At 39.8% G+C, this 72,089-nt stretch overlaps 3 protein-coding genes across 3 annotated transcripts in view; 2 read left to right on the top strand and 1 right to left on the bottom strand.

The window, feature by feature from the left end:
• LOC121333653 (E3 ubiquitin-protein ligase Topors-like) overlaps positions 1–20,228 on the top strand; it is a 26,554-nt gene extending 6,326 nt beyond the window's left edge. The window contains 1 exon segment of the mRNA XM_041400194.1: positions 19,988–20,228. Within this exon segment, the coding sequence (XP_041256128.1) occupies positions 19,988–20,228 (241 nt within the window).
• A 527-nt stretch (positions 20,229–20,755) lies between these two features.
• On the top strand, positions 20,756–21,478 carry TMEM215 (transmembrane protein 215). Its single transcript, XM_041400200.1, has one exon. The coding sequence runs from the start codon at positions 20,756–20,758 to the stop codon at positions 21,476–21,478; it is 723 nt and encodes a 240-aa protein (XP_041256134.1).
• Positions 21,479–31,361: 9,883 nt separating this feature from the next.
• On the bottom strand, positions 31,362–66,730 carry LOC121333652 (atrial natriuretic peptide receptor 2-like). The gene is made up of 24 exons (XM_041400193.1): positions 66,677–66,730; positions 65,633–65,729; positions 62,683–62,815; positions 61,498–61,518; positions 60,141–60,264; positions 58,069–58,173; positions 57,383–57,485; positions 55,679–55,824; positions 52,997–53,069; positions 50,642–50,789; positions 49,148–49,234; positions 48,734–48,877; positions 47,784–47,905; positions 46,017–46,158; positions 43,088–43,133; positions 42,020–42,124; positions 40,913–41,026; positions 39,979–40,072; positions 39,078–39,165; positions 38,157–38,296; positions 35,233–35,385; positions 34,498–34,596; positions 32,143–32,234; positions 31,362–31,511 (listed from the first exon to the last, which is right to left on the bottom strand). Exons 1-24 carry the CDS (start codon positions 66,728–66,730, stop codon positions 31,362–31,364), a joined length of 2,580 nt encoding a protein of 859 aa, XP_041256127.1.
• Positions 66,731–72,089: the final 5,359 nt, after the last annotated feature.

Below are 72,089 nucleotides of genomic sequence, written 5' to 3'. Positions count from 1 at the left end.
ACCCTGTCTGGCTTGGGAGATGCTGTGTCATCACAGGAGGACTGTTGTCAATCAGTAGCTCTCACCTTGCCTGTGAACACAGACAACTTACTTACCAGTTCACCTCCTCAGCTCCTACTCAGGGAAACAGCCACGACTGTAAATCCTTCACTTGTTTTTGCAGCCATTCTATGTAAGACTGTAAACTCCATGGAGTATTTGCTATCTTTTGCACTCCCACAAAAATTTGGCTATCTCAGTGTTATATTTACAGATGGCTCTAAAAACAGTTCTGTCAGACCTCCTTGAAACCTGACATCAAGCCTAATGAAATGCAGGTATTTGAGGAGGGGTTTATTGCTGACACCTTTGTCACTAGGCTAAATCCCTCCACTCTTTTTCTGGTGAAAACCACTTTTATTGCAGTAAATAAGTAACCTTATTTTATTGCAGTAAATAAGGCTGAGGCCCGAGGTTTCATTTTGAATTGTCGTATTTGAACAGGTAACTCCTAACAGGTGCCGTCTATCAGCCCAGGAATGGAAACAAGGACTGAAATGTTAGCATTGCTTAGTTTAGTTCGCTTGAGATGAAACACCCAGTGTCTCTCTGTAGATAAGACAGCCCAGCTTTACCAAGACAGGCGTTGTTCATTTGAAGTCATGGGCCTTCTTCTTGTAACAGATGATGAGATTATAATAAGCAAATACATTCAGCTGCAAATTTCACATAAAATGTAGTCCATAGGCCTTTGGAATGCAAATAATATAAAAATTCACTTGGAAGCGGGTTATCTCCACTGAGGCATCAGCTGAGCTCTGGATACTGTCAAGACCTTGGCATCCCCTTTTCTTTGGGGGGGGTGGGGGGGGGGGGAGGGAGGCATCTACAATAAATTAGAATATGAGCCCTTCTTGGAGACATAAAGAACTTGGGTAAATACCATCTCTACAGTCTGGCCCTGCAAACAGGGTGTATGAATGCCCTATCCCGCTGTAAAAGGGGAGACGAGGAAGATTCTTATTGATAGATTTATAGGACGAAAATAAAGCACAAACGCAGCAATATCATATCCGAGAACTGTTTATTGATAAAGAAGGGTAACTCTTCCTACGCTGTGGGACAGAAAAGAGAGCAGGGAGGGGGGAAAAGAGACGGAGAGAGAAGCAGCAGGCCCAGGGACAGATCGCTGCCGCGGCGCGCCCGATCAGCGCCAGCTCGGCAGATGGAGCGGTGAGGGGAGTACACCACGTGTTGAGGCATAAATAAAAATCAGATTGGTCCCTCTCACCAGTTTTTTCACTCTTACCCTTCCCAGTCTCTTCCCCATCCTCTGTAGAATGTCAATTTGCCCAATTACACATGTGAAAGGAAACCTGTCTTCCTAATGCTTTAACTTGCTCTCTACCTCCATGCCACATCTTGGAAGCCAATGGGCTTGGAGGAAGTAAAGTTACAGGGATGACAGCCTTTCTCCAGGAAGGACATGTACCGAATGTATTCATCTGCAGACTGAGCTCAGATGAAATGTGAGCTGGCTGACACCGGTACCACATGCAGTAAAGGCATGCACATGCCACCTCCCTGCTGCAGCCTTTACCCAGTGCTTCGTGCCATGGTCAGAGGATGCCAATGTCACAGTCGGAAGAGGGGTCTGGGACGATGACAGATACCCCTGACAGCCACGCAGGAAGGAAGCTGTAAATTGGCACTGAGTGAAACCTTGACGGACACCAGAGACAGACTGATGTAGGACACCCGTCACTGAACAAGCTCCTTCCCAGACCTACTCCACCTGCCAATATTAACCTGACTCAGAAGCTGCCAGCTGAAATTCTACCCCTAAAGCAATGCAAGCTGAACTGAGCCCCTTGTGGGCTAAAAGGTAAATGTATCCACAGGTGCAGATGATACAGAAGTGTGGATTCTCCCATCTCACAGCAACTCTACAGAAAAATTTGTTCCCATTGTATCTTGCAGACCTGGATGCTTATGCTGGGAGTTGACACAACTAGAAATCCTGCAGCATGTCCAAAAGGATCCCTGAAGGTCAAAGAGCAAAGCACATGGTAGAGAATCTGCCGCCTTCTGATCCTTGTCATATTCAGCTTTCTTTCCGTGAGACCCTCTCTCATTGTAGCCCTGCTGCTTTAAGCTGCTGCTGCAGTAGTGCAGAGGTCCCTCCAAGAAGATGATGTAGCCAGAGGGTACCTTACTCACATTGCTTATGAGCAGAGCTACAGAAGCAAGAGGCTATTGATTTCAACCCTGGTGTTGAAACATCCTCGCTACCACATTGATTATAACAGGGGCAAGTTTTCTGAAGGCCTGGAAAGCCCTCTGAGAAGCTCTGAGACTCTGATGTTACAGCTGGCTGCAGTCTGGCACCAAGGGTCAGACATGAGCACTGCAGCTGATTTTACAGTCCACAGGAGTCACATCAGATCATTAGAGTTAGGGACCAGTGGGCCTCAAAGCAACATGCTGCCAGGATCAGACTGAGACCTGGCCAAAAAAACAGATACAAAAACACATTCAAAAGAAAAAGCAGAACAGGCACCACTGCGGTTATGGGCTTTCTATCTCCACCAGCTGTCTGAGATTTTAAATTTTTCTTTCACTACAGATAAACATTAGCCAGCACAGGTGTCACAGGGCTGTTAAGCAATTGGGAAGTAACTAATTACCTCAGTGGGGATGCCCTCTCAGGTATTCAAAACAACATGTGCTATGTGAGTACAGCCTGCCAGTGCACCTGGCACATTCCCTGCTCTGAGACCCTCCCCACCAGTTCAAGATCCAGGAGTGAATTTAACCAGCAGGACAAAGAAGGATGATCAAGATTAGCAGGTCTAGGAAGACCATGATAAAAGTGTGTGTTACCAGTGTGCTTTTTCTTGGAGGACTGTGAGAATTGGAATCATTCAGGCACTCCACATCAGAGTGGTGTGAGGGAATCAGCTCATGCACCACTGAAATGTATTTGTTATTGGGGGGAAGTACAGCAGCTGTCTAGTCATGTACAGTAGAAGTGTGTAACAGTTTTAGGCTAAGAATGACTGAATTAATTGGACCTCTGGGGGCACTGGGGAAGGCAAAGTGTAATTACTAGAGCTTAAATTTATCCAACTTGAAAAAATCCCAAGTTATTCCTGGAAACCTTCCATAGTGAAATCTACTGTTTGAAAGGACCCAGGATGCTGGGTTATTATGTCCCATTAAAAGTTATCCAGTGCTGTAGAGAAATTGGTCAATCTCACTTTTCAAATATAAGATAATTGTAAGAGGTTAGTCTCATGCAGGCATGTTGGATCAATGAAAAATGCAAATCAATATATACCAATTGACTATCAGAGCAACAGAGCTCCTTACACTGATTTATAAATGCTTCATGCCTGGCTAAGGTGTGCTCACTAGTTTGTTTACAACATGAGTGTTATTTAAAATAAAATAAACAAGCATTAAATTTTTTCATTCCTCTGGCCACCCTGAAGGCAGCTGTCATGTTGTGGATGTGCAGAAGCCTATTGAGAAGTGATCTAGAGTTAATGTCAGACTGTGAGCTTCTGAGCAGCCACAATTCTCTATCATTCAGTAAATTTAGCACCAAATGTGATTGGTTTCTTATTTAAATTGAGATAGTTACAGAAATATTAAGGTAATGTATTACTCACTAGGCTAGTGAGTAATTTAACTACTAGAAACACGACAAGTGAATCAAGCTGAACTGATCACGCTTTTGTGGTTTAGAAAAAGAGAAAAATGTCCAGACTCAGTCCTGAGACTTACTTTTCAGTAGCAGGGTCTCTGCAGACAACTCACCTGGAGCACATGGTACTTCTGTTATGGAGCTGTCTATGCAAACCTAGGTAAACTACGAGCTGTCTGAGCTGCAGGCATTGTTTGAGAGCTCTTCCCCTGCCTGGCACTTGTTGACAGGATGGGCTGGTGCTGCACCTCCTGCCAGAAGCCACCTGGAATATGATGCAGCTTGTGTGCAGCTGACCTACCAGCCCCGGGGTCTTGTGGTCTTGTTCAGAAATGAATGCAATGGCAAAGAGCAACGTGGGGCATGCCCTCACTGGAGGAGGCTCTGCTGTTCAGGTAGCAAGAGGACATCTTCCAGGACACAGTGTCCCACATCTAAGGCAAGTGGGACATTTTTATTATTAGAAAGTTTATTTTTATATTTGCAAGCTTAGAAAGATATATATTTGCAAGCTTCCACTGGATCTTTGTACATTTGCTTTGTGGAACTAAAACTCTGATACTATTCATATTGGATTTTTGTCACATGCTTTTGACAAACACAAACCTGGCAATTAAAATCAGTATTTAACAAAAAAAAAAAAAAAAAAAAAGGCTACTGAAATTTTTCTTGCTCATTTCCACATATTCATAGATAGGCTCAGGTAAGCGCAGGACAATCTTTTAGATATCATGTGCCTATGGATAGCTGGAATTCATGGAACTCTGATACGAATGCATTACAGTTTTGTGTGGTTAGTGAAAGTTGGGTGTTCCATTTGAGAGTCCACGTCTCAGATGTACATTTAAGAATTTGATCCAGTTAATACACACTTAAGCTTTTATCCACTAAAAATCTCCCTGGGACATATGGACTGACAAAGCTGATGACACTGTCCCAAAATTGGCTCTGAAGTGACAGTGGGCAGCTGTTACTCAGCTCAATGCTGAAAGCTGATCTGGCTTCATCTGCAGGCAGCCATGGAATTGCCTACCCTCCAAACATTTCAGCAGAAAGAAAGAGGGATCATAGACAAAGGAAATGAGAAAGTGATAGGCATAAAAAGTGGAATCAGCTCAAGTGCCACAGAGGGTGATTGAATAAGTCTAAACACAGGCAAACTTTGCTCTCCTAAGAGTCTTAGCACTGTCTTCCCATGGCTAGCTTTCACACAAGGAAGCATTTTGGTTCACTCTAAAGAAGAAATGAAGTGTTTAAAGGCATTTCAGGAATACCAGAACAAATTCAGTGCTAACATGATGGGGGAAATAGCTACCAGCAGCAAAACATTTGCTCTGCTAGGACAGTCATACTGCTGAATTTCATTCCTTTTCTCTAAGTACATTTGAGAGACACTCCAGAAATAAAAGTTTCAGGGGAAGAAAGAGAAATTATCTCAACACCCCCCCACCAAGTCTCCTTGGAATGAATAAAAAGTAGTGGAAGTTCAGCACCAGGCTCTGCAGCACCAATCATGGGAAAAAACTGAGCTCAACTCCCATCTAGTAGGAGCCATTTTCCAGACTCAAGGCTAAATACATGATGATGAGAGAAAATGTTACAGCACAGTCCTCTGACAGGACACCAGTTCCTGTCTCAGATGATGACCAGTTGTGAGAACAGACATCATCCATAGAGAAAGCATAATACATGCCTTGTTCCCCCTACCCAAAGAGTAACCAAAGGGATTTAATTCCTTCTGAAGCTATAATGTTGTAATGGTCTTGTCCACTAATAAGGGAAAATAATATCCTGGTCTTCTGAGGTTATTACTAAAATTTCCATTAAATTTAATAGGATAAGGAAAGGGCCTTTGATCACAGGGGATGAATTTGTCTAATACATGTTGCTGAGGAATGTTTTATCCAGTCTTTGTCCCTCTGACTGATTATATGTTTTGCAGGTAGCACCTGAATAGGAAATGTGGAAAAGATCCTGACAGGGATGCAGGGTCTGAATGAATGCTAAAAACACTGCTAGAAAATTTATTTGCTGGAAACAGCAACCCTGCAAAAGGCCATGGGATAACATGGCAGCGGGTGGCTCCCCTTGGCAGAATAGGGTGGGATTTAGGAAAGGAATTTACGAAAGGAAAACCAGCGCCCTTACTAGAGACATAGGATCATACTCTATAGTTCAAGCCCAAGCACTCCATGCCTTGTGGGCTGTTCCCAGCGTGTTTGACAGGAGACCATGTTAGCCCTGAGGATAGCCTTGCCCCTGAAGGAAGCTAGGAGTATAGTAAGAAACCAAGTGCAATATGTGAGACCCAGGGCAAGAGAGTACCTAGAAATCAATGATACACATTTGGTGAGAGTCTGAAAATCAAAACTGCAGAATCAGGTACGATGTGCTGTTCAGTGTTACTGCTGGGGCTGAGCAAGCCTCTGCAAGGAAATATGTAGCATGGTGGGTTGTGGTCACTTGGTGTTCAGATGTAACTCATCCACAAGACCTTGCTGTGATTTCATGTTACCATAAAGAATTTCTGCTTTGGAAAGTTATCAGCAAATACCAGGTCAGCTTCAGAAGCCAGACAGACTCTCAGGTACTGCAACATCCCAAGTACCCCATCTGTCAATACACCAAAGCACAAAGGACGTGAGTTTAGAACCTAGAGGATCTTACAAAGAGTATCCTTAGAAACCACACAATATTCTTGGAAACAGATATTTAATAGTAAATAAAAGAGCACAAAAAATGACCACCTGGTAGTTTGAAAAGGAATGACAACTGCAGCTCATCCAGTTGCACCCAGCAGTTGACATGAGCACCCTGGTAGACAAAGTTGTTTTTTGGCAGGCTGACCTCAGCCAATGGAGTAGCATGCCAGGTAGGAGTCACGAGAGCAGTGCCAGTGACCTCAGGATGGCACCATAAAATGCCCAAAGGACCACCAGAAAAAGATAGAAGTAATAATTTCATCAACATGACACAGGCTTCTTATATAAAGCTACTCCTCAGAAAAAAAAAAAAATCTTTAGAACCCCCTGCTTAGTAGGGCCCTTGGAGGCTTCTGGCAGGAAGAAATACAAGCTGATAGCACTGAGCCAGTATCCACCTGTGAGGAGTGAGTCAAGAGCACGTTTTGTCGCATGGCTACGGCAGAAGCATCTGCTGGGGAAAGTGCACAGTGTGCATTTCAGAGGCAATTGCATTCAGTCCTTACTGCCTTCTGGCTGTCAGCACTCAGCTTCAACAGAGCTGCTGGGTACTGCAGCTACCCTGTGTTCCACGGTGCCTTCAGTCTCAGGAAGTGGGTCACCAGCCTCCTAGCATTCAGCCACGGGGGAAAGCAGCAACAGCCTGAAGAATTAGGAGGCAGAGGACAGATAGCTACAGCAAATGAAGTCACACTTGATATTTGCTGTAGCTGCTTGCATCCAAAAAGGCTCAGACAGGGCTGGGAAGGAAGTGTGTACACACAGCCAGCCTGCAACGGGGGATAAAAATCATAATTTTTATGTGTGCATGGCTTTGTGGAGCCTCTACAGCATAGCTCTGTTGCCATGAAACGGGGGAAGTGTTCCTAATTCTGGTCACACAGAATTTCTGGGAGTGAGGGAGAGTGAGGAAAGAATTACAAACAATTAGGTGCTGAGAAATGCAAACTGATAACCACATTAATGTTTTTAGTTTTCACTTCCTATGTTTTATCCTAGACAAGAATATAGGGATTTTAGTTTGGGATAGCATGTTAGAAAGAAAAGCATGGAAAAACTCTTCTTCATCAACAACGGTGGTCTGTGTGCCTCTGAGCAGGTGGCTCTGAGCAGATGACTTGTAGGGAGGCAGTCCCAGTTTAAGCAATCTGTCCAATGAAATAATGTATCCAAATCCACAAGCCTATTTCCACCAAACTTGGAAGCAAAATTACTCTGAGTCTTTAACTGAAGTTTCTGATGGTTTGAAAACAGGGAACAGGTTTCTTTTTCCCGGGGGAAAAAGAAAACACATTAGATGTTCAAATATTCATTTCAAAGAGACCTTCCCAGTTAATTCTAGTGACAACAAAAAACCTGATCTCAGTCGTGGAGAACTGTATCCTGCTGAAAATCACACAGAGTATTTAGTTGCTGCTGTGGCACCACCCAGTTCCCCTGGCAAGGCCTTTCAGCCCATGTTCTTTGCTCACTTTCCCCACCCAGAGCCCCAGTCTTCTTTCCAAGCTGTGCAATCCTATGCTATGTAGGGTGCAACCTGCCATCTTTGCTGTCATCCACTCACTATTAATTTGGAGTCAAATACTTCACCCTCACAATTGTAATTCGTGAACATGAGGCAGTGCAGAGACAGAAAGGGAAGGTAAAAATCCTCCTACAAGTTTTCCCATTAGGACAGATTGTGCGGAGAAAACCAAGTTGCTTCTGGGTTTGTTTTCCACCCATGTCCCTGCTTTTGTTCAGGCTACATCTGACACTCCTGTAGGCTCTTAATGACAAACTGTTGGTGCAGTTAGGTAGGGTCAAGATAACATTTGAGAGTTAAGGTGGAAAGGCAGGACACTCCGCCATTTGAGGGATGTAGAGCCCTTTTCTGATTCTATTAGGCTTTGTGGGAGCCTGTGAAAGCCTTGGAGTTGTACATGTATCAGCATTTTCCATAGTCAGGGATTGTTGGGCTAGCAGGAAGCCTGGTTCCTCAGTCCTCACTGAGATGCTGAAGCAGGCAGCACTGATAATGTGGTGCACTTAGCACCACCTTGGTGCTCAGCCTGCAAGCACCGCAAATGACTCTGACGGGCAAAGCTCATAATTGGCTCCCAAGAAACAGCACTTACAAGGTCACCTTCAGTTTTCAAAACTTCTGGGCCTAGGTTAAGGTGACATCTTGAAACAAACGACATGACACAAAATATCAGAAGGAAGCATGTGCTTTGCCTTGATAAAATTAGTGTGCTCTTTGGCAAAATTGTATTGACTTTTGGTGGATGGGAATTCAAAATGTCTATTCAAGTTCCTGCTGTTTGCCACACATTAATCTAATGAGTAGCCTGTGAAATAAACCATCAGAAAAGCCCTTGTTAAATTGTATCAAAGTAAATGGTTATCTAAAATAGACACCACAGGGAGGTTCTTAATTAGTCTGTTGTCAGCTGGGACTGGAAATGCTAGCAGCAGCATGAGGCTAATTAATTTCTCATTCTGCCACATGGCAGCTTCCTGTCAAAGCACAAGGTACGATTCAAAGCACACCAATGGCTTGTTGCTCCTTTTCAGAGACCGTGACAGCAGCAGAGGGTTCCAGCCTGGCCTGTACTCACTTTCCACAGGGAGATGAGGGGGGTGTCCAAGCCAAGGTGACTGTGCCTGGGATAAACTGTCTGTCTAGAGGAGTCTCTGATGCCCATATTCTATTGTTTCAGTGGGACATTCCTTCCTGGATGGAAAATATAAGTTAGTCTTGGGAGGAGGGCATTTGGAATCAACTGGAAGCCCCAAGGATGTGCTTAGGCAAGGGTCTTTATCCTGTCTCAGGCTGACACTGTATGAGTTGTGCCCATCTGCTTGTGGTGCAGCAGTCAGGGAAGCGGGAAGCACACTGCCTTCTCCTTTAGCAGTGTCCTTCCCTGCAGGCCTTGGGGCTAGACCTCTGACAGCTGCCCTGCTATAACAGGGCTTCTGGGAATAGGCCAGCTAAAGAGACAGTGCCCACACAGCCTGGTGACCCAAAATGCCATCAGAGTCTGAGGAACCACTTGCACTTTGCAGGAAGGAGCAAAAAGTTACCAAGTTTCTATTACCATGTCTTTCCTACCACCATGCCAATGAAAAATTTATTCTTTGGTGGAAGTGATTTAAACAGTTTTGCACTCATTTTGGACAGTACTTCACAGCAACCCGCAGAGCAAAAAAGGAACCTGCCATGTGGCCTTCTTTGTTGGCTGGAGATCCCTCGGCAGAGGACGTAGGGCACCTGACACTGGATGTAGAGATGGAGCCTCAACCAGGGAATGGATGGTGATGGGCTGTGAAGGCCCAGCAATAGTAAACACATTGGGTAAATATTCTCTGGCACCCTCTAACCAGCTCTGGAGTGTGGTAAGGAACATCCCTGCTCAAATGGAGCTGCCCCAAGTGGCCTGCATTGTCTCTGCTTCAGCTAGAGTGCAGAGGGAATGAGGGTGGGTAGAGGAACAGGTCTGGCCCTTCTGAGCCTGATCTCAAGGCTTGGTTTGCACCAATTCCTCACTCCTGCGGGATGGCTGAAGACCTTCATGTGCTCTGCTTCTCCTCTGCAACATTTGTAGCTCTTTTTACAGCATACTTCCCCATCCTTCTCATTTGTTCAGAGACACAGGTCTGTTCTACAAAAAGGGAGTGAAAAGCAGCGTGTTTACACCCACGGTTGCAATCAGGAGCCATTTGACATCCCCTGATATCAGCATGCAAGGTTTTTACCAACTCTAAATGTTGCAAGCACTCCAAGTATACAGCAATAAAAAATAAAAACTTTATTACACCCCTGCATCAAATGCCTTTGAAACACAAGAATACCCTACTGTATTGAAATGTGTGTAATGTTGGCAAAGTCCTGCCCCATCACTGCCCTTCACACCTTTGTGGTCACACACCTCCTCATGTAGTAAACACCAGGATCCGGTCTGTACATAAAGCATTCCCAGAGCTGTGCTCCCAGCACAATGAACACACAACCCTTCCTTTAAATACTGCTCCCTGACACAGTACAGTACCATGACTGACTCATGCTTGTTGTCATCTCACCATCTGCGATGGCTGAGTTAGATAATGGGTACTTTTGGGCGCAGCTTATGGGAAAAGGGAACAAGTCCATAGAAAGCAAATATTACCATCTGTGAAGATGTCCCCATAAGCTGCCTAATTATTTGGTAGGACAATAAGGTTAATCAAGTACACATTTAGCCACTCTTATGAGTGATGTTGGTAGAAGTCAGTTCTGAATTTTTCGACCGTGGTGGCAGGCAAGGGCCATGGTGATGCAAATGCATTTTTCTTTGGACAACAGAACACCAAATTTTTTCCCACTCCATCACAAAGGCCTTACCACTACCACCACTTCCTATCCATTCATTGCACTATCCATGGAGGAAAACAGCAAGATATTCTTAAAAACCATTTCTGCATATTCTTCCCCATAACTTCTCATGGAGGGTACCTTTGGGTACAAACTCAAACACTGTTTCCTCTGAAGGCAGTCTTCAGCAGCATGTTCACCAAGTTGGAAGGAAGCCTGTACAGACTTCTGTCACTCCCTGATCTTGGTCTCTGGTGTACCCAAAAGCCAAATAAAGAAAAGAATTTCACAGTGTATACATGCTTTGGTTTGATCCCCAGCAGTGCTTATTGCCAGGTATTGATCACTGGGACAGCAGAGCTGGCAGATGCCTATCTCACAGCTCACCTCTCTCCCCTGGTCTTTAGAGAGGCCCTGAAAGCTCTTCACAGTGGCCACCAGCAGCAGCTAGCTGGGCTGAGGTGAGATGAGATGTCTCTCAAGGAGTGCCCCAACAGCTGCTGGAGGGCACTGGTTGAGAAACCTCCTCTCAAATGCTCAGCTTGCTGAGTGGCAGAGGGTGAAGTAGCAGGTATTTCCCAAAGGCAGCAAGAAGAGGGGCTGCCAGGGAAATGCCTGAGGGTGAGGGGCTACCATGGGACCTCAGCAAGCCATTCCTGGGGCCTGCAGCCATGTGACGGCTGATGATCTGCTGGAGCAGATGGTTCAGTGAAACCATCACCATTTGACAGGTATCAGATATGCTGCCTCCTGAAAAGAAAGCAGATTTCATGTTATTCAAGAATACATGAATGCCCTGTGACTCACATGCACACTTAGTGCCCCATTGCATACTTCTCCCCAGAGAATTCCTGGTGTACCATGCAGATTTCACCCCTTCAAAGAGAGATTCTTTCATCCCCATCTCCTGTAAAACATGCTTTGCCTATCTCTCTCCAGTACCCCTGCAGACAGTGATGAGAGAGTGCTCAGTCTGTCCCGGGTTTCCTGCTTTCAGGATGACCCCGAGAGTCCCTTTTTCCCAGCCCAATGGTCAAACAGAGTCAGAATTCTCTAGCTCTGGTTCACAAGGTTGTTTATTGTCTCTTATCTAAAATATTTTCTTTTCAGACCTGAAGAGGTCTGTTCAGCAGACCTTCAGCACACTGCCCACCCCTGGGCTGGTGTCTACATTTTATGCTATGAATTACGTGTACTTTATTTATCATTATTTTCCAATACCTATCACCTATGTTGGACTGTCTACTTCTATTTTAAACCAATCCTAATGTGCCAACATACCAAGAAGATGGAGGCTACGAAGAAGAAGGAAGAAGAATAGGACAACACCCAGATCCCTCCTTCTTGCCTCCTAGACCCCCTATAGTAAAATCCCCAAAACTCCACTTTTCACCTGGTGATTAATTCATTATTACTCTACTTCAACTTCTGTGACTTATGATTTTTCATACAAGGTTTGTAATTTGCTCCATGGGTTAGGATCAAAATCCCAAGTGTCTTTGGCTTCCTGCCAGGACTCCCCAGGCCCCTGCCAGGGGCACGTGTCATCCAAGGCTCCCAGGGGGTGTCCTGGGTTCCGACAAGTCTGTGCATGCACACATGGCCACACTCATCCATCATTTTCTCTGCCATAAAAGAATCACAGAATGGTGCATGTTGGAAGAAAACTCTAATCAAGCAGAGTTATCTACAGCAGATTGCCCAGGACCGTGTCCAGATTACTTTTAAGTATTCCAAGGATGGAGACTGCACCACCTCTCTGGGTGACCTGCCCTAGTGTTTGGTCATCCTCACAATGGAAAAGTGTATCCTGAAGTTCAGAGGGAACCTCCCATGTTTCTGTTTGTGCCCACAGCCTCTGGTCCTGTCACTGGGCACTGCGGGAAGGAGCTCTGCTGTGTCTTCTTTGTGACCTCCCTTGATGCACTCATAGATATTGAGGACATCCCTCTGGGCCCTCTTCTCTTCAGGCTGAACAGGCCAAGCTCCCTCAGCCTTTCCTCATAGCAAAGGTGCTGCAGTCCCTCAGTCATCCTAATGACCCTTCCATTGAATGGTCCATTGAAGCATGGATTCTCTGCAACATGTTCATGGCTCTACTGTATCGAGGAGCGCAGAACTGGACAAAGTACTTTAGGGATATCCTCATCAGCTCTGCATAAAAAAGCAGGAGCACCTCCCAGCTGGCTGGCAATACTCCTTCTAATGCAGCCAGAGACATCATTCTCCTTCTTTGCCACAAAGGCACACTGCTGTCTTATGTTCAGCTTGGGGTCCTCCAGGACTCCTAGATCCTATTCTATCAAGCTGCTTTCCAGCTGGGCAGGACCTAGCATTTATAATTTTTTTTTTTTCACCCCAGGTGCAGGATTTGGCATTTCCCCTTGATGAATTTCATTAGGCTCCTGTCAACCCATTTCTCAAGGCTGTTGATGTCCCTGTGATGGTAACATGACTCTCTGATATCAGTTGCTCCTCCTACTTTTATGTTCTCTGAAAAATTCCTGATTGTGCACTCTGCCTCATCATCCAGATCATTAATGAAGATTGTAGAAGGACCCAGTGTTGACCCCTGGGACACACTGCTAGTCACCAGCATTCAGCTAGATGTTGCGACCCCAATCATCAGCATGTGGGTCTGCCCATTCGAGCAGCTTTCAGCCCAGCTCACTGTCTGCTCACCTAACTCCTACAACAACTGCCTCTCTAGGAGGATCTTACGGGAGACAGCGTCAAAAGCCTTCCTGAAGTCCAAGCAGACAGTACCCACCCTCCCCTCATCCAGCAGGCCAGCCATTTCACTGTGAGCTACCAGGTTGATCAAGCATGACTTCCCCCTTTGTGAATCCATGCTGACTGCTTCTGATTATTTTCTTGTAATTCATATGCCTGGAAATATTTTTCTGGATTAGCTGGTACGCCTTAGCAAAGGTGCAGATGTGGTATGAAGTAATCATGGGTCAGGCAATCAGGACTGCTATGACAAAGATTTCATTTATTCCTTTATATCCACAGCACAGGAATTTATTTTTTTTTTTAAGACGTATTTGCATTGTTTAAATGAGCTACAGACTTTGATGATATCCATTCCCATTTAAATTTGCTTCAGGTTTAATTGGCTTGGGAAGTTCCAATCTTCCAGAGCCTGCAAGGAACATGCATAGCCTTTTGATCAGTTCCCTTAGTTTTCTACTAAATTTTCCTAAGGAGACAGGAAGGATGTCAGTAAGCTTCACAGAAAGAATTAGTCATTGCAAGTACCCTAATACATGGTCATCATTATACTTAAAACTGCTTTAAAAGTGTTCCAGCATATCAAAAATTATTAGCTTCTTCTGCAGAGGTAGGTCAAGACAACCTATTTTCCCTTCCTCTTTCTCCACAGACAAGCAACTCAATTAGAGACCCCCTTTAAGAAGTGTTTGCTAAGTTCTCTGGGACAAAGCAAGCTACCCGTTATTCACCATTGTGCATAACACACAGTACTTGGGGTGACTCCCCTGAGTTTATTGCATCTTTTGTGAGCAATTTTCGATAGAAGAAATAAAGTATATTTAATCAGAAGCTTCCCAAAGGGAAAGAGCACATCAGGCAGAGCGATGCAGATAGATAAAGTTCCAAGTGAATTATATTGGCTAATTTATTGCCTGATGCCGTGACTCATACAGCAGCCTGTACCTCTTCCACAGCAATCCTGCTAGGTCCCCGAGGTCACCTCAAGACGGATGCATGACTCACTACCAGGGTTTCTGAATCCCACTCCTGGTGTGATGGCTCAGTGACAAAACAAAAGCCCTTCAGGCATCTGATATTTCTCTTTTGCCCCTTGTTTATTGATCAGATGCTTTCACCAGCAGAGTCCTTCCACATCTGGCCAATTGGCCAGCAAGCAGTAGTCAAGCACAAATGATTCTCTAAAAGAGCAAGACCCAGGGGCTTGAGTGAACAGTCAGAGCCCAAAAATCCTCCCTCAGGTGAACTTCTTGTGCTTGAGGACATGAAGACTCAGAGAACTTTTCAGAGCTGTCCAGAGGCATGGAAGAGGCTGAAGTGGCTACACAGACCCCCATAAGAACTAGATTTAAGGTAATTATGTTATGTGAAGCTGGGTAAACAACAAACATTTTCAAAGAGGAAGAAAAAATCTTTCAGCCAAGGCATATGAGGATCACAGCATATAGTTGCACATTACAAAAAAAATTGTCAAGTATTTTCTTTTGTATATGCTGCCAAGAAAACACAATGTACAAAAAGTCCTGGAGATGGATGTTGCTCATTCAGCATCCACTTTCAGCAAGGAGTACTTGCTGCAGACAGGAAGAACTTTTGTGAAGCAGCTCTTGAGCAGGTTTGAGCGCCTGCCAGTGACCTCAGCAGAATGACTGACTGTCTCCTCAAGCTAACCACGTGGCTCAAATATGTGCACAAGAGCATTAGTGTAAAAGCTTGAAACTCGAGTATCCCAATCCACACAGAACTTGCTAGCAAAACAAGTCCCATGTTCCATATCCAAATTACCGATAGGACTTACATGATCCCACACTCAAAAACAGTACAAAGTTTTAGCATTGCCATAGACCTTGGAAGGTGAAATTAGAGTCTAATTTCACTTATGATGTTATTAAGGGCTTATGGAGTTCTTGCATGGTATGAGATAAGTAAGACAGCTGACAATTGCAATGTATTAATTCAAAACTCCATCTGCCAGATCTTTTAATTTTAGGATACTAAAAATTATGGCACACACACTTTTCCATGGATTTTGCAGTACTTCCTGGTCAGAGAAAGTCTTTGCTCTTCAAAAAGCCATTGACCAAAGCAGATAATTGTATCTGCAAAACAGCAGGTTCAGAGAAGGGTTTAAGAAAGAAGTACCAGGAAAAATTACCTGTTATTCAACTGGTACCCTTTCCACCACATGCATCTCAGTCCATCGTTTTCTGCTCTCTATCTTCAAACCTACGCAAAAAACCAAAAGGACTGTAGTACATCTAAAGCTGCTTATCCAAATATCTGTTTTGGTTGCTCCACGGTTATTAAGAAAGGTAAAAGAAAATGTACTCCTCTGATGACACGACTAGAAAACCGGAAAAAACGGATGAGACAAGGCTGAGATACCCAGTAACTTTTTCATTGTCAGTGTCTCTTCCCACACCTCTTGAGTGGATGAACAGCAAGGTGGGGACTGGATGAGAAAAGTGGTTCCTTTCTTAAGAGATCAGGTTCCTGATTACCTGAGGAATTAGAACATATGGGATCCACTGAGATGCATCCCAGAAAGTCCTGAGAGAATTGGCTAATGTAGTTGCCAAATCACTCTCTACCATATTTGCAAAGCCATGGCAGTCAGGAGAGATCCCCAGTGACTGGAAATAGAGAATGAATACAGTGACTACATCAGTGGACAAGGGAAGGACTGTGAATGTCATTTATCTCCTGTAAAGCCTTTGAAATTGTCCCTTACAGCATCCTGCTCTTTACATTAGAGAGAGATGGATTTGATGTGTGGACTTTTAGATGGATAAGGAATTAGTTGGACTGTCACATTCAGAGGGTAGTGGTCAACAGCTCAGAGTTCCAATGGACATCAGTGACAAGAGATGTCCCTCAGGGGTTGGTATTGGGACCAGTGTTATTTAATATCTCATTAATGACATAGACGAGGGTATTACATACACCCTCTGCAAAACTGCAGATGACACCAAAGTAAGTGGTGTGAGGGACAGGATGTCATGCACAGGGATGTGGGTGAGATGGAGAAATGGGCCCATGGGAATCTCAGGAGGTTCAACAATTCTCTCAGCGTTTCATTGTAGGAAAGATGCTCCATACCTCTAATCATCTTGGTGGCCCTACTCCTTACTTACCCCAACAGGTCCATTTCCTTTCTGTGCTGGGCCCCCAGAGCTGGGTGCAGGGTTCCAGGTGGGCTCTCACCAGGGCAGAGCAGAGGGGCAGAAACCCCTCCCTCCCTGCTGCTCACGCTGCTTTGGATGCAGCCCAGGACACGTTTGGCTTTCTGGGCTGGGAATGCCTATGGCTGGGTCATGTCCAGCCTCTCACCCACCTTGAACTCAGTCCTGTTAAACCTCATGAGACTCTCACTCCTCAAACTTGTCCAAGTCCCTAGGGATGGCATCCTTACTTTCTGTGGTGTCAAAAGCACCCTCAAGCCACTCAAAGCAGGTTGGCTGCAAACCTGCCAATCATTTTCCATTACTGAGGAAGGCATTAAACAGTGCTTGTCCCAAGGCAGATCCCTAAGGGACACCATCTATTACCAATGTTCATGTGAAGATTGAGCTGTTGACCATTACCCTCTGGATGTGACTGTTTAACTAATTCCTTACCCACTGAACAGCCCACCCATTAAATCCTTCTCAAGACAATTTAGAGAGCTACTGGGTAGCTTTTAATAGGAAATGTAGTCCAGGGAGACTGAGAGATCAGTAGTTCCCACAGCTCTCTTTCATACCTTTTTTAAAGGTGGGTCCAATATTTCTGCTCTTCTAGTCACCTGGGACTTCACCTGAGTGCCAGGACTTTTCAAGTACCGTGGAGATTGGCTTGGCCGTGTGATCTAATTCCCTTGGGACTTGGGGAAGCATCTGTCATAGTTTAACTCCAGCCAGCAGCCAAGCCCCAGCAGCTGCTCACTCACCCCCCTACCATTGGAATTGGAGAGAGAATCAGAAAAGTAAAAGGTAGAAAAGTCATAGATTGAGGTATAGACAGTTTAGTAGGGACACTAAAGTCCACGCACGCTTGCAAATCAAAACAAGGAATTAATTCATTGCTTTGCATGAGCAGGTGTTCAGCCATCTCCAGGAGATCAGGGCCCCATCACACCTGACACTGACCTAGGCAGACAAACATCATCACTCCAAATGTCCCACCTTTCCTCCTTCTTCACCCCTCTTTATATCCTGAGCATGGTGTCACATGGTCTGGAAATCCCTTTGGTCACTTTGGGTCACCTGTCCTGGCTGTGTCTCCTCCCAGTCCCCCATGAACTCCCAACTTCCCACCAGTGTGGCCTTGGCTCTGTGTAAGCCCTGCTGAGCAATAATGAAAACATCTCTTATTATCAACCCAGTGTTCAGCACAAGTACAAAATACAGCTCCATACCAGCCTCTGTGAAGAAAATTAACTCTACCCCAGCCAAAACCAGCACAGCATCTCATCAGATCCCATAGACACATGTGTTCAGGTTCTTCAGGTGGTCACAGCCCTGATCTATTACAGTTGAGAGCACTTTTTTCCTTCAGTCCCCATCCTGCTGCCCATCCACTCAAGAGGGGGGAAGAGAGGTTGCCATTGAAAACTGAGGTAAAAACGTGGTTGAGTACCTAATCTTTGTGTACAGCACCGGAACAGAAACATACTTCACTTCAAAGGAGTAATTTTTCTTCTCTAGTTATGAACAGGATAGAAAATGCAGCCATTTGCATTGTTGCTCAGTTTTGTCAAGTGGCACTTGCTGATCTCTTGATATCTAGCTTGGGAAGACAATTTTAACAATCATGGCATGCTTTCCTGGAACTGGGTGATTGTTTTCCCTTTCTATCCCCTCCTGCTGGAAGCATACAATCTTGTCTTGAAATCACTCACAAAGGGACAAATTGAAGACATTTAGTTCCACCTTTGTCCTGACATTTTCTGTGTTTTTCTGTCCACTAACAGCTTTCTGTTCCAAAGTAGATGTTCCCTCTTCCATCTCAGTAAGCCTGTCGCTTAAATTTGAAGGGCCATTTTTACTCCTGTTAGATATTCTGACATGTACTTCAGCTCTTACAGCAATTTTCCCCTCCACAAATGCCACTAATATTTACATTTCTGTGTCCTTTTTCTATCTCTGAAGGACTGTTGATGAGTACAGCTTCAGGTAATTGCTTTTCCCAGGCATCATAATTTGTTTTTCAACAAAAGAACAATATCCAATTTTTTGAAAAACTATCCAAATGCACTAGGGGAGATGAAGGAGGATCAGGGAGTAAGAACAGTGACTTTCATTGGCATTAGTTACCAACATACTCATAACTTCATAATTTACACTTTACAACATTTTAGTTATGTGGGACAGGGATGCTGAAGATTAATCACTTCCTTTCATACAGAATCTAGCTGATGGATAAAAAAAAGGGCATTATTCATTCCAATGTAAGGACATAAAAGCTGTGTCTCTGAATAACAGCAGATAGAAAGAAACAGCAAATTTTCACTCTGGAAAATAGGAGCTGAGAACGCTACTGTCATTTCTCATACTACTAAATGCTGCACAGTGGCAAAATTAGAAGTTAACTTGTGCTAGCCGGAAGGTTTTGATTTTTAAATCTCTCAGTCAAGAAAGTTATTTCTAACAGAGTCCAAAACATCAGCCTGCTCTGCAACAGGTGAGAGGTTCAGTGTGAATTTTACTGGACAATTTTCTGGAGACAAGGTGCAATATTGATTGTGGTCAATTACAAACATTTAATTTCAAACCCAGGCCATTGCCACTGAGTTAAAAACTCTCCCCACTGTGTACTTCTATTTACTCATCCTTCAAATGAAACAGTAAATACCATAACTTGACACCCCATTTACAAAGTGTCCTGTAAGGGAGGAGTTGTTCCCACTTACAAAATTGTATTCTTGGACTTGCTCTCTGCAAGGCAGTTTGACATCTACAACACAGAGGTGCTCTGTTGATGTTGTGCTGTAGGAAGGATAAATAAAACTCATGCTTTTCATGACCTGAGAAACATCTGTTTTCTAAACTGGCTTCTCTGAGCTCTCCAAGTTTGTAGTATGAGGAAAATGAATCATGTTAATGGGAAAACTTAAAGACTTAAAAACTTGGTTTCAAAATTTTATTTCAGAGTGTCCTTTTCTGTTTCCTTAACTTTCTTGGAAGCTTTCTGGTATCACTACTTTTTGTCTCCCAGTATCTCTGCCCCAGGTGAAAGCATTTAGTCTTTTGTATCACTGGCAACCTGCCTGAAGATGCTGCTGCCTTTCCACATTCCAACCTGTTTGAGATCCTTTTCTATACTCATTCAGCTGGTGGTGCTTACTTCAAATTACCATCACTGAAGTGCATCAAATCACAGGGACAGAACGTCACCATCACAGTCGGCAGGCCATGGATACCAAGGGAACCCCAACATCTCTGTTCATTCTTGGGGAAGGAGTAACATCAGGAGAGACTTTATCCCTAAGGGCCACCTTCATGATGAAATCCAGCTGCCACAGAACATCTCCTGAAGCCTTGCTCTCCACAGGTGCCTAACTCAGAAGAAGACTCGGGGCAGGACTGCTGTCTGCTCAGGAGCCAATTTACTTCGCAAGCCCCGTCCTCACCGAAGAAGAGAATTTAGGAGCGGGGGCCCGTGCGGAGGATGCACATGCCGGCTTCCCGAGGAAGAGCGCCCGTCGGGGGTCCTTTCCCTTTCGCCCAAGAGGGAAAAAAGGCTGCCCGGGGTGGCGGCAGCAGCCGGCCCAGCAGCGGTGGCCATCAGGTAGGGGCAAGCCCGCCGAGCCCCCGCGCCGGCCCCGCAGCATCCCGCGCCGGGCGGTGCGCGTACTCACGGCTGTGCGGGGCTCCGCTGGGGCCGGCTGAGGATGAGGAGGAGGAGACGGACAGCGGGCAGGTGAACCCTCGCGGCAGCTGTCTCCCCGGCCGCTGCTGCTGGAAGCCGCCCGGTCTCTCCACGCCCGACCTTCGGCAGGGCTCGAGCCCCCTGCGCCCGCCGGCAGCGTGGGAGGGCGCGGCGGGGCTGCAGGCGGGGGAGCCGCTCCGACCGGCTCCGGGGAGCGAGGGAACGAGCGAGGGAGGGAGGGAGCGAGGGAGGAGGCAGGAGGCAGGACAGCTCCCGGCCCCGGCCCGCCCTCCGTCTGCGGCTCCGCCGAGGGAAAGCCGAGCGGCGCCGGCTGTCGGGGTGCTCCGTGCCTCGCTGCCCGGGAAACTTCGGAGGCTTGCCGGGGAGCGTCTGTCCCCTGCCCCTCGGGGCGCTGCGGCGGAGGAAAGTGTCCCCGTGCGCACCAGCTGGATGGCGCGAACCCTGAGACCCGACGACATCAACCCCCGGACGGGGCTTGTGGTGGCTCTGGTCAGCGTTTTTCTGGTGTTCGGCTTCATGTTCACCGTGTCTGGCATCAAGGGAGAGACCCTGGGAGACATCCCGCTGCTGGCCATCGGGCCGGCCATCTGCCTGCCGGGCATTGCCGCCATCGCCCTCACCAGAAAGACCGACGGCTGCACCAAATGTCCCGAGAACATGCGTCCGTGCTGTAAGGAAATCAGGGACCGGGATGTCATGGAGCTGCTAAGGACCCCCTCGGACCTGGAGTCTGGCAAGGGAAGTTGTGACGAGCTGGCCAGGAAAGCTTACCGCAAGGACAGGAGAGGGCTGAGGAGAGAGGACACCGTGTTCATCTGCACCACCAGCACCACCGCCGCTGACACGGCAGAGTGCAAGAGCCTCACCAAAAAGGTGGAGCAGGAGGAGATGCTGAAATACCTGGAGAGCTGTTACCCAGAGATGCCAGAGAATGTGTTCGTGGGAGATGGCTCCACATACAGTGCCTTGGAGAAGAAGAGCTCTTCTCCCAGCAGGGACAGCATTCCTTGCCCTGACATTGAAGATAACATTTTTGTGGCTCCTAAAGATAGTATCATTGTCTGCTCTTACAAGGATAACAGCCCTTATGACAGCTACTGTTGTTACATAAACCCCACTGGAGTCAATTCAGACCAGGAGACCATTGTGTGAAAGATGCATACTTTATATATATGTATGTATACAAAAACTGAAACTTCAACTTCTTGACAGGGGATAATATAGCTGACTGCATGGGACAATCCTGATACTATTTCAATTTAAAGTGGTATGTGACTGATACTCAAACCTTTTGTGCCTGAAGTACGCTTTCTGTAAGTAAACAAGCATGTTTAAAGGTTAAAGAATTCAATTTTTCATTTTTTGAAAAAAAAATTAATTTTATTTTCTCCCTTTCCCTCCCTTTTGTTTTCCTGTTGCCTGTGGTACCCAAGCCTGCAGGCACACTGGCAGGAGGGCAGCAGTGGCTGTCAGCTAAGATCAAGAGCTGAATGAAACTCTGGAGCTGTCTGTAGGAAATGTGGTGCTCCATGGCTGAATAAGTTTTTGAAATACTGTCACTTCATTTTGGGAGGGACTGAGAGATGTCATCATGAACTCCAATAGCTGCCTGATGTCAGGGAGTGTAGAAATCATTTGCCTCCCTTTGTCCTTGCTGGATTTTATTTTCCTTTGTGTCAAGGAATAGATGTCCTGACCCCATGGGCTCTTCTGAAAGACTCCTAGGAACCATATAGGCTCAGGAGAGTTTTCAAAGACTAACCCATCATCAATAGCATGAACATAGATGTGTTTAATTTTCCACTGGTCTAGAGTTCACTGGAATGTTTCTAATACTTTTGGATTTTAGAGGCATATTTGATAAGGAGAATGCAACATGAACATGACATAGGTCTTGCAGAGACTAGGAGCAGATGTCAGTGAACTCAGGTCTTTAAAATATATTTCAGTACCTCAAAAATCTTCAGGAATAGACTTCTGTGAGTTATGTTCTGAATGGGATCTGACTCTTCTGAAAATGCCATTTTCTTGTGCCTTTTCTAAAATGCCAGATATTTCTGTATGGGGAATGCATGGTGACAGTCCACTCAGGGGTCTCAAAGCCATGCTTTGCTGGGAGAAGGGAACAGAGGACCTGACTGACAGGTGGTTTTTTCACAGCTTATGGATCCATAGCAAGAAAATGTGAAGTGGGTAATGAAGATTAACCATTCAAATTCAGAGCCTGCAGTTTACATACTGAAATACAAACCCTGGCTGTTCTGTGCAACACTAAGTTGCATGTTCCGTGCTGTGCATAAACATCTTACCTGACCTCTGCAGTGTAGGAAACAGAGATGTGGGGTAACACAGTGTGCATACTAAGCAGCTACTCTAGGTGTTCAGGTCTTAGGGTAATGGTTGCTGAACCATAGAGTAATTTGCTAACATCTCACAAAGCCCCAGTTCCTATAACCAAACTCCCAGAGTGCCAAATAGTTCCTGTGTGATGAAAGTCTTAATAGCTGCTCCTACTTAGATGGTTTTTGTCAGCCATAGGTTGTACCAGAGAAATGTATTGAATTACCAGAGTAGGAAATAAGAACAGCCTTGCATTTGTAGCAACCTGAGATGTTGTGTAGAAAATTAAAAGGAATTTTGCACTCAAATGAGGCTTTCCATGCCCATGGAATTGTTTGGAAAGTGAATGTAAATTTTATACATATACTTATGTGTGTATTTGTTTGTTGAGAAACTTGTGTCAAATCGTAACAGACAACTGGTCTGAACATATTTCCAGAAGAAGGCAACAATTTTCTGGCTAGCTTGGTGTCTTTCAGACCAAATAAGATGTGGACCCTTTGGCCAGGCTTTCGTGGGACATCTGGATACTACTAGGATAAATTCAAAAAACACTTGCTAGTTGAAGTCAGGCAAAAACTCTGAATAGGTGGTTACAGGCAGCTGTGCTGCTCAGGAATGCAGCAACAGTACTGTGGTAATAAATGAACACCTGCAGTCTGTGCAGCCCAGGTTTTATCCAATGAGAAAAGGAATTCCGCAAAAACAGACCCTCTCCCTGTCACGTTCGACTTCCACATAAAAGCACTCAGTTGATGTCAGCAGCTTGCCTCCTGCTTAGGCTTAGTCACTGCAGGACCTGATTCTGCAATGTGCAGAGCAAGTCTCTGCTGGCACCAGGAAGTCTTATTTCATGACCTGTGAAGCCAACAGCTAAAATTCTGCTGATGAACGTGATGACAAACAGGGTCTTTTGTTTTCTGCTTCTGAGCAGAGCAGGTGGGGGTTCTCATTGTGTGCCCAGGAGTGCTCAGCATCCCTGGGGACCAGACCCACCATGAGAAAACAGGCTATTCGGTCCTGCCAGCTGCCTTTGACAGGGTTCTGAGTAATCGCTTGCCTTGCAGAAGAGAGCAAGGCACCAGCCCGCTGGGAACCTAGATTTGTACAGTTCTGCAAATATATATATAGGAAGAAGTCAAGTTTCTCCATTTTGTCTAGATTAGATGTTCTCTGTCAAAAGTTATGTGGGCTTTTTCAAGACAAGACAGCAAACTCTAGTGACAAATGGAATAGTAAATATATAGCTTGATATACGGACATGCAGATCTGAGTCATGTGCTTTATTCCATTTTTAGTGTAAAAATGAGAGAATGCTTGTATTCAAGCAAAGTTTAATGGGAGTGAAAACTTCTCACAATATAGAAAGAAGTATAAAAAACATGTTTAAAATCTGATATTTACCTCCATTCATTCAAAATACAACTTTAAGTAATATTTTTAGGCTAATATACCATAATCCTCTAGATTTGTTTATTGAAAGTGTAAGAATTTGAAATTAGAGAAATAAATTAGTACTGCCTCTGAAATCTTTTTTATTTTTTTCCTTTTTGTTCCCTGCTAGTTTAATAGAGGATGAAATGGAAATTGATGAATTTGGCCGTCAAAAATATGAATTTAAAATTTGAAAATGATAGGGATTTAGACTTTTTGTTTGTTGGGGGGGTTAGGTATTAAGGTTTGGGTTTTGTTTGGTTTTGTTGTTTTGGGTGGTTTCATGGTTCTGTTGGTTTGAGGTATTTTTATAATAAAGTGACCATTTATAGTTTTGCCAGTAGAAATCTAATGCATATTTGAACACTGACATTATGACAGCATTTTCAAATTTCTTATGCAGATAAGAGAGCACCTGGGACTTGATTTTCATTCAGCTCATATGGACACTAGAACTTGTGATCTTAGAAAAAGCAGGAATAATCACTTTACTTTTCAGAGGCAGCTTCTAATCTGAATTTGGCTTCAGGATACCACAGCTTGGGGTGTGATTCCAAGCTGTGACCAGAGATGAGAGCTTCTTTCTGTTCTTGCTACATTAAAAAACCTTTGGGTCAGAGTCCCACTTCTTGCCTCAATGCTCTCTTCCAAACAATGCATGAACTTGTAGGGGAGCTCAGTTTGGGGGATAAATATCTTGGGGGATAAATGTCTTGTGAACCACATATTGCTTAGTCCTAAAGTGGCAGGGTGTATAAAGCATTTAATGGAGAACAGTAATTTGGACATTTAGAGAAGTTTCCTAAGATATATAAACTTTATTTTTGGAATAGCATTTATCATAGTGCTACAGTGTAGTTTATCTTCTTTTAAGAGACAATATGATATGCAGATCAACAAAAGGCAATTTTGTCTTGCTTTGTTTAAACTTCTGTTGTAAGTAGCATTGTTACAGTCATACAAGCTGATCGCTGCAGAGTCTTTACAAGACAATTTGAAATTTCAATCAGTATGCACTTTGTCCTCCTGAGCGCAAAACAAGAGCGGGTCCTTTTGGCCAGGAGCTGAATAAGTAAGAGGTGAGTGTGCTCAGAGTGTGTCGCTCTTCACTGTGTTGTATTCTTGATCTGCATTCTGTAGCAATGTCATACTCTTGCAGAGGCAGTTCCTCCCGCTCTGATCCAAACTCTCTGCAGTCCTGTAACTATTTATTATGTTGTAATTTAGTGGAGTAACAGCTACTGTGAACCGCTCTCACCATATCTGCTGCTACATACCAGACTTCACGGCGTGAGCTCCTGTGTTCAGCCAGGGTGTAGAATTTGACACTACATCATCCATCCAATCTAAGCTGTTATGTTGAGACATTCAGTTATATTGTCAGCTCTTGCAGCAAAAGCTTTGGATTTTGCCATGGGTCAGAGGTGGGTTACTGTCAGGCCACAAAGCACTGACAACCTGATTTTCATGTATGAGTGGGGACTAGCCTATTTACTTGCAGAGCACAATCAGCAAATAAGACCTTGACTCTCAGCATGTTGCCAGTAAAGTCATGGCATAGGAAACTTTTGAGTCCTGAAAGGTTTCTGTAGATGCTTCTAATATAAATTGTATTAAAACTTGTAGAAGAGTGTCTTAATATATAGGCTAGAGGTAGTATTGACACATGGCATGGGGCATCAGCTGCAAAGCAGCTCATGCTGCGCCCGTTTCCACTCTGCAGCCAGTCTGAACATACAATCCTTACAGGGAGAACTGTCAGTGTGTTTGTTACTTCTCTGGTGGCATGGGCTCTTTTCTGTCTGTAAACCACAGAGAGAGTGGATTGAGAAGTCACTTTTCATGCACCCTGGCAAACTTTCATAGGTAAGCATTACCTTTAACTTAGCAATCCTATCGGTGCTAGAATTCCAGACGCTCTATTGTCTTTAGCAGACATGAAGAATCAGCTTTCATTAGTTTTTAAATATTTGTGTGTTTTGTGTTCAGAGCAGTTGCATGGATTAACCTTGTGTCAGATACATGGAAGTGTTTATGCTTAATGGTTTTACATACAAGCTGCACCCTGGATGGGTGTGTGTATATATGCTAAACATTTGCCTGCAAGGGCAGGAAACAGAATGCACAGTCATAGCACCATAGTAATTTGAGATCTTCTCCGAGGTGTTTTTCCAACACTTTACCCAGATTTTCTGCTCCAGTCTATTGCTGCCATTTAAAATTCCTTCAGTTCTTTAGGAGAAAAAACTTCTAAGAACAACTCTGTTGTGGCTTTCTAAGAACACACAGTTCTTCCAACAGAGTTCTTCCAACAGATATTCCGTGTCTGTGTTTCAGTATGGCCCCTGTGAATACCTGGAAATTGAAGTCTGAATTTTTCCAGTGATTTGCATTCAGCATTTCCCCAAACCATTGGTAAACACCCTGAACCTTTAGTCAGTTCTGAAAGAAATTTCTAGCAATTTTTTTTTCAACCTAAAGTGTCCTTTTCACTCCTCAGGGAGTGGAAAAAAGGGTTAAACACTTTGAAAATCTGGCTCTGTTCATGTTCTAGTGAGAGTAGAACAGAAGAGGTCTTCATAAAAGCAAAAGAGACCAAAAAGGCATCACACACTTTCATTACTTTGTCACGTTAACTGTGTTGAATTCTGGTCACAAAACCAGTATGTTTAGTGCATTGTTCCAGTGTGTATTGTATCATTGGTAGCTTATCCATATGGCTCCTCCAGAAGGGCCAGAGAATGTTTTCCTGCCTGAAGGCATGATACAAGAACTACAGGAAAAAAATTACCATGTAGTGGGGATCAGATTTTAGATCTCATCAAAACACTTATTTTCACACTACTCTATTTTAGTATGAAATTCAGTAATAATCAGCAATTGTGCACAGTCATGAACATAAGAATGCTCCTATATTAGCTTCATATTTGGCACTCTTGGTAAGAAGTATTTATTTTTTTGCTGTTGAAATCCAAGGCAAATTTCGCCAAAGTCTAACACTAAACATTTCATGTGGAGCTTCCAGGTCAAACCTAGTGCTCTATGAAAATTGTTGAATCCAATCCTTGCAATTTAGTTCCAAAAATTGCATATGTGTTTAAGACATAGTGCAGTGGAAAGATGGTGTACAAATAAGAAGGTGGGATGGGTTGTTTCCCTGTGTGAACCAGAGGACTGTGGTTACTATGCTGTGGGACATTAAATAGCATCATGTAGACTCATGGGTGTTCTTTGGAAGGTTTCAATCATTAGGGTTCCCACACAAAGAAATGTTAAACACCCACTCTATCACATTTCAAACTCTGGAGGTTATATCTCTATATCTGAAAGTGCATTTAAATTTAAAACCAAATTTACATTAGGAGGAAAGGAAATTTTCCCATATTTTATTTGGAGAGAATATTTTATTGCAAAATATTTTATCTTTGGATTCCAATTTAGAATGTATAAAATTGTACAATGCAATGTTTTATACTGTAGTGGGGAAGAATTGGGAGAGGAATTAAGGGGACAAAGTGCTCATTATCTGAAAAGCAGACGGTGCTCAGCTGGAGTATAAGCAGAACAAGCTTGCATAGCCTTGTCTTTTTACAGGTTTGAAAGGACAGCCCCAGAAAGACACTCTTAAAAAAACCAAAGATTTCTACTTTTGAGGTCAATTCAGATGGAAGGGCTATTAGTAATTTTTGGGGGTCTGAGCAGGTGGAAGAGATGTTCTGCAAGCTGGGGAAATCTCATACTGATCAGACATTGATCTTAAAGAGACACTGCATCTTTGACTGCACAGTGAAGCTCAACACTCATTTTATGCCCCTGCATTGTTTGCAAAGGAACCTGATTTCACTTCCCTTTTATTAAAACAAATTAATTTATTAATTTGACTAATTAGCTGTACAAGGAAGCAGATAACTGTTCCGTTTGCAAAAATAAAAAAGAACCTTAGAATTGGGATTCCCCCCTCCCCCACACCAATAACAAGCTAAGTAAATATGTTCGCTACCTAATCTAGGGGATAAAGAATAACTTCTGGTGGCAAAAAACAGTCTTTTCCAATGCCCGTGGTTTGAATAAAATCTAGGAAGTTTTACACTTGGAAATACATTAATGAATTTTTGGCTTTACTTGTGGTTTTTTTTTAAATATTGTGATTATTCAGTCTGTTCATTAATATTCAAGTTGAAACTATATAGTGAAGGTTTATCAATCTAATAAAAGACTTTCATAAGTCAGTTTTTGTGTTGTGTGATTTTTTTTTTAATGTTCCTGCCTGCATTCTCACTGCCAGGTAGATGGAGCTGTAATAAACAACAATCAGAATGCACAATCTTTCCAATAAAATCACCACATTGTGAATAGAGTCTTAGTATCCTCTATATTATCTTGCATGACAACAGAAAATGAATGGCCACTCTGTGAATTCATCTATAAAGTACGTATCACCTTCACTTCTTCAGTCTATTATTGCAATTGCTTTCCCATTTTCTGGCATGGATAAAAACATCAAGAAAAGGAAGAACACATCACATATTTCTAGTACATAGTGCCATTTTAGAAAAGAATGCTTGCTAGATTAGCTGACTAGTTCCAAATCTGGGATGTGAATCTCTGTGGATTTAAAGCATCTCACCGATGAGATGAGCACTGTGCTGGCTATCATACTTCAGTTTTACAGCTGGTAAATGTTTTCCTGCATCTGAAATATGGCTGTTGTCATTGACTACATTTGTCAAAATGCCTGAGATTAATCTTAAAATTCTTATCAGTTGACTGAAGACATTTCTGTTTGTGTCTCTAATGTTCACTACTGTACTTCTATCTTCCAAAGTCAGTCATATCATCACAGTCATCAGACAAACTGACATTAGTAAGGAATATTGCTTGAAGTTTCATGAAAGATATGACAGCTTCAACAGTCTGTAGAAAATAATCCTCACTCTGGAGATGCTCTGTTGAAGGAGCAGATCAGGAAGTAGCAATAAAATTGAGGTGGGGTGACCCAGGCACTCTTCAGTCTGTACCTCCTTTATAGAAAACCACCATGCTCTAAGACTCCTGAAGTCAGCAAGTCTTTGCTGTCTTCAGCAGAACTTGAACACTACCCAAAGACTCATCAGTGGTTCAAGCTGTCAATCCAGCAAGCTTGCCGTTGGTCACTCATCACTCGTTTCTATTTAGAAGACTTTAAACTCATAAGACACTTTTTAAAAATCTTTTAATTCTATAGAAAACATTAAAATAAAGCAGAAGAGTTAAAACTGAAATACTGTGGACAAAGCATACACTTTCACATCCACATTTGATAAGGATATGCACCTTTTTAATAAAAATGTAAACAAATGCAAATTCATTAAGATAATAATGTAGAATATTTAATACATCATAAAGCACTGTAATAAAGCAGACAGTTTCACAATTTCTAGAAAGCATTTGGATAAAGGAAATGGTTGTATTAGAGGATATCTCTGGGCTACTGATAACTAAAAGGATTGTTCTGCTAAGATTACAAAACCAGTAATTGTACTATACCTTCTAATATGAAATTTTAAAAAAGAGAAGGGAATTTTTAACCTTTGAAAAAATGTGAAAATAATTAAAAATTTTGATTAAAAAAAAAAAAAATTGGCTGGACTTTATGTTGGGACCTCATTTGCCAAAGTCAGCTGTGTCTGTGTCCCTCACTAAGATTCACAGTCTTCTGGGACTTACTTTCACTCAGAAAGATAAACATCTTTTCTGTATAGTTCAAAAAAACTGCCCAAAATTTGGAAGTATTTAACTTTCTACCTGTGTTAGGCACCCCTGAAAATCTATCATTACCACTGCATTTACTTCTCACAGAAGCTGAAGAAAGACTGTAGTGTGACACTGCTATCACTATCACATAGCACGTACTTGGAATTAAAAGTTGTAGCTCTGTTATGCAGCATAGAAACATGAACAAGTAGTTAGCTGCTTGCTTAAACTCCATAAATTTAAACCAGAAATATTGCAACTACATGCATGTTTTTGTACTTGTACCTTGGATCAGGGACAGACTGGAGGGAGCAGAATAAGCAGGATTAATTGGTGCTATGCCACTCAAAGTCCTTCCTTTTCATCTCCTCCCAATTAGCTTTATCCAGTCTAGTTCACATTACGGTGGAAATGCTTTGACCCTTGATATCCTTTGTCTCTTAGTTTCACTTACTCTGTTGGATTGTTTGTTAACCAGCTGAACAGGAACGGGCTAAACTTTTCAAAATAGATTAGCCCTGAAAGGTAAGTCTTTAAAGAAAGCCAACACCAGCAATGCTCACAGAATCATGCTCATCTAGAAATTACTCCACTTGTAGTGATGCTTCTCTCTTTACAGGAAATGCTGGCTCAGGAATGACCTTTCCTAAACTGTGTCCTAAATTACACAGTGACTCAGAGGGCTGACTGATTTCACTGACAGACAGCTATCCAGTAGGTCACCACCACTTTAGTCAAAGCAAAAACATCAGCTAATGTTAAGAGCTATTTTTCAGAGAAATCCCAGAGCAGCCAAAGACAAGAGCATTTGTAGCAAACTTTACCCTGTTCAGCAACAGCACACAACATCTTGCATTTCTCTTCCAAGATTTTCTGCAACAAGATGGCAGGTGTGACTAGGAATTGGCTGTATGGATACACACCAGACTTTTTTCTTAATTCCTCTTTCTATGCCCCAAACAGTGGAGATTAAATGGAAGTAGGAGTACAAATACTTGTTTCAATTTGTATCCACTATAATTCCTCCGCTCTTTTTTTCATCCTTCTCTTTTGAAGGATCTCACTTCCTCACACAATACACACTTCATTTTTCCCTTTCACAGCACAAAACCAACCATGCCCACAGGGTTTATGATACGACTAAACAGCAGCACTATACTGCCTCCCTTCCTGTGGGAGCACCTCACAGGCTGGAATGTCTGATTTTGAGGTCATGGTGGCTGCTGGCTGAGCATTTGCTATCAAAACCACATCAAGAAGTAACACTGGGAGCTACTTTCTGCTCTGGTAGCTGGTGGGCCGTTTCTATGTATTATTCCTTAAGATGGGTTTTTGCTTTTTTTTGTATTTTCAGTGCCACTGCTGTGAGAAACACCTGTAAATAAGGCCTGAGCTAATATATTCACAAGGCCAAAGGGGTGTATTATCTCTTTTTTAATTTTCTAATTCAGCAGGATGACCTAACAGACCTAACAGCAAAAGAGATACAGGAGATACAGGATAAAATGAGTGACTAGGAAGCAGGACTTCAGAGAGGATCACTAGGAAGAACACCTGGTATCAGACTATATGAAACTCTGTTGGCATCTTGAGGAGTCACAGAAGTGCTGGTGACTGCCTTCTGGGTGACAGAAGCTTTCTTACCTTCAAGCCAGTATGTGACCATGTCTCCTTTCCCCTAAGAAAGAATATTAGTCATGGGGTTATAAACTGTCATTTATGAAACAATTTTCTTACTACAACTCAAAACAAGTCCCAAAAGGAGAATTTTCTTACTACAACTCAAAACAAGTCCCAAAAGGAGAATTTTCTTACTACAACTCAAAACAAGTCCCAAAAGGAGAAATATGTGCCTGTCAACCACTTTACATAGAAGAAAATTGAGGCATAAAACCTTTCCTTAAAAGATAATAGCAGTAGTATCAATTAAAAAAAAATCTTTGAAGTCCCATCCAAAACTGGGTCCACATATATGTTAATTCTCTTGTGGAACTCACATGATGATTTGTGATGTCTGTGAAGGACCTTTTTTGATTTCAAGCAGTCATGACAGTGAATGTGCCATGAAGGACTTCCAACCTTGACTAAGTCCTTTGTCTCTGACTTGTCCCATGAACAAGTCCACAAAATTGATCTTGGCTTAAAATGTGAACATGCACTCTTCAGGTATGGGAATTAGTCTAACCAAAGTACTGTGAGATATAGAGGACTAGAAAATATAAGGGACTGCATGGGTTAAAATTCAAGGACTCCAGAGTACTTTCACACTCTCCTCTCTGAAAAGCTGAGTATAAATGTTGCATACACACCTTGACTTGTAAATTCCCACGGCATACTAACACATACTCTCCAATCTGCTCCAACAGCTGGTATGCACTTGAACTACACTGTATTTTAAGAGCTGGCAAGAAAGATAAATATCATATTAGCAAACAATTTGTACATCTAAGACAGATCCATCTCCCAAAGTGTGTCAAAAATTTCAAGACTCATTAAGGAACGCTCTCTTAGGTTTTTTTTTCCAAGTCTTTCATTCCATTCCTTGTTATTTGTTATTCAAAATGTTTGCGCACAAGCTCCAGTATCCTGGTCTGTTTGTGAGAGCATCTCAGGAGAAATATGGGGCTGTCAACAAACACTACTCTTCACATTCTGCATCTAATAATATTTTTGCACTCTTCACAGTTGACTATCTGTGCTACCGATGAACATCCTCTTCATCTGGTAAAGAAAACTATACACAGTTCTACCTCCTGGTCAATAAAGAGCCAGTGCTTTCAAAGGAAATTAGTTTTCAGCAAAGTCTAAAGACTAAAGAAAACTAACTAAAGAACAGTTAGTCTAAACACTAAAGAAACAGCCACCGTTGCTCTGACTCCAAACCTGTAATTTAAGACAGTTGGAAGAGATGATATGAACATAGCTCCACAATTTTTTAACATTGTGATTTTCCTTAGTTGAAATTTTATCTTCATGCAAACCATGTAAACCTCACTTGTCTTGCCTTTTGCAAATGATGGAGGAAGAACCAAGAAGGACAGATAGAAGATTTTCTACTTTTGCTGGAAACCAAAATTTTGCCGAAATTAAAAAAAAAAAAAATTAAAAAGGTTTTTTTCACCTGTAACATTCTGTGACACAGAGCCAATCATTATGCTTTTTTTTTGTTTAAAAAACATCCTAGGTGATAGTAGGACTGGCTAAGTTTGTCTAACTGATTTTTGTTATATTAGAAAATGACAGTTCTATAATGCCCACTTTTATTTGTTTAAATGTTTTTTAGAGTCTCAGAACACTGCCTGTAGATCAGGAGATCTATGTTTCAGATACATATCTCAGAACTATTCTTTGAAGATACATTATATTTCAACTTGTCATCTTGCTTGAGAACAGGACACTAGCACTCAAATTCCAGGTGATAGCATTTTTAGTGTGCATTGCTAGTAATTAATCTATTTTAAAGCAATCATCTTAGGCTTAAAATTTGGTAACATAATTTAAGGTGTATGTGGCCAGAAAAAGAGGGAAAGAAAATAAATGCTTGAAAGTTAAATGCTCTGTCTTTATTTCTATGTCTATAGTGCTGATGCACCATCTGAGAAAGAGCCTGGCATACAGAACAAAAGATAACCTATGAATCATGGAAGCAGATTTTGAAAGTATTAGTTTTAAAGGCGTTCAGATAAGATGACACAAGGAACATGAAAGGAGTTATCTGGGAGTCTGACAGAAAGAAAATGAAGTTACATGTGTGCCATCCATGTTAGCATTTGCTTTGGAAAAATAAAAATGATGAGAAGCAATGGATGCTAGTGATTCTCAAATCCTTCCAAAGCTTTCAAATCCATCATTTAGGACCATTCCTCTGCCTTTCTGCCTTGTTTTTAGTGGATCATGATAGATGCTGAAAGTATCAGTTTTTACCATTAAATTAAACTTGAAGAACCTTGTATTTGCCTAGTTCCTATACAATGCATTACAATGTGAGCCATAAAACTATTCAGCTTGGTTTCGTGAATGTAAAGAAACAAGACATCAAGGTTCTGTGACATTGAACCACTAAATCAGCTAAAATATTTCAGAATCTGAGTTTCAAATATTCATATTGGCTAAAGACAAAGTTTTCTAAGTAAACTTGGAGCTCTGTTATCTCTTAGGAAAAAGCAGTGAGAATACCTCCACAAAATTTCTGCTTAAACTAGAGGGCACATATATAATCTTCTATACTGGTTGAACACAGACACAGCTCCCATGATATCCTACTCTTGTGTTCTCCATTAGAGAAAGTTATCAGCAGCAAAACAGGAGTAATGAAATACTCTTACCCTAAATCCAGCTGGGTGCCAGGAACAAATAGAAACAGTGAACATAACCACTTGCCTCTTATTTTGTTTTATTCCAACTCTTTTTTAATGTAGAGAACTTCAAAACCACAAAAATCCTTCCCTGAGACTTGAGAAATAAGGGGAACTGATTACAAAAACAGTTGTAGAGAGCATCACTCAAATAATTTGTCCCCAGGCAGACTGGACTCAGAAACCAAGAACCTCTTTCCAGGATTCAGAATCATTTGAATAGGTCAGGACTCAAAACTGAGCCTAACATTTTTTTAAGAACTAATACATGGATGATTAAAATGCCATCTGCAGTTTGTTCCTTATTACCTTCACTGGTAGATTCCATCCTGGAAGCTGTGTTCACAGTATCTCCAAATAAACAGTACTGTGGCATTTTGGTTCCAACAACTCCAGCTACAACTGCCCCTGTTAAGAAATGGAAAGCAAGATACTTTGTGTTTATAAAACACATAATCAGTCATACAGCCTTGTGATTGCTTCCTACACTATCTTAAATCTGTTAACCAGATAAAGACTGAGTGTCAGTATTGTTTTTACATGTGTTACAAATCTGTCTTACAAGTGATTTAAACATAGAAGATAAAATTTCTTGGTAAGACAATGTACACTGACTACTTGGCAGATGCTGGGCTGCACAGGACATGTCCAGCTCTGGCAGTCTATCAAGAAGGAATTGCAATCATACATCAGATTAAATCAGGGAGCTAGGAGTCTGAGAGTGAAGGGTAGATAAGATTGTCAATAAACAACTCACTGTTTTGAGAAGAGAACAGCTGATAAGGACAAGTAACAGACATACAGAATGGCAGTTCTAACTCACATCAACAAAGACATGGGGGCTATGGGATATTTCCAATGTGGTATTCAAAACTGAGGTACCAATATCCCATGTATCCAATAAATTATTCTTTTGGGATGACCTCTATGTTGTGTTCCACTGGGTAGCAAAAAATTAATTTTATTTTTAATGGAGAGGAAATGGCCACTACAGACGCATTTGTAAGGCCAGAGGAAGACTCTTTTGCAGCTTTCTCAACATACCTGAATGTATTCCTGCTCTTATCTTTAGAAGGGTGTTAGGCTTGTGTGGGATCTTTAAAGTCCTGCAGACATCCAGAAGGTCTAAAGCCATGCTTGCAATCTCACCAGCATGAAGAATCCCATTCTCCTTGGGTACTCCTGACACCACCATATCTTAACACAACAATGCAACTGTGTTAATCTTTGGCATTACACATAGATTTACTAAAGTATGCTGCCTACAATAAAAAAAAAATAATAAAAAGGAAGAAGCTCTATTCCTTTATATCCCAAGGCACAGTTGTGCCTGATGAGCAAAGAAAACCAGAAACGAATGCTAGGATAATGGCTCATGTGTGGAATTACCTTAGGTAGGAAAAATGTATTTCCTTCTTAATTTATTCCCTCCAATCGTTTCTTACTTCATCCTCTCCTCCACTGAGAATGGTTAAAGTGGGACAGGCAGTGCAAATGTGGCTGTTCAGTGCCTTCTGACATTGGGCAGATATTACAAAAAAAGGCAATGACTCCAACTAGGCATTCTTCTATGCTTCCTGCACTATGCTTTAAAAACTGATTATGGGATCTTGGCGTGCTAGAGTGCTGAGCTGTACAAGCATGACTGTGAGAATGATAAACTCCCACTAAACCCTGAACTTATGTGGGATTTGCTGCTCTAGTTTGAGCTCTGTAAATCTATGGCACATGATGAGATTCATCCCATGGTACTCAAAGAACTGGTGAAATCATTGCAAGATTTCTGAAAGTGCTTTTTGAATGGTCATGGAGATCTGGAAAAGTCCCAGTCTACAGGAAGCTGGCAAAGCTTTCAAGAATGGCAGAAGAATTTCTTCTGCCAATTCTTTCAAGAATTTCAAGAATGGCTAGAGGGACAACCCTGCAAACTACTGGCCTGTCCCTTTCATTTCAGTGCCCAGCAGAATTTTGGAGAAAATTTTTCTGGGAGGTAATGAAAAATACCCGAAGGACAACATAATCATTGGTCACAGCCAGCATGGCTTCATGAGCAGAAAGCCCTGATTTTCACATCTGATTTTCTTTTATGACAGGATAACCCACCCAGGTGATCAAGGGAAGGGAGTTGATGCTATCTTTTTGGATTTCAGTAAAGCTTTTTATATGGCTTCTACCAGGATCCTTCTGGACAAACTGTCTGGCACGCAGCTGGACAAACAAATTATGGGTGAGTAGCTGGGTCAGGGGTCAGGCACAAAGGGTTGCAGTGAGTGGGGTGACATCATACTGGTGACCTGTCACTGGGGGTTCCGGAGCCCTGTGCTCTTGATCTTCATAAATGGCTTGGACACAGAACTGGAAGGGTTGATAAGTCTGCTGATGCTACTAAATTGCCTCACAAGCAGAAAGGCCCTGCTGAGACCTTGAGAAATCAGAGGACTGGGCTATCACCAACTTCATGTTTAAGAAGGAAAAGAATTAGATTCTGCTTCTGGGATGGGGCAACTCTGGATGTGCAGACAGACTGGGAAAGGAGAGGCTGGAAAGGAGAAATGAGTGCAGGAAAGGGAGCTGGGGGTCCTGCTTAAGTTGAACATAAGCCAGCAGTGTCCTGGGGGCATCAGGCACAGCATCAGAGCCGGGCAAGGGAGGGGATTGTCCTGCTCTGCTCTGCTCTGCTCTGCACTGGGGCAGCCTCACCTCCAGTGCTGGGGCAGTTCTGGTAACACAACACAAAAAAGACATTGAGCTGCTAGAGAGTGTCCAAAGGAGGGTAACAAGGATGGTGAAGGGCCTTGAGGTGAAGCCATGTGAGGAGTGGCTGAGATCCCTTGGTCTGCAAGTGACTTCAGAAGAGGAGACTGAGGGGAGACCTCACTGCAGTTACAATTCCCTTGTGAGGGGAAGAGGAGGGGCAGGCACTGATCTCTTCTCAGTGGTGACAGTGACAGGACCTGAGGGAATGCCCTCAAGTGGTGTCAGGATTGTGTTTAGTTGGGATATTAGGAAAATGCTGTTCACCCAGAGGGTGGTTGGGCACTGAAAGAGGCTTCCCAGCAAACTGGTCACAGCACCAAACCTGACACAGCTCAAGAACCATTTGGACAATGGTTCTCAGGCACATGGTATGACTCTTGAGGATGGCCCTGTGCAGGGCCAGGAGTTGGACTCTATGATCTTTGTGGATCCCTTCCAACCAGGATATTTTATGATTCTTTGATTCTGTTACTGTGTAGGGCAAGAAACAGGTCTTTTAGGGATCTGTGGAGTGCATTTGCTCAGGAATTTTATGCTCAAGAATGTGTTCCTTGGAGAAAAAAGAGTGGGCTTTTTTGTTCCCCATCTCTTATAGGAATTCTGTCTGTCTCACCCAAAAACCCTGTTAGATTTCCTTAGGTTTTACAGAACTCAATTTTAATCATAGTCTATCCCCAGCAGATTGCCATGGTAGCTACTATAAAGCCATTTTCCTACAAAAGAAAAGATGCAAAAGAGAAGAGGCAGTCAAGCCCTTACAATGTATTAGGAGAAAGAAGATTGTTACAGTCTTTGCAAAAAAGACAGATAATAAAGCTTAGGGTATGGCATGTATGATCCCATGTAGAAGAAAAATTTTTTAGTTGTGTTCCCATGATACAGAGGTTGCCAACTGGGATTAATCAAGTTAAAGACTTAAAGTCTGACCTCACTAGTAATAGGAACCAAATAAACAGCAGCGGTATTTTACTCCATTAATTTGTCCCATTCGCAACACTTTTTAACTACACAAATTAAATGTATGCAGGAAAATGTCCCTAAAGTTTGCTAGGGCTCTGCTAGAACTCATCTCCTAATTGTTTTATTTGGTCTTCCCAGTCGTAAGAAGGTTTCCAAATCTCCTTCAGCTGTTCTTCCTTGTCATTGGCGAGTCTCTATCCTGATGCACCAGGCCCCAGGCCCCATCATCATCCACAGCTCAAGGAACTTACAGGCATCTCCTATTGTCTCCACCTTATAGACATCATAGTTATCTATGATTTCATCAAAAGTGGTATAAAGCTTGTTCAAGAGATCTACCACTTGGTATGGTGTGCTGCTGCTGGACAGCTCAGTGAAGCCAACAATGTCACTGTTAAAACACAACAGAAAGAGCATAATCATCCACTGTCCTAATCGTTCCTAGTTAGTAATCTTAAACACAGAGCAAAAATTTCTCAATGCAATTACACCAACCTTCTCTTTTCAATAATTCTTTAATGAAGATTTTTATTGGATAGTTTTGTCTTCATTTATTTAAATTTACAAAAGACTCCTTCCTTTTAAAAGGACAGGCTGACCTAAGTATTTTTGCTTAGCAATGCAGTAAAACATTTTTACAGGTAGACTTTAATTTGTAATAGACTAAGCAGTCTTCTGGTTTGGGTTATGTATAAATTAAAAAAACAAAAAAAGGTAACTCGATATCTGTTCTTTTATGATGAGTGTGATGAGTGAAGGCAGGCCATTTGTATATTGCTTCCTGCATGCATAAAAAATTAAAACTGTAAATCCATGTGGACTCTAAAGATAATAAATTTTCTTTACACAGGCTAAATGGTGGAATCTCTGCTTAGACCTATTTTATGAAACATACTTAGACCTATTTTATGAAACATGTGTAACACGTGTAAAGTGATGTGCTGCTCTTTGTTAGAGCTCCAGAGTAATGTCATTTTTTATTTAAGCAATTCTAATTAAAAATAGGAAGGTGTGAGAATTTTGAAAGATGCTATTTTGTAGAACCACCTATTACAATAGGTGGCAGTTTAGATAGAAATTCTGTGCTCAGTTAGGAGCTTCACCTCTACTGGAAGCCTAGGAGTATCTTCTGTAGGAGACCATTCTAGTCCTAGCTTTCATTTTTTATTTACCTGAAGAAGATGGTGGCACTTGAGTAACTTTGAGCTTGTGTCTGTTTTCCCTGCCTGAGATCATCTGCTACTTGTTTTGGCAACATACCTGTTGTAGAAAGTAGAACATTGTAATATTTTTACATGGAAAAAAGAACATATTAAATATAACATGCTGGTTTCAATGCACAAAAAATGTTCATAAATGCAAAATATTATGAAGGTGAAAACACACTTTGGCATCAAAATCTGCTCTGCTGTAATGTGAGAATTCACAATAAATATCAATGATAACACATCCAGATTCTTCACATGGCCCATAACTTTTAGGCCAAACAAACCAGTATATATACATTTCAAGAAAAAGTAAGGTAAGATTCTATGGTGCGATCTAGGATTTTACTAATTCTCTCTTTGTGAACTCTTTGCTAGTGCTTTCTGCCTGTGTTAGGTTTCATTACTATCTCTTCCCTGTTCTGTTTTTTTTTTAATTGTATTTCTTCCCCCTATCTTGGACTTTCACATCCCTTTGTTTTATCCTTTCCTATATGCTATTCCCATCTCTTTTTTTACCCCTTTTTTTTCTTACAGAATTCTGGAATATACACTGCCATCAAAAGCAACCAACTACCATTCCACAACATTTATAAGTATGTAAAAGGCCTGCCACACAGATGCAAAGTCAGAACACTATGGATTTTGGGCCATAAATCTCAGATGAGTGTACTGATCTCTTGGGGGAAAATACAGAAAGTAGCTAAATATCTTTCCAGCTTTGCAAGAAACAAGTATATTCATTCTTTGCTAGCTAAGTATTACCTATTAAATAATCACCTATCAAAGGATTCTTGTTTGTAGTTAGAAAGCTGAAATAAAATTAGTACTGAGAAGAATATCCAGTATTTTTTTCTTTATAACTTACTATACAACAGACGATCAGTCTTCTGTTTTTCATGCATTAAATCCTGGGTTCTCTCAGCAACCAGTATCTCCAGATGTTTGTTATATTTCTCCATCTAAATAATAGAGAATATTGTAAAATTTTTCAGAAATCCATCTTTTTACTGAAACAGATGCCTAGCTGGATAGGATTTAAGTATTTTAATGATTCTGCTTTGAAAACATTCAGAGATAAAAAAGGACACAGGCCTAAGACACCTAACACTTTTTTAAAAAACCCAAAGAACAGGTTTCTCCTCAAGTAAATTTATGAATTTAGACTTGAGGTTGTTGCTTACATACAAGACAGCAGAAGGCAATTTCAGACTGTTCAAATTTCATGCAAACTTGAGGGGCCAAATCCAATGCAGAGAGTAACCTACAAACAAAATCTTAACAAAACAAAAAGTATCTAAGTCTCAAACTTTTATCAAAAACTCACAAGGCTTTCATAAACTATCTTGCGATGTTAGTCTGTGCTTTGCTTTTTGCACCCCTCCTCTGTGTGAGGCAATAGTCTGGAGGCAGGGATCTTCCTTCTCTGCTGATGGGCTTGAGATACTCTGCTCAAAATGATTTATAAACATGCTATTTGTAGCATGCAGGGATTCTATATTTGTGATATTATAAGAGCCACATGAAAAGGGGAATAGAGTTTGCAAACAACATTTGACAGACAAAAAAAATGTTCAGCCCCAAAGAAGTTGAGAAATTTAAAAAACTGAATGAGAAAAGCTGGGTTCCAAAGCAGAACTGCAGCTACAGTCACCCCAACAGTACTGGAAAATAACTGTGGATATTTTTTCCAAACAAGGGGTATAAGATTTAAAAAAAAAACAAACAAAACAACCCTGAAGGATATAGGTGAAAGTTATGGAAAGTGAGCAGATTGGATTGGATTAAAAAGCTAAATTCACCAGAGTCATCATCATGTCAACAGGGCTAACAGGATTCATCTTGTACAACATTTTCTTGACTTGTTCAAACGTAGGCCTTTGGGATGGATTATTTTTTCTACACCTTTCAATTAACTGCAGAAGGGAAAGAGTGAGAAAAGCAAACCGCCTTTTATTATTCCATGCACAAGCAGTATTTTAAGTTAATATTTCTGTTTGCTTGGTGCCAACTGCTTATGTGAAGCTCTATCTGCAGCTGGTGAAGTGTCACAGCTATACTGAAGCCTCTGGAGTTCTACAGGCTTTTGCTGAATGAAGGATATTAGTTCATGAAAATTCTGCTGTGGGAAATTATGAGTAAGATATACAGGTTCCTTCTGCTGAACACTGCTTAAGCTCTTGTCTTGTGCTGTTAGAGAGTGTTATATATGTTATATGTAACAGCATATATCTACTGTTTTCAGAGAACTTGTCTGTACACAAATTTCACAAGATTAAGAGCTGAAGTCCCTTTAAGAATGTTAACTTTTGATTAAAAAAACAGTGCTGCTAAGGAGAATTTTTTTTACATTTATGTTGCTACAAACCAGCAAAGGTAAATTATATTGCATTTAAACTGAAATAAGGATGACCCCATTTTGTTCTGATTTAATTAACCTGGTAGGGGATGTACTTTACTGAGGTTACTGAAGAGAAAGACTTGCTGCATAAGAAGCAAACCAAACTCATAATTTGCCTGAGACAGACTTCATTATGTGAAAGCCCTCTGTCAGTAAGCTAGATATTACTAACATAAAATATGTACGGAATTCAACACTTTATAATAAAATGAAATTGCACCAAAAAAATCAATGATTGAATATTAAAACCATAATCTATTACACTGGAAACTGGAGGGGACAACTGAATCTTTCATTGTCACAATGACAAGTTTTTTATTAGGGATATTAAATATTGTCATTTTGTCTTGTTTAAGGTGTACTTCTTGATTTCTGGGCTATTTATATTTATCAAAGGTAATATTGCCATAAAACTTCTATGACATGTTGTAAATTCTTTTCAATAAATGATTTTTGTACACAATATTGTACTTACAATTTATACTTTACAATATTGTATTTTACTCACCTCTACATAATCTGTGGGACATGGGCAAGAATTCTCAGCCTTTCCTGAAATTAATTCTGCCAAAGGTGGGCACCAAGAATATTCAGCTGAATGCACATCATCTTTCTAGAGAAAAGGGGATTAAACAATGTTGAAACAAGTGTTATGGTTCTCATGCCAGACACTGAAAATATAGTACTATTATCATCATCACTTTTATAACATCTTCCCTATCACTTCTAAGTCAGCTTTTTTTACATAACAGCACAAGGGAAAATAAAGGATAAAAAAAATATATATAACCCAGTCTAAAATGGGTCACCTTTTCTAAAAGCTTTTTAATGGCTGACAGGCTTTAATCTTAGTGTTTATATGGCATAAACAACTTTTGAAATAAATGAATACCAGCAAGATATTAGGAAACTTTTAGGAGACCACAAGGACTATATTAGTCTATTACCACAAACAGTAAGAACTGGAAAAATAGTAGTTTCAAGTCTTTATTGTTACAACTCTTGTTAAGCAAATTATTTCAGAGAGAACATGGTTACATATCCAGACCATCTGTTTCCAATTTCATGGTGTCTCTGCACATCCACAGTGGTGTGCTGAGATCCCACAAAGGTGCATTCTTTTTGTGTTTGCCATTTAGCAGTGATCAAAAGACACATGCAAAACAGATATTTTACTTATGGAGAGCAGGTAATTTGCTTTTCCACTTCTACTTAAAGGGCCTGTAAAAGACAGGAAAAGGAAGAAGCAGGAGAAAAAGAAAGATATGGATAAATTCTCTCTGCCTCCACCTAGCCATTAAGCCTCACAAAGCTAATCAAAAGGCTGTTTTGGAGCTACATTATTTTTATCATCTATTCTTCTTCAAAGCTCTGTAATGGAAAACTGGTAGATCTATAAGGAAACACTGATTGCATGTTCCATGGGAGCTGAACTGGCATCCATAAAATCATGAGGAAAATGCATGCACATAAAATAACTCAAAGGTGCAGTAACTCAAAGTTTGGTTTGTCTTCAGCAGAAACAGAATCAAAGTCGTCATGCAATTTCTACCTATAGTTCACCTTTACTTACTGCTAGAGGGTCACTTCTTGTGGCAATTTCTAGTAAAATGATAGCGTAACTGCATAATAAAAATGAAGAAAAACCTTAATACAATAACAGTTAATTGAGTCAGTGATTTCTTCTTGTCATGATGTATTATTTTTCCCCATTCTATGACCGAAATCCCAGTATCTAAAAAGGAAGGATGGCAATGGTGCTGCTACTTGTTACTGCTTTGTGCTTTCAGGAATTTGCTACAGAATGTTTCATAGCATTTGTCTCTCACGGTTACAGACCCCAGAGATGTTTGAGTTTGATGGACAGCAAAGCAATTCTCTCTGTAAGTATTAATGGAATCTGGAGGTGATATGTCCAGGCTTATGTATATGATTCCTACCAGTTAAACATAAGGGTCTGATTTTTGCTCCAATCAAGGATCAGGAGCAAGTTCATCAGAATCACCAGAGGGGGGTATGGCTTTTTTTCAGCCACCAAAAAGATTGCTGTTCTAGAAAATTTTCATTAAGTCTGTGACGACATAGTGTTTTCAGAGGAGATATAGTAAGCATTTGTGCTTGTTCCTTTTGAATTATGTTCTTATGGTCATTATCTTCCTCAGTTGAACTAAGGTCTAATACATTCATCATGGATGAAGAATGGAAAAAGACAGTAAAAGTAGAGAATTTAGGCTTTTTTTCTGAACTCATTTCAGATCTTCCAGAACAGTGATCTCTTAGAAGCAAGCACCTCCTTCAGCCAACAGGCTGGATAAAGATGTCTCTTTATATAGTAAAACTGTGTAATAATTTACCCCTGCATGCCCCTCAGCTTGGTAACATTTACTTTTTTAGAGAATATTGGTTTTCAATTTGTGTCACTAATGGTTGCACTGTTCTGTAAGACATTCTGCTGGTAAGAGGATGTTTATCTGTCTTTTAGCCCACCTGTGGGCCACCACTGGAAAATAAAATAATGCATATAAAACATGATGAATAATTTAGAAATTAATCTGATGATATTTTTATATTAATTTTGTGGTGATTTGGTAGGAGAAAGCAAAATCAATCCTGGTAAGGCTGCAAAGCTAAAACAGATTGTCAAGGATAATAATTAGATGAGAGTAAGTCTGATAAAGCAGCACTGATTTAATTCCTCTTCAGATGCACTGCCCAATAAAATTCACTATCCGTTGTGGATAGTGAAATTCATATGACAATTACAAATCAAGAAGAACCAATCTAGGGCAAACTGTGATTGGAAATATCCTCTTCAGCTCAAAACAGGAGCTACGTTCATGCTTTTGTTCTCATATCCATTTTAGCTTTCCCATCTGAATAACACTTTCCTGGAGAACTTTAAAAGCAGGTGATTCATCTGCAAGAGCACACTAAATTACAAGTCCCTTTCCTGCAGTTTCTACTAATTTTTTGTTTGGGCCTCACTTCCAGGAATATTAATGGAACATTTGCACAGATAAAAACTGAGGATTTCAAGATTGGATCAATGCTACCTGGCCAGTGAGGCCAAATACATGTATCAGGAAGGTTTACCTTCTGTTCAAATATTCAAAAATAAATTTTATTAAAATGTAAATTCTAAAGAACAGCCCCGATAAGAAGACAACCCTTTCAATGGTACAGGATACTTCTCTATCTTCCCTGTCTGCATGTTGCTCTTCTCCCTTTTTTTGGTGTGATCTCTCACTGCTTTTACTTTTTTCATTTTTTTTTTTTTTTATATCAAGAAATTAATAACTGCAGTGCCACAAAAGAAGATGTAGATTTTCCATACATGTGGGTTGGACAGCAAGATAAATCCAGGAAACATTCACTGAATCTGTTGAAACTTCATTGTAGACGTATAGGATAGGAGCAAATCAGATCTCTGGACTATTTAAAAGGGAACCCTTGGCAAGAAATGCCTTCAGGAGGCAAAGTCAAATAATGATATCTATCCAAAACAGGATCAAAGTGGGAACAACAAACCAAGGAAACATTTTCTGGGATACATTTTAGCTGCAGGGCAGTGGTAAACTGGAATGCCTAAGACAATCCTAAAATTATTGTTTAGTTGGAGCACAGTTCTTTCAAAGACTACTTCATGCTGAAAAAGTACAGATCAATATAGGAAAAAGGACAGTAGCAAGAAATGCCAACACAATCCCAAGCTGCCTTCTTAGCTGAGCTATTTCGGAGAAAATTCTAAGGACACGTTGAAGCCTATAAGCAGAAACACTACTGAGGCTTCAAGTTCTTGCTCAGTTAATCTGATAGAATAGATAAAAAGTAATGATGTTCAAGCATATTGCATATGCAGACATTTGTTTACAATTGTGTTCCCACTTATCTGAAAAGCTATTGGATAGAAGCAGACAACCACTGGGAGAGAAAGCCACTGGAAAGCAATCTCCTATAAAGACTTTCAAAAGGAAAGGAATGGAGCTATTTGCTAGTGCACCCACTTTTTCCCCTTCTCTTTATTTTTCCACTGTAAACCAAATATTGTCACCATGTATATGCTCCCAAGTAATTGTATTGACATTCAATAATAGAATTACAGGATACATATGTGCATTATGACATTCTAGAACACTGATGCTATTAACTTCTAAAGTATTGCCATTGTTGAAAATAATTCTACTTTTCATAAGAAACAGCAACAGAAAAAAAAGAATAATTAGATAATAGCAGATCTTTATGCCTTTTTATCTTACCAGTCAAGTGACTCCTTATAAATAATTGGACTAGCTCTGCTTTTAAATAATGTCAGCAAACTCAGTATTTGATTATCTACCTTAAAAGAGAAGATCCTGTGATATCTATGCTGTTCTGTATCCCAGAACCAATCCTTTTAAAAATACAATCAAACATATACCTGGAGTGACAACAGAATTGCACCAAGCCTAACTGTTGCTAAAGAATACTCACAATTACTAGAAGTGAGATCAGGAAAACTTAGCTACCTGTAGACATCAGACATAGAATTGGGTTCAAAATCTGAAGGAGCACGTATTTCTGGAGCTGTGTAAATCTGTATCAAATGCTGCTGGGATGAATTTGATCCATCAGGAAAATCTTCTTTTCTGTATGACTGCAAGCCATAATCTAAAGTGGAAGAAAACAGGAAGCAAACTATTGAGTGGATATTCCCTGAAACAAGTGCAGTACTAGACAGTAACACTAGTCTAAATAAATTATTTTTCCCTATTCTAAATACATATCTTAATCTAGAAATAATGGTGTTTGTGTGGTCTTGCCCCCCTAGAATTGCAAATATAGCATCTGGAAAACCAAATATTTGGGCAAGACTGAATGAGAGCAGGAAAACTGAACTGCAATCAGAATTATCTTATGATTTTATCAAATTATTTTCAGCCAATAGTCTCACCTCTGTGCAAGAGTTAGCACGTAACTACAGGTTTCTGTTCTACTTTGTCCCTTGATCCTTATCTCTGGTGGCAGGTTGCTCAAGTAATTACTAGTTAGACAGACTACTGACAATCAGATGGTGGGCGTCACTTGAACACCACTAGCATCAGAACAAAGGCAGCATAGAGTGAAACATCTTTCCATCTATACTTCTAGCCTAATATAGAAGGAATTCTTAGCATATGACTCAGAATCAGGAAGAATAAGAATAAAAAAAACTGATTTCTGTTTTCTTTCTTACGTAAACAGCACCCTTCTGGCTGTATGTGAAGGCTGGATGCAGACATCTGGTTTTATCTGGAGTGATCTCTAATTAACATGTTCCTAGGGACTGAATCTTTATGTGGAGGTCATTTTTAAAATAGCTCCCACATTTGTTATTTATGAGGTTTGTTTGACATTATTGCATCCAGATAAATCATTAAGATTTGAAAACAGTTTGACACAGAACAGAATCAAAACAAAAAGTTGTTGAATGATTTCATAGATATCCTATTCAATTGAGAGAAGCTGTGCTAAGGTGACGCAGTGGATGTAATCCAACTATGTCTCATTTTTATGTTTTCATCCAGAACAGGCTCCAAGCAGAGTAGGCAGTTCTGAAGACAGAAGGATACTGAAGGTGTTGGAGAAGTAAGCCTGGCCCTGTGTAGGAGCCTTAGTCATAGGATATACCACTGAAAAACAAATCTGCTGCTGCTGTTTTCAGGATGGCTATGGATTAGAGACTATGATGACTGCTCTGGGCAAAAAGTAGAAGAGATGATCATTGCCTTAATTCTCTTTGGCAGCTGCAAACTAAACTAGAGTCTCCAGTGGTTTTCCTGCTCCCACAGGCTCTCTTCCTGTACCAAGAGTAGACCTGACCTGCAGGTCCATCTCTGGAAGAACAAAATTCAATGCTGTGAACAAGAGTTAAAAGCTCTGAGTTGAGTCTGCTTTTCTCCATTAACTACCTTGCGCTTACCAATCAGTCAGCATTTCTACATCTCTTTACACCATTGTCCATGCCTCAGGGTTCTCTCTCTATGAAAAGAGAGAGTGAAGCAGAGTTTATGCTCAGATGTTGACAGGCTGAATCATTTGTGGATCTGAAGTGTGCATCCGTGACACATACTAAATGAGTTGACTTCATAATGCAACATGAGACTTGCTTCAGCACAAGGCGCTGCTAGTGAAGTCTGGTACAGTCAGCAATTCCACATGAAATGTCAACATGAAAGGAAGAGCGTTGCAAGTGAAATCTATAATTAGTGGGCTAGCTGGACAGTTTTGAAAATTTTTTCTAGCCTTCTCTTTACCTGCAATTTTACAAACCCACCGGTCATCGATCACACAGTTATTAGACTTCAACTGTCCATGATACATTTTGTGGTGGTGGAGATAGGCCATTCCTTGAGCAATATCAGTAGCAAAAGAAAACCTGAAAGTCAAAATTCAGTGAGCTAGTATTTCCAGTTTCACTCAAAATTGGCTCCAAAGCCTATTGAAGTTTACAGAAACTGCAGCTTTCCACTTGTGTCCCGATGGTCATTTTTCCAAAACACTTCTGGTGACTGTTTGAAAACCCGTTATCTCCCTGAGCTCACAGGCCAAGACAGTAAAGTTTCCTCTAGAAATTGTTAGTACTTTTTTATCCTTGGGAGTGCTTACACATGTTTACCAGTGAAACAATTTTATATCTTCCTTGCTTTATTTGGAAGGTTTCCTTCCTGAAAACCATTTTTCTTTGCTGAAGGCAAGCATACAGCAGAAGCAGAATGGACATGTCAAGAATATTGATCTCAAAAAACAATGTCACTGCCTTTGTGAAAGTTTCCTTGACAATGTGAGTTCATTTCCTGTATTGGTAAGAATAATAAACCACTTGCAGGTATGCTAATAATTTCACCAATATGTCTTCACAAACAGAGAGGTAGTGGGTTTTAGTTAAATAGGGATACCTAAGATATTTGGGGACAAAGTAAAGTTATATAGGAATAAAGGGTTTTAAAACAGTTTTGCACTATAGCTAGAGAAAGTTGACAAGTCATTGGCTTAGCATTGCAAGGACTGAACATAAAACACCCAAAAGACAAGTTGAACTGGATATTCAATTTTCCTTCCTTTCCCTCCCTCCCTCCCTCCCTCTCCCTATGTCAAAGTACAGTCTTGTCTAGACAAGAACTTTATCTAAAATTAACATCCTGTATCAAACAGCACATAGCACAGTCTATGTCATTTTGCTTTTCAAAAGTTAGATTTTTTTCACCTGAAACCCCAGTTCAAAGGAATATCTTCATTGAGGAGCACATCATTCAGGCTGCCTTTGGGGCAGTACTCTGTGACAATGGCAACATTTGGAACTTCTATACATCCTCCAATGAATTTGCAGAGATTGGGATGGTCAAGTTCCCTGTGAAAATCAACAAAAATCACAGCACAACAGTAATTTTCACAGATATCGATCCTAGTTTTGTAATGCAACTGGAAAACCAAGTGCCTTGTCTCACAATGTAGAGGAAAAGTAAAACAGCCATATGGAAATTTTAATCTTTGTTCTCTTCCAAGCAAAGTTTGAAAGAAAGAGGAATATGAATTTACAGTCACATTTGGAAAGATTTTAAGTTCTAGAAAATCAGTGTAAAAATGGAACAACATACAGTTCTTAGATTTCACTTCTTACCTTACTTGCTTTACTTCTTTACGTATGGTTTTAGACAGTGTGAATGCCTTCTTCATTATTTTTTTTATGGCCACTGTTCTACCATCACTGAAACAGAATGAAATGCTGTTTACAGTTTTAAGGCAACTTCAGAAGCCAGCAATACTACAGAAATAGACTACATATATTTTGTAACTATATATATTTTGTATCTGCTCCACATCTCTAGAGTTGAGGAAGAGAATTTAAGCATATTCATATGTGGTTGTAACTCTGAATCTAAGACAACAGACAGGACCCTGTTTCTTTTGATAAAGGAAGCATTAGTGATTACATTCAATCAATCTTGATATGTGGACACCATTTGGAATGTGAGTGTTAAAGCCGGTTGGGGCAGTTTGATGATGGAGTAGCAGCAAAGGAAATGTCAGAGCTAGAGAAATACATACAGCCACCTCCCATCTATCCATTACTTTTGGCTACTGTTCTGCAGATCCTTCACTGACATTTAACAAACTTTTATTCTCATGGGGTTGAGCATTCTCAGCAAAGAAGAAGCTGATTTTGATCAAAAACAAAGAAATTTTCATTTTTAGAGTAAAGGGATTCAGTGGAGATACCTGCAGGAATTTTAGTGATGAGCACCATATAAACAGAGAGTATGGAGTGTTTAGTGCAACAGTTGTAGCTGCTTCACCAATGAGACTGAATGCCCCATTCAGTCATTTTTCACCCTTGATAAATGCTTTTGATGTTGAGTCATCTGTGGAAGGGTCATGATGATGATGATGATGATGAAAATATAACCATTCAGAAAGAAATAAAAAAGATCAATTCTGAACACAGTATTTCATCAATGAAGTGGCTGTGATTTTTCACAGTCTATGCTGAAGGCACTTTCTCCCCCAGTCAACAATCCCAAGTAAGCTCTTCTTTATCCTACAAAGCACAGATCCTTCTCTGTGTATTCAAACGATAAGTACCACTTCCAGCTTTGCACATGTTCAATTGCCTTTTGGAGGGCAGGATATATCTATAATATTTGTCCTTATAGTTACATGATATGTAGATTTGTAATTTGATTCGGAGGTGAAATGCTCTGAATCTTGAGTTGGGTCACCTGGTTAAAGGACAAGATTTCTAATGTGCTACTGAAGAGCAAAGAACCTAGTTTGCTCTGCTTGCATTTTAGAAAAAAGGGATTTATAAAAGTCTTGATTTCAGATACATTTGCACATCAAGGGCCATTCATTAACAGATGCAGGATATCTTACGTACCAACAACCTTTTAACAAGACCCTAAGAGAAAAGGAGAAATGACAACCAAACCAGAAGCATGGCATGTACAACACTCCACAGCCAATATGCAGCACAGATGACCATCTTAACCAACTTGGCCTGACAAGATAAATTCCTGCTTTTTTGCTGCCTATTAACTGAAAGTGGCAAGAACCAGAAATTAAGGTGAAACTAATATAGTAGATACTGCAGTAAATGAGTAATATCTTGACTTACTATCTCCCAGTCTGGGTGAAGTATTTCCTCCTGGACACGTTGGCAGCTGCTGTGCAGGAGCTCAGAGCAGTAACACAACTGACACTGGAGTCACTGAGTGCTGGGGGAGCACTCATCATGCTTCCTGTTGCTGTCTGTATAATGCAATCTAAATGGGATGTGGGATGAGAAAAGGCATACAAAGGTGCCTATTTATGCACAGGTGGAGACTCCAGAGACAAACAAATATAGAGAATTTTCAAAATTTTTTCATCTCATCTGCTCTTGTTAATACTTAAGAAAGCCATTGCTGCATAAAAAGTAAAAAATGTTTCAAAGAGTATTCATTGCCAGAGATACTTCTCACTAATCCTCAGGATTTTATGCAACTTTCATTTTTCTGCTCTCGAGATGATTAGCCCTTGCTGCTACATAGAAGCTGAGGACAGAACCCAGGGAAGGAGAGTAAACCCTGTGCCATACTTTAACAAGTCTATTTGGAGCTCCTAGAAGACTGTAAAGTACAGGAATGTGGGAAGTGATTCTGACACCAGAGAGAAGTCAGAGAAGAGCAACAATACAGTAAGAAAAAAAAAAAAAAAAAAAACAGTGATTTTCAGTGTACATTTTTTAATGTCTGTTGACCCGCTCACAGTGAAAAAAATGGACTTCAAAACAAATTTAATGAGCTACACATCGTGCCATAATCTCCAATCAAAATCCAGGTTTAGCCAATTAGCCTCAGAATTGCTGAGACCTCTCAACTCTCCCTGGTAGAAATATCTTGCAAAGGAAGTTCAACATCTCACCTTGAATCAGGACTGCCATGTTCCCACACCACAGTATTATCCATATGCAGTTCAAAATTGCATTGACATTTGAAGCTGTCTACAGCATTCCACCCAGAAATGCATTACAGATCCCTCAGATAGTTAAGACTGCATATATATCTTTATGTCAATATATGGTGCAATACAACAAAAAAAAAAAAGTTATCTTAAAAAAAAAATGGTTAATTTTTCATACTGAGGGCTACATACCCTGGATATAGCACTGCTGATGTGTTTTCATTTAGATATCTGTGCATTTCAGGCTACTGTGGGTAGCTCTGAACAATTCTATCCAGAAAAGACACATTGTCTATGACCTTATAATGTTATTAGTCCTCATTAAGTTGTTAATCACAACTCTTAGAGCAATACTCTGAAACAGCATTGCTGCTTTGCAGGCTTTTTTCCAAGAAACATCTTTCATCTTGGAGTTTTCAAAGTAATTTTAATCTGTTATTTTTTGATCATGCTTCTAATTTCCCTCAGTCTTTTTCTATGACTTTCCCTCACAGGTGATGCTTATGGCATTTTCTAATTTACTTTCAATTGAAAATTTTGCTCATGTTACTTTTTGCTGTATTGAAAAACACTTTTCTCCACTTCTGTTTTCAAATATCTGGATTGAAATTCGTGTCGGTTCCTGTAATCAAATTAATTTCTAAGCCAAAATCTCTTATTTACAACAACAAGGATATGTTATCAAAAGTACACAGAAATTAATGTTCAAGTCTAAGGCTGAAAGCATCTCTACTACCTATTATCACAAGAACATCTTGACACCAGCAACCCAACAGAACACAGACAAAGCAGACATCTGCTGAGCAATTTCTCCCAGAGACAGAAAATGAGAGTGTGTGTAATCAGCACAGCAGACTTCTACAGATTTACCCTTTCTGAGGATCTAGGTATTGTTTTCCTTCTGAATGCTGAACAAAGGAAAAGCAAAGTAAATAATCTATATGTATATTAAGTACAGCACAATAAAACATATAATAATGCCTGAATTTATTCTTAACTTGTTTAATTAGAACTAATTAAATAGTATTTTTTTACCAGAAGACAAAATAGAAAAGAACCTCTGGCCAAAATTAATTACTTTTTGTAGCAAGTCTGCCACAGACAGCATACACTGAGAGAAATTAAGATAGTACTATACACCTCAATATATTTGTGCAATTCCAGGACAACTTAGTGAGATCAATTATACAGAAAGGTATACCCACTGAAGAAACTGTAATTTGTTTTGTCCAACTCCAGAGCTTACCTGTTTATTATGGGGTAGGCTTGTCTTTTTTTATTTATGTTGATTAACAAATCAACATAAATAAGAAGGAAACTATTTAACATAACTTTGTCATCTAAATGTTTGATAAACAAAAATATAAGTGAGCAGCTCACAGAGATTACAGGGATGAAATATTGCATATGTCTTTCAAAAACAGCTTCACTTTTTGCAAGACCCTTAAAATATGAACAACATAATTGAGATTATTTCTAAAAATTAATAAGTAAACTGATCACAGTATCAAAATTACAACTCACTAACCTTGTTTGATGCAGGTGAAGTCTATAATCCAGCTTTCATCCCAAAGCATCTTTTGCTTCTGATATTGAAACCACTACAAGAGTAAAAAAAAAAAAATCACTCCTAGTGTAGCCTGCCTCTCTTTGAAGGAATTGACTCAGAGATTGTTTTTATAAAATATAAAAATTTAAAAGTATACAAACTAAATCTGAAGTGTAAGCATTCAGCATATGTCTTACAGTAACATTAGAACCAAAAGTATTAATAACAGGCTTAAAAGAAAACAGCATTGAATAAATATATTAAAAACTGCACAGGCTATATTCCAGAATTAATTACATGTAATATTTTGCATTGTCTACTAACTCTCCATTATTTGCAATATTTATGTATTTATATTTCAGCCTGGACATCAGATGAGGGGTTTACATCATCTCATCTCATGGAAGTGCCCTATTTATGGAAGTACGTGACAAGAACACACTTCATCCCAATCCCAAGGTAAGGAGCAATGTATCTTATATCTTGGAAGAAAATTAGCCCATGCCTACTGATTAGGCCATATTATGTCAAATACTCTGTCATAAAGAATATTAGGTAGGGATTCTGTGGCTACTTTGTAAATAAGGCATTGAGCTAATAGCTGATTTTCGGTAGAGCTGACATACAAAGCTAACATTTACAAAGTGTACATACATGCTTTCAAATGAGCAACAGATTAAATTATGCAGTTGTTATGACTGCAGCCAATGCCAAAATGTCAAATCAAAGCAGCATTTTATCATCATTATACCATTTTCTATAGTGCAAAATTTAATATTAGGACAGATGCATTCATTGAAACAGGCAATAAAAGCCCAGATAACGAACAAGGAAGAGGTTGTGGAGACTGTGTTGACATACTGGTTGAAATTGCGACAAATATAGAGCTCACCGAATCAAAATGAAGTCATCCCATTTATTTCAAAAGGCTTCTGAGGAAACAAACCTACATTTTATCTTGCAAAGGTGTGAGTATACAAAGACATACTAGCAAGAAGTGAATACTAGGCTTGCTTCCTTTGACACTGATATCAAAGGAATCCTTTCTGCTACTCACAGCATTAAAGAAGGCATTAGTTTCCCAGATAGCTCCTTTTACATTATATCAATTCCTGAATTAGATAAAATAATCTTTCTGATCTTATGACAGTAAAACAAATAAAACTTAAAAACCCCATGATGCTGCTATTGAAGAAGTTAGCAGGAATATGTCTACAGAAATGAAAGAAGGAAAAAAACTCCAAACATACAGAAAAAACAGCAGAAATAATAGACTTTGCTACAAGAGCTTTAAATAAAAAAGAAATATGCAAGGCCAAGAATCACCATTGGTCTTTCTAAAAAGCCAGTCATCTAAAACTGTCTGAACTTCTCATCTGTCCAGCTGTATATTTCTATCAGATCATGTGGTTTTACGGGACACTTGGCATAAACTCATTATCACAACTTCCTTGTGGATTATGAATGCTCAAATAGCTTTCAACAGTGTTTCTGTTCCTAACTCAGAAAGTCACACAGTGACAAACAAACAAACGTGATTCAGGCCTCCTTTAGAACCTCAATTTGTGGGCCATCAGCTTTCTCCTACTCATTCCCTATCTGTGCAGCTGCCTACCTCAGATGCTCACTGCAACTGCAGTATAAGCTGGACAGAGAAGGAATCCCAGAGGAAACAGGAGCCTATAGTTTTACAGGATATAGTTTTACATATATAGGCCAAGGGCTAAATAAATTGCCCGTTACGAAGATAGTCAATACAATGAGTCTACAGCTGCCATATTCACCTGATAAACTTCTGCAATGAAACTCAAAAATGTATTTTTTTGAAGATGCAGACAGATAAGGAATGTAGATACTCTTTCCCAGAAGAATTCTTAAGTAATAAGCCATAATATCATTCTCTCCTTATACACACATTTTCATTCAAAGACTCCCAAAACTACTTCTCCAATTTTGATACACTCCTATCTCCTCATTCCCTTTTTGTTTTTCCTTCAGGAGTCTGCTACAGTAATTGATAATTATTATGCAAAATTAATCACTTTGAAAGGAACCAAGCTGATTGTTACACTAAGAAAACAAACCTATTTAAAAAATCAAGCAACCAAAACATAAAAAAACCAAATTATCCTCTCCCCATGATTCTTTTGAGAATATCGCAACTTGAATGTTTTGCTTTTAAAGTTCTATTTGGACTCTGAGATTTAACGGCCTCTTGTGGAGCTAGTCCCTTAATGAATTTACCTAATTTGTTTTTGAAATCTTTTATAATTCTGGCTTCTATAAGGTTTGAAGCTGTTAATTTCGTAACAGAGTACTATTGTGAGTGAAAAGTACTCTTACTTTGTTGGCATCACCTACTCCCCATGTTGTGGAAATTTTTTTTCCTTTACCATAATTTACCATGGGTAAATTCATCTATCCATCCCCCCATTACATTCCACCTCAGTCTTCTCTCTTTCAGGACGAAATTTCCCAGTACAATGTGACTTCCCTCATAAGGAAACTTTAAAAGTCGTTTCCCTTCTTTCTACTTTTTTCCATAACACACAGATGCAGGAGGCAGAAGAAAATCTCTCCCTCTACTTAGAGAGAGCTCCGCTCTGTCTAATAAATTCATTGAAGAGAAAGGAAAGAAAGGAGTAGAGAAGAGGTACTTACCACGACTGTCAAAGTGAAGCCAGTGCAGACTAAACATATTGGTAAGGCAATTGCTATCCTAACATCAACAGAAAGAGGGCATTCCCCACAGTCTGCTGGACAGATAGAGCAGCCTTCTTCTTCCTCACAAAAGCCATCTCCACAGACTATTTAGAAATAAAAACATTTTGAGGCAGTTTCATCCATCCACAATATTGTATTCAGATTTAAACATGTGGTTCTTGACCTGGGAAACCTCAGAGTCCCAGAAAGAATAAATTTTGAAGAATTCAGAGATACCATCCCAGCAGCTTAAAGAACAATCTGAATTTCTGAAGTAGTACAGGTTCTCTTTCATCAGGTTAAATGTTAATTACATCTGAGCCTTTAACATATCTTGTGTATAAATCACTTTGTCATCATTGTGTTTCTCATTAGCCACATTTTTTTCTCTGAAACTCAAAGCTCTTCAAGGCCAGCATTTTCTTTTGCATTCTTTGTATTTAATCCAGCACTAGTGATTCCAGGAAGCCAAGGACCATTCCACAGCAGCAGCAAAAGACACTGGGGACTGCAGAAAGAAATCTTCAACCCACACTTCAAGTATTTCCTTTACTTTACTCCAGGGTCTTATACAAATTATCAGCAATATTAGATGTAATTTAAAACAAAAGTTTTAAATAACAAAAGTCCTTCTCCCATGTCTTGAATGGTCTTTCAATTTTACCTCTAAGATTAAACTAATATCATGCAGTACTTCAGGTTTGAGAGGTGAGCTGAAGGCATTATTCTGTCATTATGTAATTTTTTTTTAAATTAAAAAAAAACACTAAAAAAAAAAAAATCTACTGCTCAGTAATAATTCTGTTTCAGCCTCACTAATTCCAGTATAATACCAAGATAATAACAGAAGTCACTTTCTGTCTCAGGGGTAGAGCTGCATTTTTTAAAATTTCTTCTCTGATATATTGTAAGTTTCCTGGAAAATTCAGCTGCAGTTGTTTTGAAATGAGTAGAAAATGCTATAGATAAATACTTCTATTCACACTGGAGTTGCTTTGTGGTTTTTTTCTTTTTTTTCTGTAGCACCGTGAAATATATTCTCACACTTCCAAAAGAGTAGCTAACAAGAGTATTGTGATGACACTTTTGTTTTAGCCAATAACTTTCTTCAGGTTGTGTGTTTATTAAACAAGTCCACTTTTAAAATTTGACATCACTAAGAGAATTGCTACAGTCATTTCTGCTTCCCTCCATACAGGTATACTAAAGAGAATGGAAGACTGATGCCCTTGGGAACAATATTTAATGTGAACAACGGAACCAATATGGATTTCTACATTTCCAATACATTTGAGACTAGTCTGCTCCCCTTCAGGGGAAAAGTGTCTGGATTCTCAGAACACTAGCTGGAGGAATATTCTCACATTCTCATGAACTGCAGACAAGCCTTGTAGTACCTGAAGCCATTGGTGATGGTATTTGACTACTTATTCGACAAGAGTGGCTTTCTACTGTTCTAGATTAATACAACTGTTAGAAGCCCAAACACTTTTTCAGACTTCACTGTTATGTGAAGAAGAATTTCAGGAAGACGTTTGTGTATTTTCAAAGAAAGGCTGGGGTAGGAACAACTTTTGCTCTTGGTAACTATGCATGAATGATAATAGCATTGAGATTTGCAGTCAATAAGAAATTAGCTCACATTTTCATTTTATATCATACCTCTTGCAGGAAGGACTGTGGTTTTTGCTTCCAGAGCAGCTTGGATTCTCCCAACTCTGATGTGTGCGATGAGAGATGTCACACCCACATGAACTAAAACAACCTGTGAAACAAGTGAACAAACCTGCAAGCCTCAAAACTTTGCTTGCATACAGTAGGCATTTACAACAAGAACTGACTGACTGTGGTAACCTTCAGAAGAATTAGTCAATTTCTTTCAAAATCAGGAGAGACAGCGCTTGTGAGAAAGACTGGTCTGATTCCCTTCCTGGTGTGTCTTCTTCTCACCATGTAGGGGTATCTGCCATGTAAGCTTTCCTGTTATTTCTTTCAGGTAGAAGCTCCCTTATGGTCATATGAATCTGCATCACAGTCCAGTCAGTAGTGAAATGTATTCCTAGTGTGGACCTGTAACGGACATATGATGCTATTCATTTTCCTGCCAACCCCACTTCCTCCACTAACTACCTAAGGTGTAAAGATACCTTACTTGACTTCCAAGTCAAGTCAGTTGGGAATTGATAGTACTCAATTTTCAACTGATAATTGATATATATAATATAGATAATAACACATACATATAAATGAAAGAGGGAACATGTTAATGAACTGCATTAAAATACTAGTAAGTAAGCTCCAAAAAGAGCAAATCAGGTAAAATCCTATATGCAACAAATATACTTTACTTTGGCAGTCCAGTTCCTTTGGCTCATTTTGCCAGCAGTAGACAAAGTGTGAGTAAATATCCGACCATCATCTGGGATCCATGGACCACATATTCCTCCTTTAGCCTTTAGGAGACATATTGGTTATGTCAGTATACCATAACTCAATGAAAGTCCTAGCTCCTCCTCTCTTACTTTCTCAAAATTACTTATGTTCTCTAACAGCAAATAAAGTTCTATTTTATAACCAAAACTATCAACATGCCAAAACAAAAGCAACACTGTTCTATGACAAAATAACAGAGAAGCAATTGTTCCTATATTCAGTTAAGATCTCACATATACTGTTATTTCTTAAAATGTGAGCCTCAGTAGTGTACTCATAGAATGAGTGTTCTTATGAAGCTGGTTCACTTCCTTGGATTTCCTGTGCTAGAACCAGAACTAGAATTTTATTCCACTTTTAATATTTTTCTCAAGAGGTTTTACTGAAGTGTTGCTTTTGATACAGCAGCTTTTTTTCTTTTTTCTTTAATGAGGAAGGAAGGCACTGCTTCAGGGCCTGTTTGCAGAATATTTCTCAATAAAGCTATTAAGATTTAAACCTCCTACAACTGCAAACATGGAGGATTAATTTTGGCTGTCCAAACTTCTTGTAGTTTTTTGCTTACTTGAAAGGATTAAGCCTGTCTCCTAATTCCAGATAATTCTTCCGACATTTCTTTTGAAGGACTGTAAGTAATAGACCAAGTCAAAAGAAATGGAGTACATTAACAAAAATAAAACGTTTTAGAATACATGACACTGAAAAAATAAAGCAATGAAAACCCAAACGCCTCTCAAACAATGGAGAAAACTGACTTTGAAGTGTATGTTCAATCTTATGCAGTGATAATCAACTCTGTAACAGTCAGAGTTCCTTTAAGCAGAAACCCTAACATTTAGAGTACTATGAAGAAACCAGATGATGCATGCTGGTGAACATGCTTTTGCCATTTCCACACCACAATTTCAAGCAGAACTAATTGTGAAACTAGAAATAATAGAGAGGTTACCTAAGCAGTGGGATATTGAAGTTTTTTACTATGGTTCTAGACAAAAATTTTGATGTGATGATTCCAGCAGGGATTCTTCTTTTAAACCAAAGTCCTGGTGCCAGCTAAGGTTTTCAGTGAATCATTAATAAAACAAGTCCTCAAGAAAGACTGCCAAGAAGCAAACTAGAGCTGTGGTGGAGTCATAAGACCTTCACACATAAGGGTATATGAAACAGCTGCAAGTTGTGTAGGCTAGGCTTCCTATTACACCACCTTTGATCACAAAGAATGTGTCACATTTCCAGAAGGGAGATTAACTAGAAAAACTAGGCAGCTGCATGAAAATTCTTATGCAGGGTAAGCCTTACCTCACAGATTAAAAAAAAAAAAAAAAAAAAAAGGTGCTCCAAACTGTATTTTTAGATCAGAAATTTAAGTAGCTATTCAAAGAGGGAAGAGGGACAGGCCAAGACGACAGGCTAAGAATGGATCTTGGCTTCACTGCATGAACAAATTTTGTTCTATTGTATTTAGATTTTTTTTTTTTTTGCTCTGATACAATGAAGAAAAATCATTCTATCTCAGGACACAGGTAAATAGGCTTCAGTTCTACAAGTCACAGCCGGTACTACTCATCCCCCCAACTCCAGTAATCTAAGCAAATTATTCACACTCACTCTAAAAAAGAGAGTCTGGAATACATCCAACTGAAAATTTGCCTTGCCTGTTTTAGATTGCAGAGATCTGTCTTTCTTTCTCTCTTGGCTGCATAGCAGTACAAGTCAGGTAAACTCAGACAGACGAAACTGGTCCCACTAATGGGAAATTCTGAATACACCCTTGCAGCCTCAGCATCCAGTGCAAAAAAATTTCTAAAACTGACAGATATTGCCACAGTGGTTTTGGTGAACCATAATTTGTGAATATATAGCAAACTATATAAATTTGGTCTAATTGTAATCACAGAAGTACTTCACAAACTTGAACCTGCTTATCACAATGATATCTCAGCCAGTAGCAAGAACAGAGCACATGATGCTGCACCATCCCACTAACCATGAAGGCCAAAGGACAGGAATGTATATTGGCATAGTAGACACAGCAGTTGTCCCCATTTGCATCTTTCCATCTGGCAGGACAGTCATGATCCTCACAGAATTCCTTTGCAGCAGTAGCATTGCTAACCAAGCAGGAGAAAGAGAAAAACATTTACATCCATTCCTCATTCACAAAAATTGCAAAAAACACGACAGCTTGCTCTTTATCCTACACAGAGAAATTAGCAGCAAAAACATATTAAATAAACACTGTTGAACCATTTCTTTATTTTTGTCTTCTAGTTGAAATGCTCCTGGAGCACTAGAGATTGTTGTCAACTGGACCTCTGCCAACTGCCATGCAGGGACCTGCATGATGCAAGCATGCTGCAAGCACGGACCAACCTCCACTACTCTTTCCAACCTGACTTCATGACCAGGTGGGATTACTTGGCACTTCTTCATCTAGAAGCACAGACAATGACACTATTATTCTACTTCCACTCTCAGATATATGTGTCCTTGGGTACTCACAGTCTCAAAGTTTTCAATCAGAAACTTTCATCTATGCATGAAATACATAGAGACCGTTTAGCTCCAGTCTTCACTCCACAATCTAAATTGCCAAGGAAAATAAGTATAATGGACTTACACATCAGATACAATTTCCCAAACTTCAAATTTAGAGTAGATTTTCTGAACAGACTGTTCTGCAAAACAACTTTGGAAAACTTATTCCTGAAAGATGAATGTATTCACCTTGAAATGTGTGATGCAACACTGTTTCCTCAGTTACACTTTCAGTGGTTATCACTCTAATAAATCTAGCTGTAAGACAAAATTGTTTTCTGCAAACAAGATTTTACTCACATACAGCCAGAATCAATTGCAGTTCAGCTGAAATGTTATGCACTTTTATTTGATATTTATAAAACAATTTCAGAACACAGGATTTATTTTTTGGCTTGTTCTTAATGAAAGAATTAGCCAATAATGAGTAGATCTAAAACAGTAGGCTTTGCTTATTATGAGAAGACTGTGTTTATTATAACAAATAAACAAAATGACAAAGCATTAGGTTAACATTGATTGTATTCATGGCCAGATTTACAAGAGCATAGACATATTTGAAATATGAGATAAGCAAATATGTCAATCTCCAAAACATCCAAACAGATAAAATACTAAAATTTATTAGCCTTTGAGTCCATACTGGAAGTTAAGAAAAATAATTCATTAATTTGGTGTCGAATTCCATCATCTACTTTTCTTTAGTGCTCTTTTTCAATATTTATCCAGTATTCTGTACTTTTTATTCAATAACTTCATCATGGCTTTATCCAATCACACTGATGCCCATATACTGACTTGCCAACCTCAGGTATATTTGGGTCAGCCTTTATTGTCAATGGTATTGTCAACGGTAACCTTCATTGTCAACTAGACTTAGACAAAATGAGATGCAAATTTCATCCCTTTGAAAACTGAAGCATAGATTTATCTCTCTTTTTATAAAATATTTGCCATCTGTCTCTGTGTTCAAGGTGCGTACAAGGTGCGTACAGACTTTTCCAAGTTCCTTACTGATTTGAGGGAGTGGATCTCCCAGGGAAGACTAGAAAAATCAGATTCATGTCAAGCAGTCAAAAACCATGCTTCATGGTTAAGTTCTCAGAACTATTAGCAGCCACACATTTCAGAAAATGTGGTAAACAAATTTTAAGTGGTTTTTAAACATAGCATATACATGACCGAAATAATAAAAAAATCATCTTTTTCAAACAGATTATGGATCATCTTTCAATATGAAATAAAATAACACAGGATAACAGCTCTTACAAATTGAACTTTGCAATGTGAAGACTCAGGCAGAGAAAAATGTTCTGTAAACATCTCTTACACAATAGCACAGAAAGTGGGGTCCCACCCTCTGTCTCAGGTGTTCCTATATGGAATAGAGAATTGCAACTTACAGACAAAAGCATGAAATCAGAGTGTACTGCCCCTGGGTTTATAGATCCAGAACTGTAGATCTGGAGCTGCACCCCTACATATTCTTTAACTACTGATGTCCACAGTCATTAAGACAGTATGTGAGCTGACATATAAGTTTTAGGAGTGATTTTAATCCCACAGAAATCAAGCACGGTTGACCACTGAATTAAATGGATTCAGGGCTGGACTAGCTCTTTTTCATATCCATGTTGTGCACTTGATCATACTTGTGACTGGAATGAGTATAAGATACAGAGAGCCTGTGACTCATGAATAAACTTCAGCTATAAATTCAATGTGTTGAGAAGGCAAGAAGTGATGTCCACATTTGCACTGTGACAGTAGTGATGTGACCCGTCTCTGACCTAGCAGGAAAACATGCCATGATGGCTAGTCTGAGAGCAAAGGGAAAAACAGCAGGGCAAACAGAGCTATGAGAGATCTCAAAAGATGGAAGGAAATGATGAAGAACTCTAGAGTGTCTGTTCCAATTATATCACTGAATATGTACACACAAAATCCTCATATACTTATGACCATGATAGCATTTTTATAAGAAGTAATACCTGTGGGAAAGTACTCCATTTTGCACAGCATATTGATAAAAACTGTCTGAAGCAAAGAAGGCATAGGTCACATTGAAGGATTCCCCACTCACCGCCTTTTCTGGAGGCCTTTGCACCCATGTCATCTCCAGCCCTAGAAACAGTGCAATCATGGGTCAGAATATTTGCTATATGTTTTTACTTATTAGATACATACAAATGTAAAACTTTCTATGTATTGATTTTTATCTATTCATAGGTTCATAGAGCGGTTTGGGTTAAAGATCATCTAATCCGTCCTCCCCTGCCATGGGGCTGGGACACCTTCTAGTAGACCAGGTGGCTCAAAGCCCTATCAAACCTGGCCTTCAACATTTTCAGAGATGGGGCATCCTCAGCTTCTCTGGGCAGCCTGTTCCAGTGCTTTACAACCCTCTGAGTAACCCTTTCAGTATTCTCCAATTATTTTCTGAGCAAGAGTCATGCAAGTATTTTAGTGGCTGTATTGGTAAATACAAGCACAAATTAATTGAAGAGTTCTGACACTCAGACCAAGCAGTTGGAGAAATGCAACAAAAAATCTGCTCATCTTGTGTAAACCAGCTTTGCTTCCAGTATATAGCATTGCTGTTTGTTCTGGTATATTTGGTCTCCTCTTTTAATCAGGCAATATTGCCCTTAATTCTCAGCTGCTTTCACTGAGACACACCTTATTATGGAACAGAACAGACAACTCTACTACACACAAAATTCAGTCAAAACCCTTAAATTAATGAAACATAAATTATATATACTAATGATTATATATTTAAGAATGCATTATCATGTGATGGAGCCATATGGCATCTAGAACAGAGGACAGTGGAAGGAGACATCACTTATTTTCCATTTTCACAGTTTTATCTGGGAAAGATGATTTACCCCCATAATGTCTCTTGTCCTCCAAGCCTGAGAATGAAGTAAGATAAAAGTTTGGAGAAGTCTTAAATCCATAAGCTTAACACCATTTAAATCTTCCCAGTGCACTCACCTACCTTTTTGTCTATTGTTGGATGAAGGTTGTAATTTGCACCCCATCAAATTACTTACATAATGAAACTATGTAACTCAGTTTGCCAGGAAATATTGAATTCCTTCTGCAGAGGACTGGTAAACCTGCCTTACAAGACATCTCATTTTTTTGTTCTTCTTGAGCGGTTATGACCTCTTTTGTTTCTCATACTTGTTTTAACAAGTATGTTCTTTGCTTGCACTGTACTGAAACCGCTATTTTCCCCCTAATTTACTATCAGATTTGACTAGGCAATTTGTAAAATAATCTCAATTTCCCCTGATAATCTCCCTTGAAAAGTAAAAACTCATTTTAATTGTTAACATTACATGAAAAAGTATAATACAAAGATTTTTTAAAAAAGGCAGTGTGATTTCTACTAAAAGGTAAGAGAGTTGAGCTTCAAAGAGTATATGAGAATGAAGACAAAAGGTCAACACAAATTTCAGTTAAATTATTTTCTACTTCCTTATAAAGGTTTCACAAAGGTAAACCAAACTCGTCTTTCAATGACAGTTACTCCCACATATAAAAGCTTTGAAAATCTTTTGTTAATTCCACAGCAGTAAGGCTACAGTATATGTGTTTTGTTTTGCTCCTAGCAATGCCCAGAAAATGGCAAAGAAAACCTACAAAGAAAAGCAGGATAGAGCTAGAAGTTCATTCTAAAACTGATTGTAATGGGTATACATTAATTAAGCAACCTCTCATGTTAGCTTTCCTTGTACTTAGTAAAAATAGCTTTAAACAAGGCATCTGTAGTGATAAATAGCTATTTCAATGTTAAACCAATAGTAAATTCATACAGGGATAAAAGCCTTAGTTGAAATTATCTAGAAAGTCTCTGAACTTCATTGTTCCAAGAGAATTAATTGAAGAATGTTTAACTGTAACATTGAGCTAAGAGTGTGACACAGCAGTGTATCTCCTGGAGTGTTTTATTAGAACCACCTTCTGAGGTGCTCTTGTTTTTTTCCTAAAAACCCTATTGAATGCTTGTCTCCAGTCCTACCTTTAACAACATAAACAAACCATTCCTTTACATCAGTCATTTATTTGTTACAGAGTCACAAGATCATAGAAGAGTTGAATTTGGAAGGCACCCACAGAAATCATTCAGTCCAAGCCTGTGTTGCTCAAGGCAGGGTCATCTCAAGGATGTTTCTCTAGCATTTATCTAGTTAGGTTTTAAAAATCTCCAAGAATGGAGAAGCCACAACTTTTCTGAGAAACATGCCCTACTGCTTTATAACCCCGAAAGTACAAGAAACTTTTCTTGTACTTAAATTCAGTTTTACACATAACAGTTGCTCCTTAATTAGTTTTTCATCTCAATAAATTACCAATATAAATTGTTGTTGTTGTTGTTGCTATCTCATCATGTAAATTCATTTTGGAAACTGGCAGGAGTAAGTGGTTAAAGTCTCAGGGTTTTTTTAGGTACTCATGGAAGAGTCCTGTGCAAGGTGGAAAAGCACGATGCAGAATCAGTGATTTTGCTTACTGGCTCACTGATTAAGCACAATACATTTTTGAAATGACACTGCAAAGTTTCATCAATTAGATTTGCTACAATACTGTGCTGCCTCCATGCTTTGTTTGGATTAAGTTCCATTTGATTTTCTAATGAGAAAGAAAATGTTTTCAGTTTCTCTCTGGGCAAATAGATACAGCTGCTGTTATTACTTTTCTGTTGGAACAAAGGTATACTGGACAAAGTATACCTTTGTTCCAACAGAACAAAGTACCTTTAATTGTTTTGTTTCACTTGTTTCTCAGGAAGAGAGGCTGTCACTGATTTAGACGCTTTTCACCACGGATAACATCCATCATGAGTAAGCTATTATTATGAATACTTCAATCTTGGGGTTTCAGCCATTCCCCAAGAAAGACACCTAGTCTTCTTTATGACTCACTCACCTCCGCAGTCCAGCATGTTATACTCATCTGGCTTTTCCAGGGGCCAACAGTCATAGTCTTTGTTATCTAAATCATGCCACCCCTCCACTAATACCACCTGCCAGAAAAAAAGAAAAAAAAAAAAAAAAAGAGTCAAAAAAAGACAGGATGAGAAAAGGGAAAGGATGGATTCCATTTCCTAAGTTTATAATCCTTCTTCAGAAATCAAACAAAATGCACAAACACAGGCTGCCATATTTTGACCTCACTAACTTCTGGAGGGAAAAAGGAAAAAAAAATCCATACAAACACAACCAGTAAGTTATTTTGATTTGTCCAGAAAGTGGCATGAAACAGTTAGGGACTTAACTAATATTTCTCTCCCCACATGGTTCTAGGACCATATGCAGAGAGACAGTTTATTTAAAGAAGGTTTTTTTTGTTTGCTCAGTTTTTTTAAATGTTTCATACCTAGAATCTTTGAAGGAGTAATTTTTTGTTATACTTTTAATAACAAGAAAAATTTTAGTCATATAAATATTAATATACACAATGACACATAAAATAGGAATTGCATAAGCCTATTATAGGTAGAACACAGCATCACAATAGCACACATTGAATTGTAACAGTAATAACACTAAATATGTCTATATAATACACTATAACAGATTATATTAGTCAGGTATTAAAAAATACACTTTAGGGTGTATATTAACAGATCAAAATACTCGATGATACTGCACTCTAAGCTTATTCTATTTCTAGTAAAAGATAATAGCTTCTACTCATGCAATCTGCTATTGTTTTTCTATATATTATTAAAGCATAATCATCTACTGTGTTGTGCAATTGCTTATCACAACACAATGTGAATAGAACAAGATAGAATGGTACAATTTATTTTTCCAATATATCTTCCACTACTCTTGTTTTCCACAATACTAAAATAAAAATCAATGACTAGTATAAATAGCTGTTTCACTGTAATAAGCCATATACGGTTCTTTCTGAACCCACTGATCAGAGGAATAAGTTCTGGTAAGCAGATCTAGATAGGCCTACCAAAAAATTGAGGAGGCTTCGGAGCTCTACATCTGGTGATTTGACAGCTCCCATGCTCCCTAATGTGCACCCAGCTCACCAAGTGTCAGGGCTGCTTCTGATGTTGCTGTTGCTTCTGAATTATATACCCTTGCCTAAGAAAGGGGTTGCTAGGCAAGCTGATCCTGGCAACTCCAGCTGCTGCAGCTGTTCTGCCTCTTCCTTCCCTCTTCTGCCACTTCACAGTGCAGGGTGGAAATACCCCTCTGAAACCCTTCAAAAAGTCCCCACTTGTTTTAGGGGCAGTCCCACCTCCTGGGAGGTGGGACTTGTGCCCCAGACTGCTTAAAACTAGAAAACCAACTGGGGGGATTTTCTTGCAGTGCTTTGTCAAACATGAGCAGCATCCAACCCTCAGACAGATGAATTGATGTTGTGGACATAAACAGAGAGACATGGCTGAGCCCAAAGAAGAAGCATATAGACACCAAGGCAAGCAAAGGCTACCAGTATAAGATGAACAGAAAGGCTGACTAGCTTCCTGAGCTTCCTTCCAACACGAATTGTATGAGACTCTGTGACTTCAATTTCTCAGTCCCTGAACTTCTATCTAAGTGTTCTGCTACATACACAGGTGCTATGTAGCTATGCTGGTACAGTAAAGACATAGATGTGTCCATTAATATCTTTGTTCGCTGAAGCCCTGCCAATACAAATCTTCTGTTGTGATTCAGCTCTCCAGAGTATTTCTCTATGTTGCCTCTTGAATTCTGTCCCTCAGCACAATCTAATATTAAGAATCTTAGTTAAACTGCTTGAAGTTCACTATTTCTTGCATCAAAATGGCAGGAAAAAGACTGCAATATGTGCCCAGATAATCTTGAAAGAGCTGTAGATGAATTAAAAAATCTGTTTGGCTTCCCTCATTAAAGAGCTATTTATATAAACTATATGTTTTAGGTTGAAATTTTATGTTTGGTGTGAGATGTTAAACCTCATGTGTGTTTTGTCTTCCTGTGCTATGATAGATTTCACTATGTGGAAGTCTTGTAGAGATTTTTTTTTTTTTTTTGGTCCATTTATCTACTTAAAACAGCCCACTTATATTAACATCTTGGAGAGGTTTTATTGGCCCTGTGTTTTAGAATGTCTTTGCTTAATAAGGAATTTGCTGGCAGGGAAGCTAATGATTACAACTTGTTAGATACTATGGAAGCCAAAAAATTGCCAGACTGATCCTATTTTCTTTAATTGGACTGACAAATATTCAGATGACATTGATTATCATTATTCTCAAGGACTGTAAATATCATACATTACATTTACAACTACTTGTCTGCCACCTCACTCAGAATTCCTGGAGAATGGCCATATGTACTTGGGAATCTGGGATTAAAGATGGACAGACAGGAGTGACTGTCAATTGTCTGATTTAACAATCTATTCCAGCTATTTTATCTGATTTAACAATGGATGCCAGCTACCTGAGATGCACATTACCACCTCTGATTGAAACGGAAAAGCACTGGAAATTTTAAAAAGAAAACCAGTGCAATATAAATATACAAACCTTTGTAAAAAGGATTGATAGCTCAGTGAGCAACATATTATTCAGCTCTCTCCACAACTCTCTAGATGTAAAAGAAATCAGAAATACATTTTAATAAAGTGAAGTACTCATCAATAATTGCTTTACATTTGCCCCTTTTACTGTTTGTAAGTTATATGCAGTTACATAATTTAATATCCTACCATTCTATCATACCACAGATGAGTTTATTATCACAGCCACACCCATTCTAGCATACATTAAGTGAAATCTATGTACTGCTGCTTGACTTGCTTAGTGCAACAATACCGAGTTTTTGGCTTCTTCTCTTCAAAGGATCTCTTAATCTAAAAAAAAAACCCAAAAAAACCCAAAACAGGTAATTTCTACTGATTGAAATAAAATTATCAAATGACTTTATGTTTACAAATGTATTTCTATTATGTTGACTGTACTCAGACAGTCTCTTAAGCAACATTATTTCCATTTCAGTAATTAGCACAACAATAACTTCTGCTATAAAAGCAAGAGGCAAAATAAAGATATTTTAAAAATTTATGACCAAGAGAACTTTAGATATTGCTGAAAAAATGCATTCTTGTTAATGTTTCAATAATCATATAACTTACATACAATTTTTTTAATAGTTGTAGCAAATAATAACAACGGATATAATATTGCTGAACAAAAGTTGCCACCTATGTTCTTTCAAGTATTTTAGGAATAAATATTTTAGGATAGCAATTTACAGCGGTAAGTCAAAACAAAAATTAGTGTGATGAAAGACTCAGATATCCTTGAAAATATTTATTCTGACATTCAAATTTTCTGGATGGTTCTTATCTTGGAAGCAAGACAAGGATATTGAGTTACAAAATCAAAACAAAAAGCCCAAACAAACATCAACAACAACAAAATCCCAAAAAAAAGCCATAACAAAAGAACCATCAAAACCCAAAACCCAAAAAATCCCCTCCTAAAACTGCAAACAATCCAATCAAAAAAGCAAACAAACAATCAAAAATACCCAAACCCAAAAACCCTAAAACAATCAAACAGAAAACCCAAACCAAAAATTCAAGAGCCACTATCAGGGTTTATTTGACATTTAAAAATTACGGCATTCCAAAGACACCATTTATCATATTCATGAGGGCTGTGCTGCGATTTGTGAAATCAGTAGCTAAAGCTTTACTCCTTAGCATGTAAAACTCCACTTATGCAGAGTATGTTCATCCTGCGCATGGGTTGGCATCCCGCTCAGTGCTGCACCGCTCCAGGTTCCTAGCATCTACAGTGATGTAAGACTGTCCATGCTATTCTCATCTTACAGTGAAAGCTCCAAAAGCATTTTAAACGACACGGAGTTGGAGTGCCTGTCTCAGTGGGACCAGCACAGCTTCCCCTGCCCGCGGCGTTTGCCGGGTACGGCCAGAGCACTCTGACGCTGCTCCCTAGTGGTTTCCAGCAGCACAGCGGCACGCAGGGTCCCACCGCGGCCGGTCTGGCCCAGGGACAGCTTCCTCCAGACGCACCCACAGAGCACGGTCTGGTTTAAGGAAAGCCTCCTCTTGATGCACCCACAGAACACGGTCTGGTGCAAGAAAAGTCCTCTCTTGATGCACAAACCTCTGCAAATGGAGTGCAGAGCAGCAGCGCAGCACAGAACCTGTTCAATTTCAGTTGCTCACCAGGGAGTTCAGAGCAGCAGATGGTGGCCTTCTACCCCTTCTCAAGAGCAGAGGCATGCACTGCGCAGCCACAAGAAATTTCCAGGACTCTGGCGCGTGGTCACCGTACCGCACCACAACAAGTGATCACACCTTCACTGGGTCGCCCTAATGATTTGTTTGTGCATTCTCAGCCTGTAGAGAAAGGGTTTTGCTGACCTGGGTAATGCAGCCTTACAGACAAAGGGTGTTGACTTTGTCTTGTAAATCCACATTGAAGCAAACAATTACATGTGCCAAAAGAGGCCTTTCAGCATGGGCTTCTTGTTCTCTTCTCATGGTGCTGGTCTTCCAAGCTTTCTGCTGCTTATGAAATGAACTGGACAACTGAATCAAAAGCCTGATCTGGTTAAATGATGATGATGATGATGATGACAATTGTTATGACTATACACTACCTTGAAAGGATTCAGTGTTTTCTTCCTCCCACCCTTTGTCTTTTTCTCATCATTCTTGTTGCAAACACTTATTCAAGTAACACACATGTGAGCTCACACAGTTCAGTGAGGTTTACACGTCATCTGAGCCTGGATAAGCAGATTTTGAAAATAACACCTGATTTTCTCCAGAATTACAGATAATTTAATTAAAAGACTAAACATTGTAATAAATTGCACAGTAGATTAGTAGCTTCAGAGGTACTGAGTGCCCTCAATCTGCTGGGAGATCTGAACAGGTAATAAAGTGTGGGTCTGAAGAAATGCTGGAGAGCAGTAAGCAATATCCTGAGCCTTGCACACACACCATCACTTACATTTGTAGTACCTCTTCATTTCTCTAATACATTTTTCCAAATATTGAAAGCTTGAGACAATTTCAAAGAGGTCTCAAGCTAAAAAAAAAAAAGGTAATCATACCTTAAAGAAAGAAGTGATGACATATTGGCTTGCAAGGATCTGAAAGGTTAATGTTAGGCGATTGATCTTTGATGACAGTTTACTTACAGCAGAAGTAGCAGTTACATATGTACACAAAGGAACAGAGCAGGGAGGCAGTATGAAAGCAAAAAAGGTAAATACAGCCAGTGAAAATTACAGCAAAGAAACTGCTTATTCTGATGACCACCCACAATGTTGTACATACCTCAGAAACTAAGAGAAAACTCAAAAAAGTAAGTAGTATTAATTGGTGAAGATGGCAGGTAATTTTCCCTGCACTCTCAGGTTACTGGGAATACTGAACAAATGAGTGCTTTTATAGATGCATTCCTCAGGTTCACTCTAATTCATGACACATCATAGCAAGGCTTGTTATGCTGTTGTACTTTGGATTTGGTCTGTGTCACTAAACAAGTCTAAATACTTTATTTCAAAAATGTTAGAAAATACATCAAAACCTGAAATGAAAAGTATCTTGTATACCTCCTCCAGGTTGTATGAAGACTGTCACCTAGGATATGTCACAGACTTGAAGAAGAAGCATTTTTCCTGAAGAATAAGACTATTCTCTGTTTAGACGACTGACCAGTACGTGAACTATTCTGGAAAAGACCCCAACATTTTAGAATTTTCATGATGTAAAACAATATGTATTTTTTTCTTCTTCTAAAGAGAAGACAGAACAATGATAATCTAAAATCCTGCACGGAAAATACTCACAGGTAAAAAAGTAACAGGTAACAGTGATTATCTCATTAACTGAAAATATTGGTGATGTTAGTTATTTGATGTAATATATGACTGAAAGCCTCCAAAAAGACTCGATAAGAAAAAAAGGAACTCTTAGTTCTCAGAAAAGCCACCAGGAATTTTATTTTCAAAGTAATCCAGGTTAAACTTTAGAAAATCCTGGCCTATGTACATAACTTAATATAGATTTCTGCAGAAGGGATTTACCTGAACAAATCTTTGTTTTTATGATACTGCAACATAGCATGTCAATGCTGTAGTTGTTCAAAGGGCATTCAGCAAGCCTGAGAACGTGAGAATGAATTTCAGTTTGTCAGGATGACTGCCTGGGAAGCTTAAGAAGAGTGGGTTCCAGTTCAGCACAGAATAATTTGAGTTTTTCAGCTGAGCAGAACATTACTGATGTTCTCAAATTCCTCCCATCTTTCAATCCTCCCACACAGGCAGAAACTTTACAGATGTCTGCAGTACTTAAGAACAGAAACCCTGGCTGCTCTTAAGATCTACTGGAGGACCTGGGTAATATA

The sequence above is a fragment of the Onychostruthus taczanowskii genome, unplaced genomic scaffold (assembly GCF_017590055.1).
Source record: "Onychostruthus taczanowskii isolate IOZ18803 unplaced genomic scaffold, ASM1759005v1 scaffold174, whole genome shotgun sequence".
NCBI lineage: Eukaryota > Metazoa > Chordata > Aves > Passeriformes > Passeridae > Onychostruthus > Onychostruthus taczanowskii.
The sequence above is the reverse complement of the archived record's forward strand: the minus strand, read 5'-3'. Positions and strand labels throughout refer to the sequence as shown.

Bases quoted from the DNA above. Each gene is read 5' to 3' on its own strand.
- TMEM215 (XM_041400200.1), top strand. From the start codon at position 20,756: ATGGCGCGAACCCTGAGACCCGACGACATCAACCCCCGGACGGGGCTT.
- LOC121333652 (XM_041400193.1), bottom strand. From the start codon at position 66,730: ATGGGAGCTGTCAAATCACCAGATGTAGAGCTCCGAAGCCTCCTCAAT. The intron at 62,816-65,632 runs GTGAGTGAGTCA...CACTGTTTCTAG, and splicing joins TAACATGCTGGACTGCGGAG to GGCTGGAGATGACATGGGTG. The intron at 39,166-39,978 runs GTAAGTTATAAA...TTTCTACAACAG, and splicing joins GACTGATCGTCTGTTGTATA to GTATGTTGCCAAAACAAGTA.